Source organism: Alosa alosa, chromosome 5 (genome assembly GCF_017589495.1).
Source record: "Alosa alosa isolate M-15738 ecotype Scorff River chromosome 5, AALO_Geno_1.1, whole genome shotgun sequence".
Classification (NCBI taxonomy): domain Eukaryota; kingdom Metazoa; phylum Chordata; class Actinopteri; order Clupeiformes; family Clupeidae; genus Alosa; species Alosa alosa.
This window is the reverse complement of record NC_063193.1, coordinates 22,336,393-22,408,481: the sequence shown is the minus strand read 5'-3', so window position 1 is coordinate 22,408,481 and position 72,089 is coordinate 22,336,393. Positions and strand designations below refer to the sequence as shown.

The 72,089-nt window shown below is 42.6% G+C and overlaps 4 protein-coding genes across 4 annotated transcripts in view; 3 read left to right on the top strand and 1 right to left on the bottom strand.

Moving 5' to 3' along the window:
- LOC125294669 (cytochrome P450 1A1) overlaps positions 1–1,875 on the top strand; it is a 6,366-nt gene extending 4,491 nt beyond the window's left edge. The window contains exons 5-7 of the mRNA XM_048243578.1: positions 298–421; positions 517–603; positions 716–1,875. Coding sequence (XP_048099535.1) covers positions 298–421; positions 517–603; positions 716–998 — 494 coding nt within the window. The 3' untranslated portion in view covers positions 999–1,875. The remainder of the gene's footprint in view (positions 1–297; positions 422–516; positions 604–715) is intronic.
- Positions 1,876–5,106: 3,231 nt separating this feature from the next.
- On the bottom strand, positions 5,107–8,858 carry si:dkey-96l17.6 (kinesin-like protein KIN-14E). The gene is made up of 8 exons (XM_048244284.1): positions 8,840–8,858; positions 7,936–8,128; positions 7,603–7,783; positions 7,071–7,281; positions 6,305–6,465; positions 5,644–5,846; positions 5,388–5,466; positions 5,107–5,184 (listed from the first exon to the last, which is right to left on the bottom strand). Exons 1-8 carry the CDS (start codon positions 8,856–8,858, stop codon positions 5,131–5,133), a joined length of 1,101 nt encoding a protein of 366 aa, XP_048100241.1. The 3' UTR covers positions 5,107–5,130.
- A 17,217-nt stretch (positions 8,859–26,075) lies between these two features.
- Positions 26,076–32,560, top strand: anxa1a (annexin A1a). Its single transcript, XM_048244346.1, has 13 exons — positions 26,076–26,214; positions 26,873–26,946; positions 27,335–27,419; positions 27,905–27,999; positions 28,240–28,353; positions 29,564–29,654; positions 30,668–30,747; positions 30,881–30,937; positions 31,086–31,179; positions 31,717–31,812; positions 31,975–32,033; positions 32,145–32,267; positions 32,367–32,560. Exons 2-13 carry the CDS (start codon positions 26,887–26,889, stop codon positions 32,421–32,423), a joined length of 1,011 nt encoding a protein of 336 aa, XP_048100303.1. The 5' UTR covers positions 26,076–26,214; positions 26,873–26,886; the 3' UTR covers positions 32,424–32,560.
- Positions 32,561–37,900: 5,340 nt separating this feature from the next.
- On the top strand, positions 37,901–70,121 carry mfsd3 (major facilitator superfamily domain containing 3). The gene is made up of 6 exons (XM_048242503.1): positions 37,901–37,996; positions 38,530–39,307; positions 49,405–49,552; positions 64,707–64,807; positions 66,437–66,546; positions 69,204–70,121. The coding sequence occupies exons 2-6, from the start codon at positions 38,620–38,622 to the stop codon at positions 69,414–69,416; spliced, it is 1,260 nt and encodes a 419-aa protein (XP_048098460.1). The 5' UTR covers positions 37,901–37,996; positions 38,530–38,619; the 3' UTR covers positions 69,417–70,121.
- The last annotated feature ends 1,968 nt before the right edge of the window (positions 70,122–72,089 follow it).

Genomic DNA, 72,089 nt, shown 5'->3' with positions numbered 1-72,089 from the left:
GAGTCTCTTCTGTACTTTATATTATAGGCTGGTTTCTGCTAAAAGTTCACAGAAGTTCTGGAATACTAATTAATCAGATTATTATTAATGTAGGCTGAATGTAGACTTAACTCAGTGTTCTCAGGTTCAAATAGCCTGATGTCATTGCTCAAGTCCACTCGCATGTCTCCCTCCCACCCACTCACTTCCTGGATAGTGGCATTATCTCCACTTGCTTTTAAAGCGTTTGGTCTTCTGTCTGTGTCTACAATTTGATTGTTTGAATGTGAGTGGTTGAGAAAGTGTGTATATCTGTAGATGACCAAGTGGGTTCCAACCGACTGCCTCGATTTGAGGATAAACCGAAAATGACATACACGGAGGCATTCATATTTGAGGTGTTCCGCCATGCCTCCTACGTTCCCTTTACTATACCACACTGGTAAGGCTCCTAATGGTCAAATATGTTTCCAGATTGTTAATGATGTGTGTTTCATTCATTCATTCACATTCCTTTTGCTTCTCTCATGAATTCAGCACCACTGAAAATATCATTCTTAATGGATACTTTATCCCCAAAGACACCTGTGTGTTTATCAATCAGTATCAAGTCAATCATGACTGGTAAGCCATGGAAATAATGACACATCCTATTAAGATGAATCTTATTAAATATATGTATGAGTGTGTATTGTGAATGTGAATATTGAGTAATTTTCTATTGTCGTTTTTCCAGTGAAATCTGGGGTGATCCAGAGGCCTTCCGGCCAGAAAGGTTCCTCAATCAGAAGAGGAAACTGAACAAGGATCTCACAGAGAAGGTGATGATCTTTGGGATGGGGAAGCGACGTTGTCTGGGCGACGGATTTGCCCGCTTGGAGATGTTTGTGTTCTTGACGACGCTGCTCCACCGGTTGCATGTGGAGAGTGTACCCGGCCAGACGCTGGACCTCAACGCAGATTTCGGCTTGACCATGAAGCCCAAACCGTACCGGATCAGGGTGACCCCCCGGAGCTAGAAGGAGGCATAACTAAACCAATGCGTTCATACATCCTATACCCTCTGTTCACTCTATTGCATTATGTGTCAAAGAATCATGGTCATGTTTCAGGTTCATACATATGGAGTGTTACAGATGGGTTATCATACACTCTCTGTTTACTTCACTGCAGAGGCGGACATCCCGGGTTCAGAAAGTAAGTCCTGCCAAGTATTTGATCCAACCATTTAGTAAACCAGCTCATCCTATTTAGCAGCCAGGTAGACCAGAAGATATCACATGTGTTAACCCTTAAAGGAGAACCGTCAAATGAACGTTCTAAAGAATATCTGGGTTCATTGAATTCAACATAGAATTTTAGAACCTTCAATTGTTGCGGAACTTAGAATGTTCAAAAACCTACACCTTGTGCACTGGTAGAGAGATATGGCAGAACTTTTACTTTCTGGAACCGGGATGTCCGCCTCTGCTCCACTGCTTGTGTCAAAGAATAGTTGGGACATATCAGGGTCACACGTACACATCATGGCAACATCACACACTTCCAACAACAACACACACACACACACACACACACACACACACACACACACACACACACACACACACACACACACACACACACACACACACACACATCATTGTACCACACAAAGCTATAGAAACAAAATACAAGTGAAGGACATTTTCTGAGGCAGTGCATCGTGCACTGTAACAACTATAACCAAACTATAAGATTGTTTTCCCACAAATCATAAACTATCATAAACATAAGAACTCATTTGTGTAAAGTTTTGGTAACACTTTACTTGAAGGTATCTACATAAGAGTGACATGACACTGTCATAACCCCTAACCCTAACCTTAACCCTAACTTGTCATAACAAAAACCGAATGACACTAACCCTAACTCTAAGCATAACTTTTCATGACAAAAACTGAATGACACTTGACAGAAGCGAGTGACAGAAGCGTTATGTCATAAATGTTTATGATTTGTTTACAATGTTTATGACACGTTCATGACAGTGTTATGACACACTCAATGTAGATACCTTTAAGTAGAAGTGTAACCAAAGTTTGTAACCATGTGATTTTTTTCCTGTTAGATTGTACTGTTCATATTCTTAACTTCACTAAATGGTCACATTACAGCAGTCTTTTGATTTAAAGACCAATGTCACAGCCTTGTAAGAGAGGTTTGCTTTGGGCACAATATGGCATAAATGAAGATTTAATGAAAGTTCATTAGTGACAAGACTCATTGTAGTTGGAGAGAGCCAGACATTATATGATAGTAGATAGTAGATCATTAAAAGACAGCTGTTAGTCTGTTAGAAAAGAAGATCCCGATACCATGCAAATATTAAAAAGAGTCTTACAAGTACAGCTATTGGTAAGGAACACAAGTAGTATACTAGTACAATCCATGTATTAACATCAACGGTTTTGAGTTTTTTTTAAGGTGTTAAATCACCTAACAAGGATGAGTGCAAGGTACCCAAATGAATACAGGAGGGATGTAGAGATCTGCTCAGGCCACCACAACTCCCTCCCCAGGGACACACCATGGAGGAGTCACCCCCTTAGCCCTCTCTTCTCTAGGCATCCCCAGCCTCAGGAGTTGGTAGTCTCAGAGCCAGAAGCTGCCTGTTCTTCATTGTTATCACTTTCTCCCTATATGCTTGTATTTGTCTATCTGCTGTCATAGTATCAACGGAGTAGAACTCGTACTAGACACTGTTAAATGGTTTGAGTTAACCTTTCTGTACTTTGCAATGATGCATATATGGGTTTTACCGTAGCATTTTGTGGCATCTGGCTAAATGTTTTTCATAAACAGGAATAATCAATAATAAAATATCTTAACCAGAAATCAAACATTTCAACAAGTGTTCTCTTTCTTCACAAACATTTAACTTTAATACTTTGTGATGCACAAAATCTTCAAAGGCATGTGTTAATCCACTTAATTCAAAAATATTCAAACATTTCAAACAGTGCTTTAGCTTCGGAGAGACGGATAGCAGGGGAGTTAAGGTTAATTAGCAAAAAATAGTGGGCCCTTCCTCAACCATGACGGGCCAGTTCTATAATCCCAAATCCATGCAGCTGTGGCGTGTAGAGAAGGGGAGATAGGTTGGTCCGTTTCAGTTTGTTCTGGTTGAGCTAGCTTATAGTATGGAGAGAAAGGTTATTATGTCAATAGCAAAGTGTTTAGTCCAAAATTAGTCTGGTTTATTCAGGAATATGTTGAGTATGAACAAAATAGATTTTCAGCAAAATTGTTCGTCACAGTGTGCATAGTTTGTACCATCTCCAACCACGGACACATGCTTTAATGTAACGTGTCAGTCAAAACAGCAGCGTACATTTCAACAGAAACAGATTAGTATTGAAGTCCATGCTGAGCCATATACAGTATTCAGAATGCATGACAACAACAACATTACATTCATAAAGCACTTTATATAGATAGCCAAAGTGCTTTAAAGTGAAAAGGAGAAACTCAACACCCTAGCAATTTCCTGGCATATCATGTAAATGGATAATTTCTGAATCCAAAACTGATGATAATCATGGGGAACCTAAGCATTAGGCTGAGGGATTTAGGAATGTTTATATAACTGAGTGTTTGGCTCTCAAAATATTTCCTGTTCTTGCTGTGTTTGTTTTTCTAGGCAGTTACCTCAACACTCTTCACAGCCATGGGAGAATTACGAGGCTAGGGAGCATGTAAAACAGTTTTTGTGACTTTTATAAGTTGTAGAGCAATGAAATAAACGTGCTATTTATACTGGGCCCACTGACAGGTGACCTAGATGGGGTGCTATAGAACCCTCAAGCCTATCAGTCACTGTTAATTCATGGAGAAAATGAGCAACTTTTTTGTTGTTTATATCATGAAAAGTTACGGTCATCCATACACTGCCCATCTCTTGTCTCCTTTGTGTGTCTCTGTGTCAGACAAAAGCCTTCGCTCTAATTTTAGAGGACTCCCTGTTGTCCGGAAAACCAACAAGGCCTGACCCTTTCGTGTCTGTTTTTGTGACCCCGTCTGTTTACTGCAATGGGATATGCCTGCGTGACTGCCTTGGACATCGCATGGCGCCCCATGCGCTCCCCTCCTCTCCGCTCCCCCCACCCCTGCTGCGTGTCTGGGCCTTTACCTGCCAAGCGGGGGCCCTTAGCGTACGCTCTGTGCGTTTCCCACAATAGTAGCACCAACTGGCCAAGTGACTCCATAATTGCCCTCACCGCTCTCCTGGTCCCCCCCTTCCCTCTCCCCCCTCAGGGGGCCCCCCGTGCCCCCACAGGCCCATTCTCCCCGCGCTGCGGCTCCCATTGCTGCCCAGCACGCGATGCCCTGGCCCCTGCTGGCTCACACGGAGCTCAGGCCGCCCGTCTCCCCTCTCACCCCCTCCACTTAACACGCACAGGGGGTGGACTTACAGGAAAGTGCACATGCGCACACACACACACACACACACACACACACACACACACACTCACACACAGAAACAGAAACAGACACACACACACACACACACACACACTCACACTCACACTCACACACACTCACACTCACACACACACTCACACACACACACACACACACACACACACACACACTCACACTCACACAGACACGCACACACACACACTCACACACAGATACAGACACGCACACACACACACACACACACACACACACACACACACACACACACACACACAATTCAGGAAAGAAAACAGGAAAACATAATTAAACATCTAAAACTCTGGAAATCACATCAGTTCTTCACTGGCAAACATCTACAATCCACAGTGCCAAACATAGTATAGTACATTAGCTGATGTCCACAGACACACTGAGAAGCAAACAGTGGATGAGATGAATTTGATCAAGTGAATTAATGAAGTACACATCATCCTCCATCTGTCTGTCATCTGTTTGCATGTCTACTGTCTACATGTTATGATACATTACGTTATATTGGCAAAACCAATTTGACATTTAACTGCTACTAGACATCCATCTGACACTGCTGGGCCTGGTCAGTCTAACTGATAATGTGTATAAAATCCATCGTTGTGCATGTATAGTTGGTGTTTATTTGGGTGTGCATGTGTGTTTTCTTGAGAGGGGTCATTGCACATCTTCTTCTTCCACAGGTTGTCCAGATCGGAGTTTAACAATGATCTACACAGAGGACAAGAGCAGTGAAGTCAGCCACAACAGAGTGGACTTATATGTATGACAAGAAAAGTGAAGTCAGCAACAACAGAGGGGAATTATACTATATGTAAGACTGGAGTTATGAGACAGCAGCAACGAGTTATAAGTCAGTGTGTATGTATGTCTGTGTGTCTGTGTTTATCTAATCATGACTGCACAAAACTAACCTCTTTCAATTGTGCAATTTCCTTACTGTCCATGTTCCTCTGCGCATTATTGGTGATCGCTTTCACCCGTGTAGCATAACTATGAAAGACACAGAACACAAAAACATCAGTTTCTCTTGTAAGTAATCATCTAGCAATTCGCTTGGTTATTAGAATAATTGCAACGATTAAAGCGACTCAAATTAACTCACCAATTCAGAAACCGCATTCAGACAGAATATTTATTTTCTGAAGTCTACACTTAGTGGTTTCTTACATAAGCGAAGTGAGCGTTTCCTCCACGTTGCAGTCCGAGGGAGAGATGTTGACAAACATGAGTGTTTTGGCGTTGCCCCCCAGTGAGTCCTGCATGGCCTGTGTCAGCTTATTGTTGCGGTAGGGGACGTGAGGCTGATCTGAGGACAGGGCCGAGATGACGTCCCCCAGCGCGCTAAGAGACTTGTTAATAGAGTTGGCCTCCTAGAGAGAGAGAGAGAGAGAGAGAGAGAAAAAAGAGAAAAAAAAAGAATGAGTGAGAGAGAGTCAGGGTAACCTAACACTAGACTCCATATTACAAAGGAATATTATGACAAATGTAATTGTAATTCAGTCATTTAGACACACCATGAGACAGAAGGACAGTGAACCGTGTCTAAATACAGTATGTGTGGCAAAAGGAGCAATTCAGTGGCACAATGACACAGTGAGAACTGAGCAGTTACTAAGTACTCAAAGCTTTATGATCACCCGGCACTTTCACAGTGTGTGTGCATGCACCATTTATATTCAAATATGTTTGTTACATATCACACAAGTCACACATACAGTATGATCTGAGCCATTGATACTGAACGTCCTCCAACCTTCTTGGAGGATATACAGTACTATAACATGCATCTGTAGAGGAACTGGAGTGAATGCAGAGTGGATGTGGACACCTTTAGCTGGCCGTCTTTCGCCCCTGTCTTAGCGGCCCGTTCACTGCCCGCCAGGTCCACCAGGCTGAGCTTGCCGTAGCACACAGTGCCATTGGTCAGATTCCTGTTCTCCACCATGATGCCGATGATCAGGTGCGAGCGTGAGCTCTCCACGTTCATCTCTGAGGAGTGACGGAGAACAAAACCCACACAACTTGTCTGTCACATGAGGTCATACTGCACTTTGTGTCTTTATTTTTTTCTTTTGGAGGCTGCCTTTGTTTTTATTTATGAATTTGCTCTGTGTTTGACACCAAGGTTATGGCTACAAAACCCAAGGAACACATTTTCTTGCATCATTGTATACTTATGCAATACAGTAACAACAAACCGCATGGATAAAACTGATTTGCAAATGACTAAATGTGAATGTAATGTCTTTATGGTCATTTAACATTTGGGCAGTAAGAAGTTTTTCAAAAATGTCATGGACCAAACAGACATGCAACTTCATTGCCACCAGATTTATGATATGACACCTGATTTCCTGCATCATCAGTACTTGTACTTACTAATAACATTTCACTGGTAGGAATAAACCAGTAGTGCGAGCATTAGTGAGATACACAAACATCTCCTGTTACACCATGGCAAGCCTGGCACCACTCCCCCCTTGAAAAAAGCCACCATAATGATGTACCCTCCATACATTACTAGTGACTGTGACTAAAGCAATTAATCCAAACCATTTAGCATGGCTCTCTTTGAAGCTTCATTAAGAACATACTGGTGGCGGCGATATGGCGGTTCGCGCAGCCCTGCTCGAACAGGGCAAAGAGCTCGCTGGGACTGGCCGCCTGCTTTGTCTCTGCTCCCTGGGCAAACACAAGCCCCTTTTTGTCCTTCTTCATTTCAATCCGCTTGCTGAATGCCTCGGCGGGGCTGACAAAGAGGTCCTGCAGGCGCTCATTATACAGCTCCAGCATGTAGGCAGAGACCTGAGAAGAACTCGGAACACGGAACAGGAGGAGAGTGGGAGAGAGGAGGGGAGGAGTGAGGGAAAGGAGGAGGGAGGAGAGAAGTTGGGGAAGGAGGAGAAATCAGAAGATGAAAAGAGAGAGGTGTAAAACAAATTAACAAAGGGAGGTGAGAGGAGTAATGGAGAAGAGGAGAGGAGAAGAGAAGAGGAGAGGAGAGGAGAGAAATAAGGAGAGAATAGATATACTAGTTCATTTTTCTTAATATCATCTATCACAAACTGAAAGAGCAAATGCAAGCAAGAGTGTATAGCACTCTGAGAGTCGTGGCTGAGGCCTTACCTTGATGTCAAACTTAGCCTCGTTTTTGTGAATGATGTCAAAAATCTTGTTAAATGTTCGGGGGATGATGCCTGGGTTCTTCAGATGTTTATCTCCAACCATTGTGTAGGTTTTCCCTGAACCAGTCTGCCCATAGGCAAAGATGCACACATTGAAGCCATCAATGGCCGACTGAATGAGTCTGGGATAAAGAAAAATCAAGTAAATTAAAATCATCAGTGTTATATCACCAGCTATAAGCTAATTATGCATTAGTGTCACTTAAAAACTGGTCCCAAAAACACCTTAAAAAAGATTGAACGTAGTACTCAGTTATTTAGTGTTATGTGCTACCTATTAGTGTCTTGGAACACCTCTTCCTGAGAACATTGAGTGTCAAATATTCGGTCGAACTGGAACTCTCGTTGACCGCGTGCCGTTTCCACAGTGATGGAATATTCATCTAGTCGAGACACAATGGTGGAGTCTCCTCGGGCTATCTCGGTCCGGTTCATTGGCCTGATCCGACAGAACACTCTGATTTTACCTGCATGTGTTACATAAATGCACATATTGTGTTGGAGGAAGCAAATTCAACTATCTGAATACACAATATGCAAACTAACAACATCATTAACATTGATGCAGCTGCACATGTAAACTGGATTTATGAAAGGATGAGAACTGGGCAGCTAGATGACCATCAGCCAGCCAGGGGTAAAAGCAGAGGGGCTTGGTTTCCACCTGGAATGCCAGGTGTTACCATTAAGACCTCTTGAGGTGTCATGTGCCCCTCAATGAAACAGCAAGCACGGAGGGTGCCCACCTGAAGACCCCAGAGACACACGTCTCCTTACCCGCCACTCAAAGAATGATTGCCAATTACATTCAGGACACCTAGTCCTATACACTCAACAATCAGTTACGGAGAGCCTGATAGAAGAAATTGATAGAATGTGTCTACACTGCCCTGGGTATGGGAGCCATAAACTTCTCAGAACTGGGCCCATAAACAAGTAAACGCTGTTGAAAAAGAGGCTACAATCTGCTTGAGATCTGTTTTGTTTCATGGACCTTGAGTTTTTGGAATTGGCCCTGAAATGATCAGAGTGCAAGTCGTTGGGACTTTCCCAGCAAGTGCTTCCTGTGTGGACTGGAGCATGGACCAAGGTTTAAATTAAAGGAGAAGGCCTGTGACCTATCTAAAGAAAAGAGGTGATGTTCTGTGACGAGAAACTTTTTTCCCCACTTAAAGTACCTTTCATATTCTCTACCATGTTGTAGTACTTCTTTCTCATGGTCCTCTCTGCTGTGTAGTTCTCCACGGTCTTTCTATGCTCCTCTTTCAGCTGCTTCAGCTGCAAACAAGAGTCACAGTATGACCTTTATCTTAAAAAAAAAAAGCCTGATGAAGGATATAAGACATGTGCAGTGGACTATGTTAGTGCTTTGAGAAGTGGCATCAGTCACCTCAAATTGGAGGCATAGTAGCTGTTCTCCTACATACACCCTCTCTCTTTCTCTCTCTCTCTCTCTCTTTCTTTCTCTCTCTCACATACACACACACACACACACACATACACTCACCTCAGATTGTAGGAGCAGTAGTTGTTGTCCTACACTCTTTTCTGTGTCTGATGGCAGGAACTCACTCTTCTTGAAGTTTTCCAGATCCTGGTGAGAAATGGTGATGGCAAGAAAACAAAGAACAAAAGCAGTTTGAAAAGTGGATTGAAAGCGTCTGTCTCTCTCTCCCTCTATCTCTCTCTCTCTCTCTCTTCGTGAGTGTGTGTGTGTGTGTGTGTGTGTGTGTGTGTGTGTGTGTGCTTGTGTGTGCGCGCGTGCGCCCTTACCACAGGATCAATCTCCTTTTCACCATCTGCAGGCCCATCCTGCCCATACTCAGGAACTGAAAGCAGGTTTCCAAACAACATCAGAATGAATGACATCCACAAGTTGCACAATAACTTCCACCATTACACATACATATTAAAGAATCATCAACAGCAGTAAAATATACAATATAGCAGACAGTAAAGGCTGAAGAAATCCTCTGTCTTGCTGTTGGATCTTGTTACCAGAGAGGTAGGCAGTAGAGCCGGTCATGATCAGATCCCAGGCCAGCTCCGTCAGTTCAAACTTCTGCAGCCGCTGTCTGGTCGTCAGCTTCAGCTCACAGTTTTTAGAAGGATCCTGTTCAGGACTAAAATCAATGAGAATGATCAGATTGGCATGTGATATATAAATGTAAGATTTAGACTTTAGTCCTTGTGGGTAGTTTATTATATGCATATAATTGATATAATATAATTATATGCATATAATAAACTACCCCCAAGGACCAAAGTCTAAGTCTTACATTTACAGTACTATCATTAATTTAGTCACTGTTTACATTTTAAATTACAGCAAGCAAGTATACTTTCCAGCAATTGCTTTTATATAGCTATTACCTTGATGTCTATACAATAACTTTCAACTCTAATATATAAATCTAATGACCAATACCATACATTTACACCTACATTTCAATCATATTTACATTGATATCTACATATTTACATTAACTGCTACTAAAGTGACAACTACAGTACACTAAGCATGTGTTTCAGCTATAGCGTCTGAGCTATAACTACATTTTACTTTTAACCCACCCTCTAGCAAATGAAACACTTTTCTGCGCTAAAATGAATAACTTAATGCTCTACAGAGTGCAAGAGTGTTTAGGATGCTTTTACATTTGTGAGTCTGTCTCATCTGCCTTCCCCTGAGGCTCAGTGTATGCTGCTGTGTCAGCCTGGTCCAGAGTCTCTTTAACTTTAGCCAGCTCGTCACGGTTCTCCTCCGCCATCTGGTCCACCAGGGCTTTCGCCTCTGCCACCTCACCATAGATATAATGGGCCTGCACAAACAAATTCAGACGAATGTTACTCAATGGGCAATGAGTTTTAGTCATTTTAAATAATGACAAATCAGATTTTTTTTAAAAACATAGGCTACATTTGTGGGACTGTAGACAGCAATAGCACTGGTATCATAGTCTCACTTTCTGCACCACCGCTTTGAGGAGAGCAGTCTTTGTCACAGTGTATGGTGAGTCCTCATCTCCTCCCTCCAGATACTGGGAGATCTCTCGCTCTCTCTTGAACAGGCTCTCCTTCAGGTTCTGCAGACGAGCTTGGGCTCCCTCTAGTGGTGGCTGATCGTCGTTGAATTAAAACAAAAGAAAAGTTGGATGTCAGTCATAGCCACACCATACTTATAGTCAAAGCTACACAAACACATTGTTAGATGAATACCATTACAAAATGGTTCAGGACACAACAGGACAATGACATTGGCCACAGGGGAGAAAGAGTCCCCCTCTTCTGACTGCTGGATCATTTGCTATCAGGAGAGAAACAGGCCTGCTGACACCACTTGGCAAGTGTGTAGGAGCTGACCACGCAGTCCACCTACATGCAGCAGATGAGGCGTTGGGTACAGGTGTGTAGGAGGTGACCGCGGGGTCACCATTTTTATACCACCACGTCAACCAATCACAACGCAGAGCCAATTACCACTGGTTACACAGCCGTGGCCCACTGGTTAGCACTCTGGACTTGTAACCGGAGGGTTGCCGGTTCGAGCCCCGACCAGTGGGCCGTGGCTGAAGTGCCCTTGAGCAAGGCACCTAACCCCTCACTGCTCCCCGAGCGCCGCCATTGTAGCAGGCAGCTCACTGTGCCGGGATTAGTCTGTGCTTCACCTCACTGTGTGTTCATTGTGTGCTGTTTGTGTTTCACTAATTCACCGATTGGGTTAAAAGCAGAGACCAAATTTCCCTCACGGGATCAAAAAAGTATATATACTTATACTTATACACATGCATCAGATGAGGCGTTGGGTTGCGCCAACCTGGTCTGAATGCCTGACATGCTGTCATGTGTGCCAACACAATAATGAGTCTGCCCTACAGCACACTGGCCCATAGATCCTGCAGCCCACCTGCTCAGCACTGGCCTCAGCTGTCTCCACCTCCTGGGGCTCCTCCTCTGGCTCTGGGGGTCTGAGCATCTCCTGCACCCGAGCCATCTCCAGCCGAGCCATCTGCAGCTCCTGCAGGGCTGGGGGACAAAGAGCTGGGGTTAAGGTGGGTGTGCCCACGTACACATGTAAACTAGGGCCGTGTATTGGCAAGGACGTCACGATACGATACGCATCACAATACATGGGTCACGATGCAATATATCACGATATATTGCAATACTTTTTTCCGAAAATATAAAAATGGAGCTGGAAACACAATTTGCTGTGTACCACCTGGGCAGTACAATATGTAGATCACATTATACTGATAATACAGCAGACAAATAATAAAAAAATATCGCAGTAGTCAGCTGTATAGACATTTTTGCACAGCCTAATGCTTTAATAACAAATATCGATATTTGGCAGCAGTGGTGATACGATACGATACAATATATTGTGCAAGTGCTGATACGGGCCTAATGTATACACACACACACACACACACACACACACACACACACACACACACACACACACACACACACAGGTAGATGTATTTACATGGCAAACAAACATTATAAAGGTGGTGAATGTGTAATCTCTTCCATTTTTATTGAATCCAACATGTCAGGAAACACAATTCACTCTCTTATTTGGCAGACTTGTTTAAACAGTAAAAAGAGTTGAAATACATGCAGACACACACAGACACGACACACATAGACAACCACACAAATACACACATATGCACAAGCATACGCACACACACACGCACGCACACGCACACACAGAATACAAGGACACAACAATGTATCCACTCACTTGATGCCTGATGGCTGTGGAGAAGGTCTAACCTACTGGAGAACAGCTCCATCATCTTACTCTGAAAGACAAGAGCGTGTGCTGTTATGATATACATTGTTTCTGACTTCTTCACAAAGATATTGATTACGTTCCCTGAATTATGGCCATTTATGGAAAAAGGATGTACACAAACTTGGAATATGACATTATACCCTACTTCATAGTAAAGTCACAGTAGCTAACCAAATGAAGTTAGGTTTGAGCACAACCAGAAACAAAGATACGATGTAATCTGTCATGTGATGGTTTTGCTCTGTCCATTTACTTGTCCACTGATTTTACTATGCAGCTATACCTACAGTTTAAGTACGGTTGATATTTTTGTTATAGTTGCCAAGAGCCTTTCTGACCACAAAAGCCACAAATATAATTTCACCTGTGACATACAGTACTTTGTCAAACATCCCACTTTTATCTGAAACTTGTGTGGGTAAAACTCTGAAGTGCACCTCAACCCTCTCACACAGAGACAGCAGCTGGTCAGACCTTCTCTCTCTGCCATGAGGCCATCTCTTCTCTGCTCCTCTCCTGCACGGACCTCTGCTCCTGCTGCAAGCACTCATTCTGGCTCTGCAGTTTCTGCAGGTAAAGAGGGAACAACACTGTAGGCAATGCAACCAGTGACACAACCAGGCATCATGTGACCGATAGATTCACTATAGAATCGCACTACACAGATTATGTGTGGTTCATATATAACTAAGTGGAATCGTGAAATCATTAACTGCACACAGTGCAGGCAGCTTTATGATTTTGATTAAAAATGTAGGATATTGCATAAGACATTCCACACTTGTTTTCTGTTTATAACAGATGACAGGCAAAGGTCTTGCTGTGTAAATACATGTAGAATACAAACCAAAACCCAAACCAGGACCAAATGGTGGGACTATACACAATCAGTGTATTGTGGAGAGTTTACAACACAACAACTCACACTGACTCTCTCCTCCCAACAAGCCTTTTTTCTTTCCACTGTCTCCTGATAAATAGCCAGCATTCTCTTCAGGGCATTGAGCTTGGTCTGGTAGTGACTCCTTACTTTAACCACTGTCCTTTCCTGTGGACCCAAGTCAGAAGAAAACCACATCTTTCGAGACAAGAAATTAATTTTCACAATGTTCAACCATTTCATACCAGCTTTTACTTTCAAACATACAAACGCACCACACACAGAAAGACACACACACAGTCCATCATTTGTATGTGTTAACTGTGTGTGTGTATACATGTACTGTACTGTGCAGAGTGTTCACCTGATTCTCACGTGAGGCGTGGAGAAAATTCTCCTCCAGCTCCTGAACCATCTCCAGATGTTTGTTTCTCATTGCTACCATGTCACCTGCAATCTGATAAAAAATAAATTTAAATTGCAAAAATTACATTAACACATTCACTACACAGGTTGACTGATAAATAAAATGATATGTGTCATACATCTAAGAGTGTATAGCGAATAACTCGGAATCTGCTGAATCATTCAGTGATGTGATGTGCCACAGATAACAACTTGAGCTCACTCCAGGCCATATCATCTCCAGGCAACAGGGAGAGTGACTGACATGTGACTCACTCCAAAAGAAAAACAAAACTTCCAGCCTCCCCTCCACAACAAGAATACAGTGTCTGTCTCCACCGGCCCAGACACGACGTAGTCACATGCGAAACAAACATGGGTCAGCCCCCACCCAAAAGCTCATCTCCACTGTTGTTTTAATGTCACCAGGAAGGTCAGGTGATGGGCACGTACTTGTGTGATGCACAGTTTGGCTGAGTCATATGGGATGAAAATCTTGAGGTCCATCGCCCCCTCACTCTCCCGATCTCGCAGGTGCCGTCCGTTCATGCAGGACGGGCCAGGCTCTGACAACGTAGAGAATTAATGTTCAATTGCAGATGAACAAAAACCTGTAAGCCCCATGAACTTTTTATGAGTGAATTATTCCAATGACTGGACTCCTACCTGTTAAGTCAATAAATCAAACATTTTAAGGATAACAGCAAATTCAGTGACCTACTCACTTCTGTTTTATCTGAGGTCTGAAGTTCAGTAATTTCCCCTTAGGGATCAATAAAATACAGTTGTACAAGTAATGTTCTATGACCCAGAGCCATTGATTTTTCTACCACTCTGTGATGACTAACGTCCCTCTTAGTTCTATAACACAGGAGACCTGTAGAGGTGGGAATCTACCTGATGGTCTGTGGCCTGATGCCTCACACTGGGGCTTGGCGGAGATCCAGTGCTTGAACGTGTCCCACTTCCTCCTACCTTTGGTTAGCCACGATGCCTCTTGTCCTGCCAGAACATCATATACCTTTTTAATTCAAACTGTATCATTGCCTAGGCAGCAATTACTAACTTCTTTAACAAATGTGGTCTGACTGGATCATGTTGTATAGAAAAGCTGCCATTATCAGGTCAGCAGATTCCTTTTTCTGAGTGGGTTTATGCTATGTAGTGTGAGTTGAGAAGGTTCTTAAGATTTCACCTTATGGTGGTTAGCACACTCTGATGTAATGTAACGGCTAAGAGGCAACCAGAGGTTAAGAGGTAGGGGATTCACTCATTTAGGCAAGCGCAGATCATTCTTCCAATGCCAGGAGTGTCAGTGATATGTGAATGTTATTAGAAACATAGCAAGACATTTCACAAGTGAGATAACAGAATTCCATTTGAATTAGACTATAAAACTGATTAACAACGTGGGTGGGGTTAGTTGATTACAAGAGTCTTCAGCCTTGTAAAAAGGTAAAGAAACATGATCAAGGTATCAGAGATAGGGTTTTTGAGTGTCGTAAGGTGGTAGCTCTGCTGGTGCTATACTAGTAAAAAAAATGAAAGAATGCTTCATTTGAAAGAATGCTTAGATTGAGGCATTTCTATGGCCCTGCCTAATGCTGGGAAACTTTTTCCCGTCCAGAAGAAATATATGTCTGGATGCCCTCTGGTGGCAAAGAATGCAAATGCGTCCAGACCGACAGCCAGCATCTGACTGATGAGGCAAGAAGAGGTCGGTGACACCTTGAGGACAGCTTGCCAGGTCAAAATGCAGTTTCCTCTTACAGTGTTCATAATGTCTGCTTGTGCAAAATGATGACTAAGCAAGATATTTATATCTGTCTTTCACAGAAGCTTACTCCATTGATGCCTAGTGTAAATGTTTTTATGATAATATACAATTTAGGTTCATACATTTTTGTTTTAATTATTAGGGCCTCAAATAACCCAGTATGTATTCAGACACAACCCTATGTTTGTGTGAGTGAAATAACACTCCAAGCAATGCATGGTGAATGTCATATAACTTGCTATTATGAGAATATGTCACTGAAAAGAATCACACATAACCCAGATTATTCAATAAAATTGACATTTTATTAATGTAATTAGTGATATGTTATACATTCATGTTTATTATTACTTATAGATATGAATATCAAAATGAAAGGTTACCAAGGCAATAGCATGGACAGTGTCTTAATTATCTACAATCTATGTCTGTCTACATCTACAAACATGTGGTCTGTCTGTCAAGAGGTCTGCCTGGCTTTCTCATGCTAAGATCAAACAGTGAATAAATGAAATGTGTATGTGCGACACCCATGAAACATCAAGTCTTCAGGACAGTTCAGTGACATAGTTTTTCAAAATTGTATTCTCTTACAGATACCCTTATTTATGCATTCTTGAATCTTCCTTCGAGAATGACTAACTTGGGAGAAATGTCAAATGCAACAACGATATCCGCTCTCTAGCTTTAAGGTTCAGGAGCCCTTTTTTGTAGTCACAGCTTTTATACGGAGCCTGAATCATACATAAAATCATGTTTTCATATAGCTTAAAATGGTTGAGGTACAATGTACATTTTATCAGAGAACTGCATCTATGACCTTGGCATAGCTTGTCAGTTATTTGCCCTGTTGGAAATAGCATTATGGCTTTTTGAGTGTGTTGTGCACGCTTTTATATACTTATATGATGTACTGTAGGTGAATACTTATACGCATTTCGGCATCTGAACCTCCAAGGAACAGCAAGACCAGTTATGAGGATTTATTGCTGCAAAGTTCACCTGTTTCTCTGTCTTGGTCCAGGTGAGTGTTGTGCATGGCGCATGGGCGGCATGGCCAGGTATCTGCCCGCAGGTCTTGCACGCTTCCTGGCAGATCTTCCATGGCGGGCATGACAGCACGCGTTCGGACCAGGTTGGCACGACCCACTGTTTCATCGGTGTAGGTGGACAGGGTGGTGGTCTCCCATGCCCCTGCAAAAAGACAGGAAAGTAAACAGCTGCCAAATATACAGTAGGTTAAGGACGTGATAAGCAAAAATGCATGTTCAAAGGAATAAAAAACAATCTGAATATAAATTCAAGGCATCTTCCAAAAATGGCTGTTTGTCAATACCACTAATAGTACCATGAGCCCGAATGCCTCCACAAAGATGAATTACATCACATCTGATAATGCGCGCACACACACACACACACACACACACACACACACACACACACACACACACACACACACACACACACACACACACACGCACACACACACACACACACACACACACACACACACATATACGCACGCACACACACACACACATACGCACACACACACATACGCACACACAGCTTGTTATGATAACTCCAAGACTGCCACTGTGGGAATTATACTACAGAACTGGAGAGTATCACCCCATGACATTTCCTGCTCAGTATTATTAAATTACATTAAATAATCTATCAGACATTTAATTCAATCCACACCTGTGCCTTCTGATGAAACTGTATTTTTTTAACCAATGTTTCTTTGATGTGTCACTTCACAGTCGATGGGCATGAAACTGTATGCTACTCCTCTCTAAAATCTCTCACACGCCCTTCCTCTTAGCACACAGTCACAAGTAGCAAGACTGAACCCCTATCATAGGTGATGCGTTACAAGGGGAGCATTTTGCCGGACGTGTGTGTGTGGCCGTGGAAGCTGAGCTGCACCTACGTTGTTTTTTGGCCGGAGCCACAGAGTGGCTGCGGAGCTTCTTCCCCATGAAGTTCAAAGACATGCAGACATTCTCGTTTCCTGAAGAGTTGAGATACATGGTGGCGGACTTTGACCTAAAAATGAACCAAGAGAGTGTATGTTCAAGACCACAGTTTTATTAAAGTTCAAATTTACTCTTCACAATGTCTGAGATAAGTGTAACACACACCCTGAGATGCACAGAGACGAAAACCTCTGCGCAGTAAGTCTTTGAACACACCATATGAATACATACACATTAGTATATAATTACATGACATCTAACCATCTCCAGACCAGAAGAATGAAGTGCTTGATGTGCACGAAAGCATCCAAACAACTTGCAACATAACCACCATGCATAGTCAGGCATTTCCTCATGATCAATATTTGTATCTTGGAAAATAGCACTACGTGGGTAAGCCAAACTCTTACGAAAGAAAAGAAAAATCACCCAATTAAGTAATCTAGCTCTGCGGAGAGACAGCACATCAAGTGAAGCTCCATCAATCCATCAATCAATCAATCAATCATAAAGTGACAATACCCATATAGTGACAAATTCACAGACAAACTTTAGGTGAGGAAGTCGCATGCATTAAAAAATAATAGACTTCTTTTGAAATGTTACCTTGATGCAATGCAACTCTAACACCTGCTGCAGTGGGGCTGGAGGGAAGCAGGTTGGCGTCCAGGGAAAACTGGAGAGAGGCAGCGTTTTCAGAGGAACTCAACTCTCGACACTGATGAAATATTAAACTCTAGAGTTTGGTTACGGCGGGTATTAGTTTGCCGGCACAGGTAGATCGCAAACCATCATCAGGTTTCCAGTGTGTGTGATAGAGATTGTAACAGGATATTTTATAGAGCTGCCTCTCTCTCTCTCCATGTTCATCTCTCTCTAATAAATAAGCCCTGAATAAGCGAGACGCACATACACACACACACAAACACACACACACACAACAATAAAACTGGGGATATCATAGTTGAAGAAACACACCACAAAAGCTGACCCTTAGTCGGCATCAAACTAAATAATTACATCTGATCTGATGAGCAGGCCATACCTGATCTAGTCATCACATGATACACGTGGTTACGTCAATGCATCCCACCTACTGATCCACACCTTCTTTGACACACTGACTGACGTTAATCATGCCCTCATCCAGTTAGAGTAATGGGACCCACCCTCTCTTTGGCAATACACCATTCATCATTACTGTAACCGAGCACTAAAGGTTGTGGTGCACTTGCTTACACACCATGACCAACCCTGCTGCTGGTTGCATGAAGTGAAGATGTAAACATTCATGTCTGTTGGCTATACAAAGAAATATCATGACACTGACCCACACTGCCACAGCTGTAAAGCAATGCTAGATTACGTTTATGAAACCACCTGAAGACCTTAAGGAATGTGGATGACTTTCAAACCAGGGTCTTGAATTGGGGAATAGAAATGACTAGCCAGGACATACAATGGTCATAGTTCTAGGAGTGTGTAACACTTACACACTGTGCATCGATTCCATAAGAAAATCCATATCCTGAAAACATAGTGAAACAATTGCATTCAATTGTTTTTCATAGATGTAGAATACCCAAAATATGACCACATAATTCCTTTTTCAGAGGAATTTTCAACAGGGTGTGTCAGGACCATAGAGTCACACCACCAGGTATGCTGACACTGTATTGGGGTGCAGTGGATGTGGACATGAAATTCTCACAGGTCTTAGCTAGGACCTGCTGTTGCCTTCTGTAGCTCACGGTCCCAACTCCAAAATACCAAAACTGATTGCTTCTGTAATAACAGGCCTCATGGAAAATGGGGTGTACAAACACATTTCTTATTATTGTTTGTGCATATCCACATTCCATTTTCTAATTCTAAATGAAATTTAAAGTTTAGGAACAGTGTGTGTAAAGCTTATAAAGGCTTTAAGAGCAGATTTTAACTGGAGCAAGACAATGCATGAATGTAGGCCTAGTTTCGGCGTGTCACATGAAACACAATAGATAGATAGATAGACAGATAGATAGATAGATAGATAGATAGATAGATAGATAGATAGATAGATACTTTATTGATCCCCAGGGGAAATTCAAGGTCTCAGTAGCATACAGACAACACACACACACATTCACTAACAGCAGAAAAAGTAATTAAAAGTATATAATATAAAAACACAACTAAGCAATAAGGACAGTAGAAGATAAAGAATATACTAAATATACTAAAATACAAATTACTATAATAACAACTAACACTTAATCTAAATCAATTCTAAAAACAGTATCCACATAGTGGTGATTAATCAATCAAGAGGCGCTTGCAATGACTGAGGCAGGGACTGAGCCTGTGATTCTCTGTGCATAGTAAGGTAAGGTAAGGTGCTCTGTGTGAGTGAGTGTCATGGTGATAGTGCAATGGTGATAGTGGTCATGGTGATAGTGCAAATGAGTAAGTCCAACAGTGCAACAGTGCAAGAATAGAGTCTATCTATATATATATAACTATTTTAAGAAAAGGTATAAGTGTGGCCACAGTTCGGCTATGGCATGGAGGGAGGGGTTATGCATATGTGCTAATGTGCTAATATAGCACGCAAACAGACAGTGAGGCAGAAAGACAGTGGTAAAAAGTGGCTAGTGGACAGACAGTATCCAAACATGGAGGGGATGAAGAGGCAGACAGACTATGCAGAGAAGTCTATCTCTCCTCTTCCCTTAAGTGAAGCATTGAACAGTTCAATGGCCCTGGGGATAAATTACTTCCTCAGTCTGTCTGTTGTGCAAGGCAGTGAGCGAAGTCTCCAGCTGATCAGGCTCTTCTGCTTAACAATAGTGCTGTAGAGTGGGTGACACTCATTGTCCAAGATGTTGATCAGTTTGTTCAGGGTCCTTTTGTCAGATATTGAAATGATGCACTCCAGTTCAGCTCCCACTACAGAGCCAGCTTTCCTTACCAGCCTGTCAATTTGCCCCGCATCCTTCTTCTTTGTGCTTCCTCCCCAGCATACCACTGCATAGAAGAGGACGCTGGCAACAACAGACTGGTAGAACATCCTGAGGAGCTTGCTGCACACATTGAAGGACCGCAGCCTCCTCAGGAAGTACAGCCTGCTCTGCCCTTTCTTGTAGAGTGCATCAGTGTTGGCTGACCAGTCCAGCTTATTGTCCAGGTGGAGACCCAGATACTTGTAGGCAGACAAGGGGGATTCGAGTCACATGACTTGACTCGAGTCACATTTTTTAAGACTTGAGACTTGCTTGATCAACATGTATAAAAGACTCGACTTGACTTTGACTTGCTATTCATGACTTGAGACTTGACTTAGACTTGAGACAAATGACTTGAAATGACTTGACTTTTTATTTTTTTCATAGATATTAAGGAGTTAACTTTACGATTTGGTGCTGTTGCATGAGTCACGTGAGCGAACCTCTGATGATTTACCCATGTTTTCATTTTAAAATAAGCTACAATAGGCTAGTTATGAACTGCTGGAGTTTTATTTGTAACAAACAAATAGACATTGCATTCATTCAAGCCACATAGCCTAGGCCTACATCTGAACGGTTTATAGAATAAGATGAAATGTGTAAATGAATAAAAATAAATGTATTTCAAGTAGACCTATTATAAAATAGCCTATTATTGTTTCAATATGCCTCAAATATTAGGTAGCCTAGCTACATCAAATCATGAAAATATATTCAAACAGTTCAAGTTACACCTGTCCTGACCTGTCACATCTCCAGGGAACCAATAATGTTGAAAAAGTGAACTAATCAATCAATCAAACGCTGCCGCCGACGTCACTGCCAAACTTTGACAAGCGCGACAGTGCAATGGGTTTTAGGATCATCAATAGACCTCTCCAGAATAAGTCCCGCCTCCGTAACTTCCGTATCCATCCAACTTCCGGGCGTCGATTGTCTATGGGAAATAACATGGCGCTTCAAATATCATACCGTAAAACATCTGTAGGTAGCGAAGTAGAAAAAGCTGGTGGGCAGATTGGCCTACACACTTCTGCCATCTAGTTTCCACTGGATTTTTTGATTGTCGGTGCCGTTTAAGTAGTATACTATAGACATCATCGCCATACATCATCTGTGAAGCCAAACATTATTATGTTTTGGTATAAACGTAGAGCCTTCCATATTTGCAAGTTAGCCTACCTCAGTCTGTCTCATTTGATCTGGCACTTGCTGTTGGTCTGTCGCTCGGCCACTTGGTATAATGACAGGTTCGCTTGCGGACGATGCAACAGCACCTAAGCAGATTTTAATCGTAAAGTTAACTCCTTAATATCTATGAAAAAAATAAAAAGTCAAGTCATTTCAAGGCATTTGTCTCAAGTCTAAGTCAAGTCTCAAGTCATGAATAGCAAGTCAAAGTCAAGTCGAGTCTTTTATACATGTTGATCAAGCAAGTCTTAAACACTTAAAAAATGAGCATACCTAAGACCAATCGCTCCATTGTTTTCATCACATGTGATGTAAGAGCGACAGGTCTGTAGTCATTAAGCACTAGGGTGTGGCTTCTTAGGGACAGGGGTGAGACATGATGTCTTCCACAGTGTTGAGACTTGTCAAAGGCATAGGCTCAAATTGAAGATGTGCTTCAGTGGCTCCCCCAGTTCAGCAGCACAGGCCTTGAGTAGCCTTGGACACAGTCTGTCAGGCCCCGCTGCTTTATTGATGTGCAGTGTCTTTAGTTAGGCTCTCACTTGATCTGTTGTGATGATGGGGGGTGTAAGGGGAGGGGAGGGGTGCATCTGGGATCTGTGTGTCTGATGGCTGTTGACTGAGGTCGTTGTCACCTCATTGTTCGTGATCACCATGTGGAGGAGGGGTGCAATATCCAGTGATGGTGGGGGTACGATAGCCTGTGATGATGGAGGTGAGTGTTGCACTGGTATTGAGGGGGTGTGGGGGTGGGGGCTGGGGGATGGTGGACAAACCACCGCCATTGGAGCTGGAGCAGGGCAGTCAAACCTGTTGTAGAAGTGGTTCAGCTGGTTCGCCCTGTCCAGGTCCCCCTCCACAGAGATGCTGCTCTTCTTCAGGCCAGTGATCATCTTCATGCCGTCCCATGCCTCCTTCAAGTTGTTTTCCTGCAACTTCTGTTCCACCTCCCTTCTGTAGTCCTCCTTAGCCTCCTTCAGCTTGACTTTGAGTTCCCCTTGCACGAGCCTCAGCTCTGCCATGTCCCCCTCTCTGAACGCCATATTTTTCCTGTTAAGAAGGGTCTTGACATTGCTGGTTATCCAAGGCTTGTTGGGAAAGCAGCGTACAGTTCTGGTGGGACAATAGATTGACCATATTGTCAGAGGTGGAATGTACTCAAGGAAAAGTAAAAAGTAGTTAATCTAAAATGTACTTTAAGTAAAAGTTACTTAGTTACTTTTTTTTTTTTTGGGGACCAGAACAACCAGTTTTACCAAAGACTTTCTAATGAGGAGATACAGCACTCAAAAAATCCTCCATAGTAATGCATGGGGTTAGTTTGTAACTGCCAATATGGCAGTTGTCTACACATCATATGTCTACACATATCACAACCCTTCAGCGACAAAACGTAGACATGTGAATACATTGAGCCAATCATGTGGTATGTTGTAAAATACATTGAGCCAATCATGTGGTGTGCTGTGAAGACATCGTGCCAATCATCTGTTGTGATCTCGCTGCTGGAGCAAGATTGGTGTCGTGAAGCCTTACGCACACGCATTTCTGCTGAAATAGATGCACGATAAGTGCCCAAAAAGTGTTGCAATATGGCCGCCGAGTGGAGATACTTGCCTGAAAAGGACATTGAGAAATGGAGATCTATGTAAAAAATCACCAGAGTTCTCCTTTAAGTTTGAGCAGTAGTTGATTTTCAAAGTTAGTTGCACTCATCCTTGGGTCGCTTTGCAGTGAAAAGTAATCCAGCACAACTGAAAAGCCCCTCACAGGCAGCTGAGGCAGGCAGGCCAATATTGAGTTGCAGAGTTTTTTTAATATTTGGAAACGAGCAGAAGGTTCAGCAGATTAAAGGGCGTCGTACTGGGGGGGGGAAGTGGGAAGTATAGGGCCCCAATGGAGAGGGCCCGTGAAAAGTGGAATCAAGGGGGCACAACATTTTCACCAGGCATTAGTAATAACTCCACACATAAAATCCACACATAAAAAATCCAAACAACTCCATAAGTAGAGTCATGTAATGAAGTGGAATAACACAGGGGAAAAGTATTGAACACGCTAAGAAAAAGCACTAAGGCAAGGAAAGGGAAGGAACGAGCTGGAATCTGTATAGAGAGTAGTTATCCTTTCTATCTGTGCAAATGAATATAAGCTTGGTTAGTAGCCTACATATTGATGGGCTATAAAAAGGTTTTTCATTACCAAGGTGTCACACAAGAAACATTTCATGATGGATAAAAGCAAAAAGCTCTCCTAAGACCTTTGCAACCTTATTGTTGCAAAACATATCAATGAAACTGGTTACAGATGCATTTCAAAACATCAGAATCTTTCAGTAAGCAGCATGGGAGCCATTATCTGCAAGTGGAAGAAACATCACTGCATCATCAACCAGCCATGCACAGGATCTCCTCTAATATTTCTGACCAGGGAGTCAGAAGGATAGTCAATTCCAAGAGCCAAGGACCACTCGGAGAAAGCTCCAGAAAGACTTGAAGGCAGCCAATTCAATTAAATAGTTCTGGAAGTAACTAAAGATCAGGATTCACAAGAGGGATCTCTGGAATCTGTTTAGAACAATGGGCCAAAATCAGACCTGATACTGCGACCAATAAGTTTTGTCATACAGGAAATGTCTTGAAGCTGTCTTTACAAACAAAGGCTTTTCCACAAAGTATTGAAGAAATTTCAGTAGGCACGTTCAATACTTTTTTCCTGTGTCATTCCACTTTAATAAACAAAACTCTTATGTTTGGATTTTTTTATATGTGTGTTAATATAATGTGTGGTGAAAATGGTTTAGTCCGCCTGCACGATTCATAAGGTAGTCTCTTTTGTTTATTTAGTTGAGCATCGCTAGTGGACCGCTAATTGTTTTGCTGCTGGTGCAATGTCTTTCTCTAAGAAAGCCAAGTCAGGTTACTAAAAACAAAGGCCAAAACAGGAAAAAGAGAGACATCAAAATGAGGGGAAACAACTGCTAATAAACTTCTTTCCAAAGAAAGGTGAGCACAAACGTCAAAACACGAAATCCCATGGTGTTTGCTTAAATATCTCCGCAATCATTAGTGCTAAAACGAACTGAGACAACCGATTGGAATAGCGAAAAAACACTTTCATAGGTTAGGCTAATCTGATGCATTTCATGATCCAATCTCCATCACTTTCAGAAAGACTGCATGGCGCCAGCTTGATTCATGTCCTGTTGTAGGCTACATGCTGATCATTATCAATAGGCTAGTGGTTTAGGGCGATTTTTTTTCTCTCCCTTTCCATTTTCGTTAGTCTTAACTTTTTTTTTACTCAAGTAACGGATGGGATTTTTGATGTACCGAAGTACAATACTTCACTCAAAATGTAATCAAGTAAAATTTAAAATACCGATTTTATAAACTACTTAAAAAATACAAAATACACAGAAAAACTACTCAATACAGTAACGTGAGTAAATGTATTTCGTTACTTTCCACCTCTGCATATTGTATAACTGCAAAGCCTTATCATAGGCATGTTACATTCATGACATGAAATGTAGAACTTAATTGAACAAAAATGGCAAATTACGCAGTCGGCTAAACATTTTAAACTTGGCATGAACCCAGCAACAGTGCTTGCATAACTTAAAACACAAACTGAAGAAACAGCTTGGACAATCCTACTGCAAAGTCTTTCCTTAGGTAGGCATGCAACATAAAAAGTTGAATACACCTGACAATTAAACGGAGCTGCCGCCTGTTCTCGATTTGACTGATTCTTGAGCTCTCAGAGCAGTGTTGACTTGCGTGTCTTTTTTAGATGGTGAACGTAATTGGACTGGCAAGACTGACAAGTAGACGGGCCTAGGCCCGCCTGTGGCTCGATTTGAATTTGCTCTGTTTGATTGAAGTTGTAGCCCCTCTTTACTTTGATCAATGTGCTTGTTGAACGATGTGTGTCCCTATTTCCCTGTCATAGCTACTGTCTTTGGTGTAATATGGCCAAAATTAGTCGCTAGATCTAGCAACAAAGTCACTAAATTGTCAACACTGAGCACTGACAGGTCTAGACCAAGAAAATGACTTGGGTAGACTTCCAGGTCACAGAAATCGGAACAAATAAATATCAAAATCAGTTTCGGATTTTGATTCTCAATTGAATATCAAATGAACGAATGATACACGGACCGATGATGTTCACTCACTGACTGATTGCCGGAAAAAATGAAAACAGGTGGTTTGAGAAGCACAAGTTGCAAAATTCTACATGAAACGTCTCCAAAGCTTTCTTGCAACATCAACATGCACTACCAGTAATTCAGTTGTGTCAAGCTATATCAACCGCTTGGTTGCAATGCGCGCTCTCACCGTGCGTCAGTGTGGAAACTTCACCCTCCTCCTCCAAACCCACTATAAACTTCCAGCCAAGGCGGAACATGTCGTCCGCGGCGTTGCTAGGTGGGGTTTCAATGGTATAAATACACGGCTTTCAGTCCTCCCTACGCCCCGTTGTCAGTCTCAGAAAGGAAAAGGTCTGTGCAGTGAGTAGGTAAGCCGTGATTTCCTCTACTAATACACCTGGTAATGTGCGGTCATCAAATTGTTTACAAACGTGAATTGGAATGCAAAGGTGTAGGCCTACAAATTAAACTTTAGTGTCTGTTGTTCTGTACCTCTGGACAAAGTTTTGTCATAGCATAGACCAATCCGGAAGGAAAGAGTATGTTGTGGTTTATAGTTTACAGAGACAGGCTAGAATTTCATCTCACGACGTAAAACTCATTTTATGTACACCGTCGTGATTTTGTTGGAAAGGTGTCCACCATAAATGCCCTTGGAATTTGGGCGTGGCACTTTTTTTCTTTCTTACTGCCAATTTGTCTGTTCATTTGTGAGTCAGAATGTCTTGGCATGTGCAGAACTGTGATTTAAAAAAAACTTATTTCATGAATAGGCTACATAGCTGATTAAATAAATAGTGGTTGACAACAGTGTACATATCTCCTAAACCTTAACTGTAGAGAAGTGATGCAGTAAACCGCATAGACTGCTCAGATCAGTGAACCATTTGTAAAGGTATCAGGGACTGGCATTTTTGGGCTAGCAGTGGCACAGTGGCCAAATCTGTCTTTCATTAGTGCTGTGACTACTCGTGCCTAGTTTGAGACCTACAGTGATAAACTCTTCTCTTGATTGTGCCTGTACAGACACATCCTTCACCATGTCATTTATCCAGCAATTCCTTGAGCAGACGGTCTATCTGGGCGCACCAGAGGACTTGGTAAGTTTGCACAACTTTGGCTAAATCAGAGCAGAACATTTTTAGTTTTTTTTCTTCTTCAGTGGAAAAAGTTACTAGCAGTCTGCGTTCATTTGATGAGAGAGATGTGGGAGGAGTGGTGGAGTAAGGGTGAGCGAGGAAGAGAGAGACTCGCAGAGAAAGAGAGGAAATCACTTTTTTGGCAGCGTGACTCAGAGGAGGAGGAATGTTCTCTCCACTGCTCTCCCCTCCCAACAAACGCCATGCAAACCCTTCACCGTTGCTGTGTTTTTGTAACCTTTGCTGAACCATTTTGTCAGAAGAGGATTTCTTTTTGTTTTCTTTTTTAATTTATGCTTTTCTGTCGCCTGTGCAATATCTTTGACTTCACATTTGCTGTTGCCAACAGAAATACAAGGGGACAGTGACTCCTTACCCACAATTCAGTGCAGAAGGCGATGCTGGTGTTTTAGACAAAGCCATCAAAGTCAAAGGTCAGAGACAATGCAAGACAAAACAACTTTACTGTCAACTGCAAAGCAAATACAAAGATATTCCTGAAACGGGCCTAATCTGTTATGACAATACATTCCTAGAGTGGTGTGATGGTAAAAAGCTCTTTGACAGTGTAGCAATGATTGACCCCTTACTAGTTGTACACATACAGTACCTGTGCAGGCCCTGGCATGTGTGTGTGTGTGTGTGTGTGTACACTAAATTCCCTTCTCTTCGCACCCACGTCCAATGTAAACTCACACACCTTACTGTCGTGTCACTGTTATACTAAGTGTTGTCTGTGTGTGTGGAAGCAGCCGACTCACTCTTCTACTGCAAACCAAATCTACCCTTGGGTATAAATAAAGTTACCTTACCTTAGTGCATCGCTTGCTGATGCCTGAGCTTTGAGCCTGGGTGAGTCTGCATAGGCTTGTCTCAGCTGAGGATGTACTGTATCCATATCATGGACTGTGCCCTACAGGTGTGGATGAGACCACAATCATCGATGTGCTGGTGAAGCGGAGCAATGCCCAGCGCCAGCAGATCAAAGCTGCTTACATGAAGGCCGCTGGCAAGGTAACACTCACTCTTACACACACACACACACACACAAAAACACAAACTGCCCACACACTTGAATGTTTATGTACAGATGCATAAACACATTACAAACACACTCATTTGTATACCCACAAGCAAGCTTTATTTATAGATGTGGCATGCACGCACCACGTACACCACTCATGTGATCATCCGCAGCCAGCCTCCCTTGTGACCCCACTGTTGTCTCTGTGGCTGTGTGCTCTGTGTGTTTAGCCCCTGGAGGGAGCTCTCAAGTCAGCCCTGAAGGGGGAGCTGGAGGATGTGGTGCTGGCTTTACTCAGGACCCCCGCCCAGTACGACGCCCAACAGCTCAAACTTGCCATGAAGGTCAGAGTTCATTTTTTTTATTTTCATTTCATTGAGCTCGATGGTGTTTTATGCCCCCAACGTCGTCTTCCAGGCAACACTGCCACCGCTGACTTAAAGGCACCTAATCCTAAACCTAACCCCAACCCCAACCCTAACCTTAACCCATGCCTAATCCTAGTGCCTTCCAGGCAGCACTGCCATGAAGACAACGTTGGGGGCATAAAATACCAAGAAACGTTCATTTATTTGCTTATAAGGACACATTTTAATCACTTTGTCTATGTGCCAGTGTTAGCCAGCTGGCTAATTTTCAACTGTAGTTCTTTGACAAGATGGACTTTATATATTGGGTAGGCGTGTGAGGTATACAGTACATGGGACAGATGAGTGTTAATAAGTGTTTATATTTATGAAAATTGTACATTTGTGTTTGTGTTAAGATTAGCATTCCCACACTCCATGAAAGTGCTGAAATGTTAAACCTACTGTAGTCAAGGGCTCCAAGGTCGATGACATTGTAAGAGAAGTCCACCGCATAAAAATGTGACCGCAAAATGTCTGTCTTAGCAGAGGCCGTCACTACAACTCTCGGTCTAGGAGGCCTTGTTGGTGCCATTATAGGTGAACTGACTTCATGGCTAATGATACACATAACAAAATTAATGCTTAGAGGAGGATGCAAGGGATTCCTCAAATTCCCCAAAAGGGCAGGAGGCATGTCAGGTGCATTTTGTGTTTGCATTTATTGTACAATTCATTGTTTGTTTGGATAGGAGTGTTTGCTTCACATATTGAGTTCCTTTGTTGCATGAGGTTTGGGGAACTGTCAGAGATTCCTCCTGCACGCTCGGCTTGGCTCATTTCACAACCACTCCTTGGAACCACTCCAGCCTGTCTGTTGCCACTCTGTTGTTGAGTGGGCGGGTATCCATCAGTGCTAAAGGAACACTGTGCTGCCATCCCTGATTCGAATCCAACACATTTTTGTCAAATTTGCAAATGGCTCCTCATGATTCTCTAGCTCTGCTGAGTGTGTTCTGGTGTACATACACAGTCCTGGATTTGTCAATGGGATTCAAATATAATAGCTCCAACTGAGCCATAAACAATTTCAGCTGACGTGATGCTTCAGGAGCAGAAAATAACAACAACCTTTCACCAGACTCATGAACACTACCTTTAAAACGCTCCCTGTTTGATGTTCCATTTTCTCTCCATCTCTATTCAGGGACTAGGTACAGATGAAGATACACTGATTGAGATCCTAGCCTCCAGGACCAATAGAGAAATCAGAGACATCAAATTGGCTTACAAAGAAGGTGTGCCATTTTTTTCCTTTCTTATTCTTCATTTTGCTGGCTCAAATCAGACAGCCTAGGGGTGCCATCACTTGTGTGAAAGTAGTATTGCCAAATTTCTGGCCAAGCCCAATGTGTTCTATTTATTGTATCAGAGTAAATAATTTGGAATGGGTCATGCAGGGAGCCTACCTATTTTCTTTGTGATTGCCTCTATTACACAGTAAAACTACAATCTTAAGGTAGGTCTACTCAGTCATAAGGTAAATCATTGCTGTTTAACCAGGTGAAGAAACATTTTAGCTGCTCTTACAATTGGGTGCATACTGTATGTTCCCACCACATGACTATGAACTGACACGTGTAAAACAATGCCAAACAATGCACATTTGACTACTGACAATTTAAGGTCTGCTCTGGGCACACCCTCTTTATAATCAGATATCTGGATCTAAACAGTGATTCAGAATCTCACATAAACCCATAAACCCGTGTTTTCTCTACTAGATATTTTTTTAGCAGTGGTGGCAGGCCAGTCCTTTATTTGGTGAACGGGGGTGCAAATCATCTCCTTTACTTTGTTTGGTTAGGCCTATCCGCGATTCACATTAAAGGTTGTATCAGCTATTGCAGGCCCAAAAAATGCCCAAACATAAATTATCATATCATCTAATCTTTCCTAACGATCCGCTAGCTGCCTGCTCCATAAGCAGGCCGTCAAAAAAACGTGCCTCTTTCGGCAGCCTATTGTAGGCTCTGAGATCTGTACACAGAAACATTTGCTATCAACAAGTGTTGCCAACCACTCAAAGGCAAAATGAAGTGTTCCAACCAATAACCGACGAGATGCGTGTTCAGGAGAGTTTCAATTGCACAGGAGGGAGGGGGAGGGAGTAGCGAGCTAGCTTTGTATTGCTGATTACTGTTAAAGTTAAAGTCTTTGTCTGGCACCTGTTACAACATATTTTGGATGTGCGCACCCGTCTCTACACATACTTGTAACACAACCAACTATCTTTGTTTTGTTGCCATAGAATACAAAAAGGAACTGGAGGATGACATCAAGTCCGACACAGGTGGTGAATTCAGGAAGGCCCTTCTTGCTCTTTGCAAGGTAGCCATTTGGTTAGAGAAAACAAAACAAAACATGCCAGAGCACCATTTGACCATTTTTGTTATTCTGTTGCAGTCAAAGTTTCGCTGTGTATATAGCCATAATTACCCTTCTCTTATTTTCTTGCATTCAGGCCAGCAAGGCTGAGGACAACATTGTGAACGATGACCGAGCTGACAGCGACGCCAGAGTATTTACAGTTCCTTGATTCTCTCACATTTATGGCACATTGGAGCCACACATTGAGCTGGCCTCAAGTGCTAATTTAGTTTTGCGTAGTAGACACCATGTCCAAGAGAATGTGTGTTCCTGGCTCTGACCGCCACTTCTCTTCTTAGGCGATCTATGAGGCTGGAGAGCAGAGGAAGGGCACGGACTGCTCTGTGTTCATCGACATCCTCACCAGTAGAAGTGCTCCTCAGCTCCGAAAAAGTATGATTTAGACTTTGTTTCTTTTTTTTCTAGTTTCTAGTCTGCTTAGTAGCTTTCCAGGGGGGTATTCCAAGTACTTGGTTTAGTGACAAAACTGGGTAGGTGTACTCATAGTAAGGGGTAAACCTCCTAATAGATGAGCTGTATGGCTTCATTTTCCTAACAAAACAATGCCATATAGGGCTCTTGTTGTAGGAGGTTTACCACTTACTCTGAGTTAACTTAGCCAGGTTTGTCACTAAACCACGTACTTGGCATACTCCCCAGCTTTAGCATATTTGTTTGTTTTTGCTGTGAATGGCATACTCAACAAACATATTGACCCTTTCAACAAGGTAAACAAAAACAATGCTTGAACGTTCTATTTGGGCCCCAATCTACTTCCTCTGCATTAAGATAACATATGGAATGTTAAAAAGGAAGCCTTGTGGGGCCAACTATGATGCTGAGAATGGAACTCTCTTGAAAGGGTCTATAACTGAAAATACACAAAACATGCTGTTCTGTACATCACATGTTGTCTGCTGGTGTTTACAGTGTTCCAGATGTACTCCAAGTACAGCAAAGTGGATGTCTCCAAGGCCATTGACTTGGAGTTGAAGGGGGATATAGAGAACTGTCTGACTGCTGTAGGTAAGAGACAGGCTGTGTCAGAAATGCTGCACCAGAGTGCTACACCATTGCCACATGTACACAAAGTACACAAATCATCTTGACAGATGTTACTCATTCTTATCTTTAATATTATATGTATAATAAGATGTATATAATTATATGTTCATTCTTGACTTTCAGTGAAATGTGCTGGAAGCAAACCTGCCTATTTTGCTGAAAAACTCTATGAATCTATGAAGGTAATATCAAATTTCTAAATGTTCTTTCTTTTTGTAAAACCAGTACTGTCACAAAAGCAGTAATGTTCATTGACATTGTTCCTGATGTCTTGTCCTGTATTGGTTTTGAAGGGCAAAGGAACCAGGACTAATATCCTGACCAGAGTCATGGTGAGCCGCTCTGAGATCGATCTGGTAAAGATCAAGGAGGAGTACAAGAAGAAATATGGCAAGACCCTGTATCAGGACATTTTGGTAAGCCATTATGCAACATGCATAAATTAAACATCTGCTAGGACTAACAGTTCAAGAAAGATTTTGCAATACTGAGGAAATGCTTTCTTCTGACTCTAGGATGACACCAAAGGAGACTACGAGAAGATCGTTCTGGCCATTTGTGGGGACAACTAAGCATGCCCATATTGAAGAAGCTCATGAAAATGAAAAATTGCATAGTGTTACACACCAAAACATCTCTGAAAATTGGAAGCTTTAAGTTGCCATATTAAAATAAAATCCTCCAGTGGAGACTGGATATTCTTAAACCAGCTGTATTAGTGTCTGTGTGTGTGTGTCGTGTGTGTAACTCAGTGAAAATATAAGAGCAATGTAAAGCAAGATATGCACAGTATTTTGTCCAGATATATTCCAAAATAAATCAAATAACTTTAATCAGTGCCAGCTGTGCAGATTGCACACAGCCATGATTGTTGTGTTGGTTCCAAAGTACCAAAGAGGCATGTTAGCTAGACCACAGAATGGACAGGGGCTATGATTTCAAAATCAATCGATCAATCACAATGTCTAACCTGCTGGCAAGCTCATGAAGTATTTACATTTTTGAGTTTAACAGCTGATCAGTCAAAACCACAGTAAACAGAAAGAAATTTCCTTGAATTTCCCCTTGGGGATCAATAAAGTCTATCTATCTAAATGGTGCAAATACAAACTTCAGACCACCATGAAATCCATAAAGAGATTCTCTGCACATATAACTCTGAAATATGCAAAGCAAGACAGTGTTTCTTCTCTAACATCAGTATAATTACAAATAACACTTGTGTACTATTTTCTACCATTGAGAAGTTAACAAATCCCCCTCACAATTAGCACCTGAACTTCTCTCAAGTAATATATGCACTGAGTTTGAATCAGACTCAACATATCTTCTCAATTACTAACATCCGGAACTTCAAACAGCTACATGTACAAAGGGAGGGAAACTTAACTTCATGTCAGTTCAGCTTGATGGACTACGAAACTCTTGATCCTCAAAATGGTACAGAATCGCAGCTCTTCCACATGTGGCTTAGACACTCTGCCTACCAATTTCTTCAAAACTGTTTTTCACTTTATAGCGGCAAATGTTACCTTGTGTGTTTTATGTTTTTCTTTTTGTTATGGTCTTTATTTTTAAAACTATTGTTTGACTATTGCCCTTCTATGCACATTGAATGGCCTCTGTGTATGAAATGCGCTATATAAAAAAAACTTGACTTGACTTGACTTGAAACTAGTGTTAATTTTGTCACCTATTTTTAATTTAGTCTTAGTCTTAGTCTTGTGACGAAATGTCCTTTTTCGTCTTTGTCATATTTAGTCATTCAAATATCATTTTTTTAGTCAAGTTTTAGTCAACTAAAACTCTCGTCATTTTAGTCTAGTTTTAGTCAAAAGAAAACTAAAGGTATCTTAGTCTTAGTCAGTTTTAGTCAACACATTTTAGTCTTTTTTTTATAACAAATTATTTCTGATTACCATTTGCAACAATACCATTCCAACAATATTGTGTGTCCACAGGGCTACTTGTCTGTTATAATTACTAATTCTGATTTTTTGTCAGTCAGTATGTTTACATGCACAGGTAAGTCGAGCTACAGTAGCTCGGCTGGGATTTGACCATAGACAGTAAAAGATTTGACTGGACCACTGTCATATTCGTAGACCAGTGTTTCTCAAAGTGTGGTCCGGGAATCACTGGTGGTCCGCAAGCTATCCCAAGTGGTCCGCGAGCAGACGTGGTAAAATATAATATATATGAGTTGTTATATTATTGAACCAACTTATATTGAACCAACTTGTATGTAAAAACAGTTCTGCAACACTGTCTATGTAAGATATGCCAGTTTAAATCATACAGTATGTATGTGCAAAGACAATAAGCAAGGTGGTTCAGTGAGTAGGCCTATAGTGTAGACTAATTATAGGCTACTGTTGAAGTAGGTCTAATCTTTTTTTTTTTTGCTAGGGTTAGTTAAGTGGTCCTGAAACTGAAAAAGTTTGAGAAACACTGTCGTGAGACCAAAGTATTAATGTTTTACTCCTCCCTGCAGCTAGATGGCGATATGCTAAACACAACACATTCCCCAAACAGACTCTCCATCTTAGCCATAGCTAACTTGCTAGCGAACTTTCCATATTAGCTTACTTGCTAGCAAACTTTGCATCATCAGTCGACATTACATGATGAACATTTTCGTATGGACATTCTGGGGGATGTTAATTTGTATGAGAGAAGCTTCAACTTCTGGGCATGTAGCATTGTGGCATAAAGCTTAGGTTGCTAACTCTGGCAGAAATCTCCATTGTTCTTGTTCCATGTAGTTTCGTGTTGCAGCCACAGGGTTGCAGCAACAGCACGTAGACTAGCCTACAGGAAAGCTGTTGCATTATGAACTCATTCGAATATTTTGAAAACGTAACAGCTAGATATTCTGTCTTCTCATTTTGTAGATGAAAATGAAGAGAGATTTTATCTTAGTTTTTATTTCATGCAAAACATTTTAGTCTCGTCTTTTTTCGTCAAAAATAATGCATCTTAAGATAGTCTTAGTCAGTGTTTCAGGACATTACTGCCGTCTCGTCATCGTCTCGTCTTAGTCATGAAAAAAAAGGTTGTTGACGAACATATTTCCTCTCGTCTCGTCTGACGAAATTAACACTACTTGAAACAGATTCCTAGAAAACACTTTCCAGGAAAGGCCTCCTCCCAGCTCTAGGTGAACATACAGGTTAATGCCATGCATTCTCTCCAGCACTCCCCCTCAGTCTAAATTCCTTTGTGAATAGATGAAGGCTAATAGGCTAAGGCATGTCATAACTTCCACTGAAGTTGAGAAGCCAGTCTGAAGAAATGTGGTCAAAGGCACTAAGAGATTCAAGCAGACTGGTTGTTATAGGTGGATCATAGTGAGCACCAGCCACAACTTACTTCTCAAAATGTACAATCAGATTTCGGTTACAAACCGCTACATTGGTCTTGTAACAAATCCAGTTCTTATTTGCCTGATGAAGATCTGTTGAGATTGAAACGTTGCCTTTTAGAAATAAATAAAGTATCTCTTGGAGCCCATACAGTGTGCAGACCATCTCCTTCTCTCTGACACGCTTTGTCTGGCACCTGTTACAATATATTTTGGATGTGTGCACCCGTCTCTACAAATACTTTAACACAACCAACTGTAGCCATTTGGTTAGAGAAAACAAAACAAAACATGCCAGAGCACCATTTGGCCATTTTTGGTCAAAGGCACTAAGAGATTCAAGCAGACTGGTTGTTATAGAATCATAGTGAGCCACAACTTAAATGTAGACTTCTCAAAATGTATAATCATTTTCAAGCTTTAAAGGTAGGGTCCTTGATCCATGACAATGTACGAGAGGTACTTCTGGATGATTTGAGATGAATTCAATGAAAAGTGTAATGGATTTAATGAAGGCTTTAATAGGCTATTTTTTTTATCTCAGAGAAATACCTAAATGAAGGACCTCGGAGGAAATCAAATGGCATAGTCTAATATTTTGTTAAATGAGATAACATTTCCATTTTATGTACTGAGCGATGGGATGGGAGGAATGTGTTTAGGAAGGGGGGGGGGGATCTAGCCAGAGAGGGCTTTTTGGCCATATGAGTCAGAGTGCTTTGAATGTGCACAACCATATTATTAATGAAGAGCACTGCATGACTACTTCAGGCATCGGCTCACTTACAGTATACTAATAGAGGTTTCTGAATCATTGTGGCAACAACATACATAGGCTACAGCAGTTCAAACACTCCAAACAGGAATTTGACAAATGTCAAATGCCTTTCAGTAAATATCAGGAAATTGTAACTTTCATGAGGCGGCTTTCCCTCAAACAATACTGTGTGATTTCTGTGTGCTTGAAATGACCAAATTAAAATTAGTTTGCTCCATTGCTTCAAATTCTTCATTGCTTCATTCCTTTCGGTTAAAAAAGAAACCTCAAAATAGGCCTACATAAGTAAATTTAGCCTAAGACATGAGTGGTAGGCCCATATTGCAGATGTGCTTTCTCAATCAGCCTATTCAAACGTATGATTCAGATTCACTATTCCCTTTTAGTAGCCTAGAAATCTAGATGCGCCCCTAGCGGCACTGCCAGGGCTAGTCTAGCAACTCTCCGTTGGCTTGTGAGCTCCAGAAATCGAAACTTAATCAGACATTGAAATCGTGTATAGAGTCGTTTGGTGGGCTTAACATAATGATTGATGGCAGAGTTGCAGCGGTTTGGCTTGAATTCCCTGCTACTTGAAAACAAATATCCTATTGCGTCCTATTGCATGCAGAGGGAATTTGAAATACAACTGATTATCCCGCCCCTCGGACTGAGCACCGCGAATGGTGAGTACCCAGACCCTACATTTTAATGTGGGTCTGGCTCGCCAGGCTACCCTTTTAGCAGTAAAACCGAAAATCCTGCTGTAGGCCTATAAATAAATGGCAACACTGTGTCCCACCCTGTTGGCAACGTGGTCAATCTACAAAGGCTGGCATAATCCGACAACCTGTCTCTAATGCCATCATAATGCCAACACATAAAATAGGCTATGTCACCGTGTTCTGTAGATAGAAACCAGAGCCGTATAGAAACTGTTATGAACCAAGGACTGTATAAAGCAGTGGTCCCCAAACTTTTTCTTCTGAAGGCCAGCTCACTATGCAGGCTCTAAGAGAGGGCCAGAGACTCGGATTATATCAGTAACCATAAATAGCTTAGAACTGTGAACAACAGCAGTTTACCTTAGTTGAGTATTCCATTACATTTAATCATAGGCTACTGCAATTTAATACCATTGTTAGTTGTGTTTATATTGCCATCATGCCATATCAGTGTAAAATGTAGCTCAAATGAAACAATACTAATAAAAAGACGTAAGCATTCCCAAAAGTATTACCAGGGAGTCCCAAAAGTATATTTTATTCAAAATGTGTGAACTCTGAACTCTGTGCCTAGACAGCTCAAGTTGTGAACAAGCAATATCCTACAAATAATTTAACATTCTCAAACTATGAGAGGTTTATGAAGTGCTGGCAAAAACATCTGAAATGACCACTTTCACTCACCTGATGAGAACTTTGTGAATTGTGAATTTGAATGAACATTTGAAAGAGTGAATAAAAAATAGAAATAATTATCCCAGAAAGTCCCAGAAATAAGACTTGAATAGAAGTTAATTAGTTATTAACAATTAATTGATACACTTTTAGAATACTTTGAGCACTGATGCAGTCAGCATAGGCCTCTTACATTGTTTGCAGGTACATGTAGGCCTACATTTCATTCCGTTTTCGATGGCAAACGCGAAACAGCGCCAAAACAACCACTAGTGGACAAAAAGAGTATTACATGTGTACAGTTAAGACTCGCCATAGAGAATGAATGGGGGAAATTACGGAGGTTATAGTTTGACGATGTCGTACTCCCGTGCGGGCCAGATGCTTTATACCACGGACATTTTGGGGGGCCACCCAAAATGAGGTGGCGGGCGGGCCGTAGTTTGGGGACCACTGGTATAAAGTCATTGATATGAACAGCCTCTTTTTTCCACAGTATATCATTGGCTTGTTTCTTATGTGACGTCATATGGAAGCGCGGAAGAAGTGCCAAGGTTGGACATCAAGTGCGGTTCTGGACTGTGTACAACGAGGAGTGTTGTCGTGGCTGATGTACAAAACATGGTGTGAATATATTTATTTGTGTTTTGTCTTAGCTGCATGTTATGTGATATTCCCATCACGGAGACTGTCAACTTAACTCTTCAGATAGCTTTCACGATGTAGCCTAAGTTACTTACTGCATGAAAACACCTCTGGTTTGAAAACATAGCCTAGGCTAGGCTGCATGTGTGCCTGCCTGTAACGTAATGTTACTCACTCAGTAGACAGCAGAAACCATCCGTCGGCTAAATGATTCCATTTGTCAACGATATATTGATCAAAATGCCACGAGAGAATGCATGTTTGCATGGTACAGCATAGCTGCTAAGTAAATTACAGAATTTCCCCCATCAGTAGGCTATGTCGATTGTATCTTTGCAAATATGAAGAGGTAAGGCTGCTTTACTGACTGTGACAGTTGTCTAATGACAGCCTGTGATGTAGTAGCCTACAATTATATTTCGCAGAGTGAGCTGCAGCTGCTATTGCATGATTCTTTATCAGACTTGAGTTCAACCTAAACGGTTCTGTTTTTTTTTTCCTTTTTGTAAAAGGTTCGACTGAAGAACTCAGTAGTGGTACCCCTTCAGTAGACTAGCTGGTACAAGATGAGCTGAAGAGTGTCCAGTTCCTATCGTGGCATCATGAATGACAAGCTGGTATTTCTGGGCCTCCTCTACTTCGTCCAGGGCATTCCATATGGTCTGCAGTCATCCCTGCTGCCGGTCTACCTGCGTGGGGCTGGTCACTCGCTCACTCGCATCAGCCTGACCAAAGCCCTCTACTTCCCCTGGGTCCTAAAGGTCCTCTGGGCACCGCTGGTGGACAGAGCAGGCACCAAACGCCGATGGCTGGTTGGAACGGTTACAGGCTTGGCGATGACGTGCCTGGCCAGTGCGTCTTTGTCCCCGGACGTGCAGTTCCTGGGTGTGGCAGGGGCCCTGCTGGCCATGAACGTGCTGGCATCCGTGCAGGACATTGCTGCAGACGGGGCCGCCGTCCGGCTGCTGAGGGGACAGGGTGAGCTGGGTCTGGGCAACACTGTGCAGGTGGTGGGCTACAAGGCCGGCTCGGTGTTTGCTGGCGGCGGGCTGCTCGCCGTGATCGATGTGGCCGGCTGGGGCTGGATGTTCACACTGCTGGCCTGCGTTTATGGAGGAGTGGCGCTGTTCGTGTGGGGGGCGCCCATCCTGGACGGGGAGCTGTCCAAGCCCGCCGGGGAGGGCAGGAGGGCCTCCAAAGACGCCCTGCGGCCCTGGAAAGTGTGGAGGAAGCTGATGTCTGTGCCAGGGACACCGTGGACTGTTCTCTATGTCCTCACCTACAAGCTAGGTAAATGTCATAATCACCACAGATGTCAGGTTTACTCCTTATTTAATTCATAAGCATAGTTGGTACTGAGGTCAGAGTAAAGCAAAACAAAGAAGTGAGTATGCCTAACTCGTCTGTAAGACTATAGATAGATCAGACAGTAAGATGGACAAGCAGGCAAACAGACAGATATTTTATTGATCCCGAGGGAAATTTGGGACATTTAGAACAGGAAGTCTAGTCTACTATGAGATGTACTATGTGTAGCCTATGTAACATAGATTAGTTATCCAAATATATTGTGATCCAAAACAGAGGCCTATTTATGTACTATTAATTAAAGGTGCGGTCTGCTATTCTAATCCTATTCTAATTCACTTTTTGTCAAATTAAGCAAATTCATCCTCAAGGTCCTCTAGTAGTGTTTGTGCACAGTTCTGTATCTATAAAGCGACCTTGGGTGCTTTGAAAGATGCTATGTAACAAATAAAATGAACTATTATAAATAGATAACAAACAAGCAGTGGCCTGAACCGAGCCGCACACTATCCGAGACAATCAGCATGTTGCTTCAGGAGCATGGGAGGAAATGATGTAGTGTAATTGGCTGCTGAGCTCAAATGGTTTAGACTTGACCTTTAACCTGCCATTGTGCAAGGATTGTCTGTGTGCTGGACACGGTCACCAGAGGATATGTACACCTCAGGGAGATGTGCACCTGAAAGTTTTTAATTTAACAGTGCTGGAGACAGTGCTGTTCTGTTCAACTGCCCTGCCCCAATCACAACATGCTCAACAGAGGAATAACATATTCAAATGTAAGAAGCTCAAATCATTGAATTTTTACTTTTTGCCCTAAAATAGTATGCAAAAGATTGATCAATTAGCAAAATAGATGGATATAATTTTTTGGCAAATAATCAATTTTTGTGGCTCCAATTGAAAATGTTTGTTGTCTTGCAAAAAGAGTTGGCGTGAATGAAAGTTTGGTTGAACAATCTTGAGTCTCTGGCACTAAAGCAGTACAGTATTTGTTTTACAATATTTACAAATATAGGCCAAGCTATAACAATATTATGTGCATTATGTTGTGGAACATAGTTTAAAAACAAAGCGCTAAAAAAACAAATAGAATTCAGTTGTAGTGCATGGTTGTAATTTCAAAAATATGTGCTTTTTGTGAAGATTCAGGGTTGCTTACATTTTGAATGATGCCTGAGAGACACATGTAGATTAGATTAACTTCATTGTCCCAGAAGGGAAATTTGTCTTGGGCATACAGTGCTACATACAGCTGCTTAACATACAACACACTTAAAAGACTTAAAAGAAAACATAGGAATCAGTAGGATTTGTAGGAATTGTGTTGCCCTCTTACACCAGTAAATATAGTAATGCTCATTTTTCCGTTATATTGCACAGTCCCTCTTTCTCCTCAGTTATTGATATTGCACAGGTCCCCCTATACTCAAAAATAAAGTACCATTTTAAAATGCATCACAAAGTCTGAATAAATTATCAACAGTAAAACCATCACTTGTAAAAAGTTATTGCACAAGAAGTATGATAGCAGCACAAGAGGTTCACAATACATTCCCCCAGTAAGTAACAACAATAGCCTTTAGACAATACCCATGGTACACCTAACAAACTATATATAAGAGCTTGCACAGCCAGCTGTGCAGGCACAGAGCTAATAGATAATGATAATTAGCAGGAGACTACCTCAGTTTTGTTTTTTTTGTTGAATGAAATTAAATCATTTAGCAGTTTTATTGCGGTCGGGATAAAGGAGAGCTTGTAGCGGTTGCTTTGAAATCCACTGGCTCTGAAACGTCTCCCTGATTGTAGTAATTCATATTACGAGTAGAGGATATGGGAAGGGTCATCTAGAATACTGTGTGTCCGTTTTACTACTTTTTCGAATATGAATTGAAGGGGTGGATAGTGGTGTTTATTTATCACTTTCATAGAGGTTTTGACTAATTTCTCTAATTTAGATCTGCTCTGGACAGTGAGAGAGCTGTACCAAGCTGCCATTCCATATGTAATCAGGCTTTCCAGCACTGCATTATAGAATATAGAATGTTGGCTGTGAAGCAAACCACTGTTGATTTTGTCTATTTTCTTAATAATATGCAAACAACTCAGTTCTGTCATCTGATAAGCCATTTCAAGTTTATGGCTGAAAAATATTGACTCATCTGAATGAAAGTATCTTAAATTGTGCCTCTGTGAAACAGCTCTTTCTGTCAGACCACCAGTGTCAGACCACTTGGTACAGTTGTCTTATCTATCACCACTAGGTGGCTCTGTAGCCATTCCCTAGATCCACGGTGAAAGTCGACTCGTTATGAGATCAAAAGATTCTCGCATGACTGCTGATCAGATGATTGATCACAGGATATTTGTGTGCTTGGGTGTGTGACTGAAACCTGTTCGTGTTTGTTTTGACAATGACGCCTCTGTCAGAAGCTCACTGCGGCCCATAGACTTAGGCCAGGCCATATTGAATCAGCGAGTGAATATGAGCAGAATAGTGTGTGTTTGGCAGCAGAAGGAGATTATGTAAGGATTAGTCTCTCTTTGTGTCTGTGCTGTTTCCATCCTCTAACTGAAATGGGAAAAAAATCTCCCATTTTGTACGTGTGCACAGTGTACATGTGTGTGTGTGTGTATGTGCATCATGGTGCTCATTGTTAGCTGCTGAGTGTTTGTTTGTGAATTTACCTCCATGCGTGTAGATTGTGCTGAGTTTACAGAAAGTGTTAATGCGTTGTGTGTATGTGTGTGTGTTTATGTTTGTGTGTTTATGTTTGTGTGTTTTTTTTTGTCTGGGGGTGAGAGAGAAAGAGAGAGAGTCAGGGTTGGTGCAGTAATCGGATGAAGAGAGGCAGACGACACCAGACAGCACATTAAGAGTGGCAGGGCCCCTATAATCTGTCTTAGGGTGTCTCTGACCATCATCATCCTAGTCATCATCACCTTCAGCTGCGAGCTCTGGGCTCCCCGTCTTCTCCTTAGTCAATGCTACAACCTCTTCACCCCTGTGGATTTGTCATTAGAGTGATCATTGTTGTCACAGTAGATTGGAGGTTTTGCTTCCATGTTTGTTGACCCAGCTGGAGAGTGAGGCTAGTTGCATAATATGTTTATATAGAATCAAATATTAGAGCCAAAGATAACATCACATTCACTGAGGTAACTATTTAAAAAGTCGTTATTTTTAGACTTTGGTAGAGCATTTATAGAATAGAAAAAAACATAAGGAGTATAGATGTATTAGCTATTAGAATATATAAGCATAGATAAATAGTATCTGTTCTGACAGGTTTTGTCAGGAAATCTGGACTTGATCTTGACTTATTTGATTCAGTACAGTTTAAGAACAGTTCCCTTAAGTTAGCAGAGTTTTGTGTATACTGTGTGTGTGTGCGTGCGTGCATGCGTGCGTGTGTGCGTGCACATACATGTATGCTTCATCAACATTATAGAGAAGATCCCTCCCACACTGATTTCTCTACAATCCCCACAGCTTAATAAATACATCAATCCCAAACTGCTGTCAGTCTAGATGGCTGGCATGCTCCAACCAATGAGAGGGCTCTGTGTGTGTGTGTGTGTGTGAGTGTTTGTGTGACCCCTGCACTGTCAGAGGTCAGGCCGCGGCTAGAACCCCCAGCCCGGCTTTGGGATGAGAGGGTGGTGGTAAGAGGGGTGAGTGTGAGGCGTGTTGTGGCGTGCGGAGGGGCGCGATGGCAGAGCCAGGCGGTGGGTTCCCCCTCGCTAGGGGCCTGTGTGGCTGGGAAGCCGTCAGCCAGGCCCAGGCTGTGGAGGGGGAGCTTTGGTCTCAGGGTTGGACTCTAGAGAAAGCTCTGTGTGTGTGTGTGTGTGTGTGTGTGTGTGTGTGTGTGTGTGTGTGTGTGTGTGTGTGTGTGTGAGAGAGAGAGAGACAGAGAGAGGTGGGGGGTTGCATGGATACTGGGCAGCCAGGCGGCCAGCTTCCCTGGGAAGTGACCAGGTGGAGGCAGACAAGCGGACGAACGAACGAACGAACAAGTGAGTGAACAAACGAGAGGGAGAGAGAGAGAGAGAGAGAGAGGGGGGGGAAGAGGAGGGACAACAAGAGTGTAGGCGAGGAGAAGAGTAGAGAGAAAAGGAGGAGAGGGGGAGGATGATGGGAGTAAGGCCCACTCTATGCCCCCAACCGCCCAAAACCCCATCCCTGGCCCCGACTCCATCCCTCTGTGCCCCACCCCCCAGCATGCACAGCAGGGCTCAGCGAGCCGAGGGGGGAGCGCCGGGGGGGCTGTGGGTGGGGGCGAGGACGGAGGAGAGGAGAGAGGGGGCGCGCACGCGGGCAAGAGGCAAATATTTTCCAGAGGGAAAGAGAAGAGGACTGCGGGGAGGCTGAGGGCAGATGAATTAATGAACAGTCACCACATGGTGCTCTACTGTATGTATGAGAGAGAGAGAGAGAGAGAGAGAGAGAGAGAGAGAGAGAGAGAGAGAGAGAGAATGTAGGGGTAGGGGGCAGATATGCAAGAGAGCATGAGGGCAAAGAGGCACACAGACTGAGTGCTTTTCAGCACATGGGGACAGAAACACAGAAAGAGCCACAGATTTCCACAGAGGGCATGTCATGCCATGCTGCTGCCCCATGCCTCACACACATTAGTTTAAATTACCCAATTTATATCTAGTCCTTTCCTATAAAGTCTGTATGTGATGCATAAATGGTTTAACGCACAAGCTTCATGATTGTTTTGAATAGTTGGTCCAACCTCATGAAATACCATACGATCTAGGCCATAACTAAGCTGTCAACGATGCACGAAAGTCTAGCGGTGAATGTATAGGTTTGAGTGTCACTGTACTCTATACCGGTATGCTAGAATCAAGGCTTTGAACCGGTTCATGGAACGAAAACGAAAACCAGAAACTTTTGCCATTTTGCTAGGAACAGAAACGAAACCAGAAACTTTATGATTATTTTATGTTCCGGAACAGAAACGATTTTTTAAAATAGTGGTAACCGGTTAATACCGGTTCTTTTTTTGTTCCTGGGAAAGTTTTGTGTTTTCAGTGAAATGGTGAGGGTCACCACCTGTCATTCAATGAATGCATGGAGAGTGCAGACAGACAGAGCTTGCCACTAGCAGGCAATCAAAAGGCCTATGAAGTCTCCAAATCTCAATGATTTCATTTCACCTGTTTTCTCTTTTTACTAGGCCGTGACGAACTTTGTTGGAAAAACCTAGCATTAACATTAAGGCTACAGCTTTAATTTATTTGGATAAACATAATAGTCCTCATTTTGGCATTTAGACAATGGGAAGGCATCCAAGAATCCAATATTACAGTACCCACCAAAAATATACTTTTTTTGTTTGACCAGGAAACTATTTAGGCTAAAGGCTATATGAAGACACTGGTGCAGCTTATATAAAGCAGAGGCCTAGTGTTTGTTTGCTGTAGGATAGAGTCTAAAAGACAATATTGTGACTATTAATAGCTTTGAAAGCATACGTATATTTTTTTCCGACAGCTGACATGGAACGTTATTAACCGGTTCTGGAACAATATTTTTTTGTTCTAACCGGTTCAGGAACGTCAATTTTAGGGTGGGAACCAAAACCGGAAACGTTAAAATACTGTTTCTGTTCAGAACGAACCAATTGACAAAAAAAATCTGGTTTAAAGCCCTGGCTAGAATAGCTCGTAAAATCATGTGGATGTGATTGTTCTGTTTGTGCAGTGTTTGTTTGCCTTTGTTTTGGTTGAGAATGCTGACCCTGTTGCGGCAGGGAAGCCAGAGTTTCACACAGAAAACTTAAGCACACTGACGTACATGCTGAGGGAGGGGTCAGGGTTGACCTGAAGGGAAAAGGGGCTGGCCTCACCCGAACTCAACACTCAAGGGACGACCAGGGCAAGGAAACGATTCAGAGTTTGTGTAAAGTGTTAACTTTCACACGCTCCTGCAGGTGTATTATGTTTACAGTACCCTCCAGAATTATTGGCACCTTTGGTAAAGTTGACTAAAAACAGGTATAAAAAAATCATTGTAATCTCACAATGAAAACAATGAGGAAAAAATTAAACTTTGAAGGGAACCAGATTTATTCTGAGAAAAAGGAAAAGCTCACAAAGAAATAAATATTTTTAACAAAAACATGTTGCCCACAATTATTGGTACCCCTAGAAAATCTTCTATGCAAAATGTAAACAAAGCATTTTCCTATATATATTCAATTTCTTTAAAGGAGTTTTCACATAGATCTCCGTTTCTCGAGGTCACCGAGTGTTGTTTGTATGAAAAAAAAACAGAAAACAATCAGTTTTACCTAGCTCGAGCTGTTACAGCCAGCAGCTAACGCAGCCAGGCAGCTACACTCCGTGAGCTCCCATGTACATGCCCACAGAGTGTAGCACTAGGAGGTAGGTAAAGCCGATTGTTTTCGGGGTTTTTTTCCGTACCGACAGTACTCGGTGACCTTGAAAAACGGAGATCTTTGTGAAACCTTGGGAATCTAATTAAGGCCTTAGGAACCTAATTATTATAACATTTTGACACTGCTTTAACTTGGCTTATTACACGGCTCTTCATAGTGCTGCAGAATGCTCCATTCACTTGAATGGGCCTTCCCAACGTTCGGCGGTCTGCTAATTCTGAATAACAGACCGTTGCTAAGTATAACAGACCGCTGTCAAGGAAAATGGGCTTTGTGCTTCTAAGTCCATTCTTTCATATCACTACGCAAAGGATTGGAACTTCATTCAAAAGTGAAAGCAGACGGTTGATCAGCTGTGTTCTAAAGAATGTTTGATTCAAGTTCAGCGTGTGTTGTTGTTATAACTATTTGTTTCTCAGCAAAAGCCATGATGAAACGGTAAAAAATAGGCTATCGCCTAGGCTATGTAGGCTAAAGAGTCATATCGTGGGGAGTTTATTGTTTCGTTTTGGTAAGTAGCCGTGTAATAAGCGGGATAATGTAGGCTATAGAACGCCGGTCATTGTCGGGGGATAGGTTCCTTCAGGGCGGAACAAGACCCCTCCGCTGCGCGTCGGGGTCCGGTTCGCCCTGTCGGGACCTATCTCCAGACAATGACCGGCGTTCTATACATTATCCCTTACACGTAGTTCTGGAAGAGATCCAGTCAGTGATGTCACAAATTCATACCTACATTATCACCATGACCATTATTGTAATTGGAATCTTCAAAAAAAAAAAATATATAGACCTACCTACTGTTTTTTGGCTGTTACTGCAAACAATTTTTTTTTTAAGGATGGCCTTATATCTACAGTGTAAGCAAAAAATAAAAATAAAACGACCTCGGACATGTAGGTTAAAAATTGTGATTCTCTAGGAAACCAGAATGTTTAGGTGAATAACTTAGCTTTTAACATTGTGAGTATAAAAATGTATCGATATTTGTTGTCACAACAACATAAGCAGATTTATTGTAAATATATCAACATATATGTCACCATATTGATTTTTTTTAACCCTTACTAGTGTGTGTGTGTGTGTGTGTGTGTGTGTGTATGTATTTGTTTGACAGAAAGAGTGTGCATGAGATGTGTGAAATAGAGAGAGTGTGTAAAGATGCATGCATGTAAAGAAATGTATAGGAGCTATGTGTGCGAGCATCCTGAGGGTGTGTTGGTGTTTTTGTTGCTGCTCTGTAGTGTCCTCTGTGATCCTCAGCTCTTGTTGTGACGCAGTGGACCTTCTCTGATACGTCTGACTTGTACTCGTTGACCCCTGCTTTCTGATTGCACCACAACTCTTCTACAACTTAGTCCATAGGCATTTTATGATTATGTACACAGAACCCTCCCTCTCTCTCTCTCTCTCTCTCTCTGTCTGTCTGTCTGTCTGTCTGTCTGTCTGTCTGTCTGTCTGTCTGTCTGTCTGTCTGTCTGTCTGTCTGTCTGTCTGTCTGTCTCTCTGTCTGTCTGTCTGTCTGTCTGTCTGTCTGTCTGTCTGTCTGTCTGTCTGTCTGTCTGTCTGTCTCTCTCTCTCTCTCTCTCTCTCTCTCTCTCTCTCTCTCTCTCTCTCTCTCTCTCTATTATCTATATCACAGCAAGCCACCCCACCCCACCCCCTGCCAGTCTGGGTATTTGTAGCTGTCTAATGAAATCCCTACAGAAATGGACAATTGTTGCTCTACCGATTATTTATAGCAGTGAATAATCAGCCTCCTTGTTTGTTTTTTTGCCACACTTTTGAAAAATAAAACTACTTTGAAGCAGCGTGGTAGCAAAACTAAAGCAGAAGCCCTAAAACTGCAAAAACTGAAGCCCTGCAACACAAGACTGTTCCAGCGGCTTTCTTGAGTTCACTCCTTATGACAGTGCATCATCAGAGCTCCATCACACACAACAGTTGGAAACACTGTTGCAGGCGCGGCAAAGACACATCACTGGGCCTTTCGAGCCTTCGGAGGGAGCGTGGACCCGCCGGATAAAGCAAATGCATCCTGACACTCCATGTTGCGCCCCCACTTTGAAAGCAAATTGATTCATTTCAGCGGCAAAGCGAACGGTGCTTTACTGTGAGTGTAAGCAGGGTTTAACCACTCGGCACTGCACTCGAGTTTTGTTCTTTTTTTAGAGTTTAGCCGTTTGAATGCTGAAGGATGAAAGTGATGGGGAAAGCTCCAGCATCTTTTGTGAAGTAGAGGGGTCTGCAGTAATTGCCACAGTTGGCTGATGTCAGGGAAAGTCGAAAAAGGGATAGATTTGCTGAACGTGAGGAATGTGACACTACAGTCGCAGTGTTCTTGGCTCTTTCATACTTTCCTCACGTTTTAGTTCAGCTGTCAGAGTTGATCACTGAGATAGTGAAGGGGTGTGGGGGGAAGCATTGTCACAGAGTTGTCGGAACACTCACGCGGCATTTTTAGCGTTAACGGCGGGTTCTCTTTCCCTCAGATGTGCCTGATAACTCTCTCCCTCTCCTCTCTTTTTGATTTGATTTTCTGTTTCTGTTGTGTTTTTTTTTTTTTTTTGTCGCACCCGGTGATAAGTCATCTGTTTTTTTTTTTTTTTTTTTTTTTTTTCTTTGCTAGTTTTGACAGCAGTCTCAGAGCTGTCAGTCAGTCTGCTGTCTCGCGGTCTTTACTGAAGTCAGGCCATAAATAATGACAGCCACTCTAAATAATACACCGCGGCAGTCTACCGAGTCTTCCCCTTCAGTCGACGCCACACAGCGGCAGAGAGCTATCTGACGAGCAGCCCGCTGTCTCAGAGCCCTGTGATGTCACAGCAAGCAGAAGAGGGGAAAAGCTGTCTAGGATTTGAAAATATATTTTTCATGTAGAAATCTGCATCTTTTTTTCTTTAAGTCATAACACTTTCACAAAAAGTATGTGGGAGGTTTGAATATTGTTTAAACAGACTTGTCATGAGAATTTTAGTTACATGGACTCTGCTCACGCAGGTTAATGACCTGTGCTGAAAAGCTACAAGCACACCTCAAAGACTTAAAACTACCAGAAAGGAGTATGTGTCTTGTGTGTAGTTTCCTCAGGGGAGTACCATTTGAATCCAGCTGTCACAAAGAATTTATTCATTAAATGTCGTAAAGGATTAATTTATTAGAAGGCATAAGTCAAATGATCTGTTCTGATAGCCATTGAATGCAGTAGAAGTAAGAAAGCTGTTTCAGGAAGTCTTTGAAACTGCCCCAGCATACTTAGGTCCAGTATACTGGTGCCCCATTTGCAAAATATGTGAAACTTATATATGTAGACTTCCTGTACTCATTCATCCATTCATTCATGTAGCCATTCTGTCATTGTGTGATTGAATTTATTTGACAAACATGGCAATTACACTGCATGTCCACTCTGATGGGAGGATATGGACAGCAACAGTGGCTGAATCAGTTGCAACAAGGCCTGGGCACTTGTTTATTTAGTCAGTCAGGCATCATTTAAGAACGTTCAGTATTTTTCCTTGAACCTTTTATCTCTTCATTTCCATTTGAAATGATAAATGACTAATAAATAAATAAAAAATAAATAAATGTTGCCATTGTCAAAGCTTTTTTTCTGAAAATTGTATGTCTGGTTTAGTATGAACTATATATGATATGCCCTCACAGGTGAGCAGGGTGCTATGAGCATGTTCCCCCTCTTTCTGCTGGACCATCACATGACATCCCGTGAGCTGGGCTTCTGGAACGGCATCATCGCCATGGGGTTCTCCATCGCCGGCTCCTCCATCGCAGGCCTCCTGCTCTCACAGCACAGGTAACAGCCCTCAGGAAGCTGCGTCCACCAGATCTACCGGATTTGTGTTTGCATATTCAATACGTTTCATACACGTGTTTCAACACTGCATTTCGGTCGTTGCTTTTACCTTACCATTACCTTACACATGCCAGTTATGTATCCACCAGCTGCCTGCCTGCAGCCTACTTCCAAAACTCCAAAGCTGCTTGCTGTCAGACTTGGTTCCGAGGGCATAAGTTCAGTGTATCAACAACACTCAATAAAAGTTTATTTGATGTGTTAATCAATCAAATTCCCAACAATTTCACAACAGCTAGTTCTGGAGTAGGCCATTCAACTAGCCCGCTTGCTTACGGCGAGACTCAGGCTGCGTAGTCGGCACCCGCTTCCTTATTTGGGTTTTGGGTTGCCAGGTTTTAGCCTATGTCTCAAAGTCTGCTTTATTGTCAATTTCTTCACATGTCAAGACATACAAAGAGATCGAAATTCTATTTCCCACTATCCCACGGTGGAGACAAGACATATTTTACCAATTAGGTCCACAGACAAACATAACATTCAAGTAAACAATATAAAAAGTAAAAATAAGAAGGCACATACAATGAAGAAATAAGAGCAGCAAAATTTGGGTTGAAATTGTGCAATTGTGCATACAGTAGACGGTCAATATAATAGTGCAAAAGTCAGGCCAATAAATGGCTGAGGTAGTTCTGTTTGACCTAAGTATGCAAGTGGCATAGTGGTGCAAGTTATGTAAGAGCAGCAGAAGTGTGTTCAGAAGTGTTTTCAGGACAACAACAAGTTACAAAGTGTACAAGTGGAGTAGTGCAAGTGGAGTAGTGCAAGGCAGCCATTGTGGGTCCAAAGTCCAGGATGTTATGTAGCTGAGGGTGGAGGGGGGAGAGAGTTCAGCATCCTAACAGCCTGGTGTATGAAGCTGTTGGTGAGTCTGGTGGTGCGGAGCCGCGCGGCTTCTGTACCTCTTCCCAGAGGGCAGTAGATCAAACAAATTGTGAGCGGGTGACTTGCATCACTCACAATTGTGGTCAACTTTAAGCGGGTGAGGTGGGAGGTGTAAATGTCCTTCAGGGAGGGAGTGAAGCACCAATAATCCTTCCAGCTGTGTTCACTATGCGCTGCAGGGCTTTCCTGTTGTATTCAGTGCAGCTTCCCCCACACAGCGAAAAAGCTGGAGAGGATGCTCTCAATGGTGCCTCGGTAGAATGTGGTCATGATGGCTGGTGGAGCACTTGCTCGCCTGAGTTTCCGCGAGGAAGTACAGGCGACTCTGAGCTTTCTTAGCCAGTGATGCAGTGTTGGTGGTCCAGGAGAGGTCTTCACTGATGTGCACCCCAGGGAATTTGGTGCTGCTCACTCTCTCCACAACAGCACCGTCGATGGTCAGTGGCAGGTGTTGGGTGTGACCTCTCCGAAGTCAACAACAATCTCCTTGGTCTTGCTGGACGTTCAGCAGGAGGTTGTTGTCCCTGCACCACGTGGTCAGAAGGTCGACCTCCAACCTGTATTGAGTCTCGTCGCCCTTGGTGATGAGACCCACCAGAGTTGTGTCGTCAGCAAATTTCACTATGTGGTTGTTGCTGTAGGTTGCAGTGCAGTCATGCGTCAGCAGGGTGAAGAGCAGCGGACTGAGCACGCAGCCTTGGGGGGCCCCCGTGCTCAGTGTGATGCTGCTTGAGATATTGTTGCCAACACGTACTACTTGAGGCCTCTGACAGAGGAAGTCAGTAGCCAGTTGCAGAGGTAGGTACTGAGTCCCAGTTTGTCAAGTTTGCAGATGAGTTGTTGTGGTATTAGGGTGTTGAATGCAGAACTGAAGTCTATAAACAGCAATCTCACATATGAGTCTCTTTTTTCCAGGTGGGTGAGGGCTGGGTGGAGGGCAGAGCAGATTGCATCCTCTTTGGACCGTTTGGCTCGGTATGCAAACTGGAAGGGGTCCAGGGTGGGGGGGGAGAATGGATCTCGCTGGCTCTGACTTAACTCAATAGGCTACTGCAAGAATTTACTAACTTGCACCAAAATAGCAAGAAAGCTTCTTGAAATCATTGAGATGGATGAAATCCAAAAGTCTCTAGCCGCAATCCAACTGGAGATTGGCAAAATTGCAACTCAACAAAGAGAGATCCTGACGCTCACGAAACAGGTGTCCAAATTTCAATCTCAGGTTGATATCCTAGAAACTAAACTGAACACGTATAATGATTCTAATAAAGCTAAAGATGAACAGATTGAATCGTTGCAGAGAAGACTGGATGATGCTGAGCAATACTCGCATGGAAGATGTTGTTATCACCGGCTTGAAAACTCACCACCGATCCTATGCCAGGGCCGTGGCTGTTAACACCGACGGGGGTTTATCTTCCACCGAGACGGATATTCAGAATTTGCGGGGTGTTGAAGCCGGGACCACGGTTGTTGTTGCTGATGATCCTCCATCCACTGAATCGGAGACCTTGGAGTCGCAGGTTATCAGATTCCTCGAAGGCCAGGACGTCTCCATTCGCGGCCGGCAGATCTCGGCCTGCCATGCTCTCCCCCAGATCTCGGCCTGCCATGCTCTCCCCCAGAAAATCAAAACTACGTATCCACCAGCAATTATTCTCCGCTTTGTAAACAGAAAGGATAAAGCCAAACTGCTACAGCAGGGGTTCAAGCTAAAAGGGTCAGGTGTCTACATGAATGAACACGTCACAAAGAAGAACGGCGACATTGCAAAAGAGGCACGGTTTCTCAGAAAGGGTAACAAGATCAAAGCGACCTGGACAAGGAACGGCAATGTTCTCATCCGTACCAATGGAGCGACACCGGAGGAACAACGAGCCATAGTTGTGAGGGAGATTTCCAAACTGGAGGTATACAAATGATACAAAGTCCAACAAAGTCACTTTACAGGCAGACAGTAATGTTAGACCTATTGAACATCTTGTGGTTTCTTATTATGGACTGTGCTCGTGCCAATCACTATAATATGTGGAGTATTCTGATGGACTCGATCGTGATAGGTTTGACCTATCGCTCATCCTCCGGACTGATAGCTGAATTTCATCCGGTTGTTCCTAGGTACAGGTACAGACTTCACCATGCTCTATGGACAGTTTTACACACAGACCTACTATAACAACAGGGATGGCTATCCCCTCTGACATTCGTTTTAGCCCCTTTGAGCAGAACATGGACAATGATGGTATTTTGGAACATGGACACTTTCTTTAATCCGGACACCAATCAGATTAATTTGAAGTCACTAAAATCGTCATGTAGGTATTACTCTGAATCCCAATTGAATAAGTTGTCTCTCTCTCTCTTCCTGATAGGCCTAATCCTAATCAAAATGCTTTTTCAATTTTTTATTTAAACATTCGTAGCCTCCCCAGAAACTATGATGCTCTTAAGACCTTGATGTCAACCTTGACCCATTCTTTTTCTGTCATGGAATCTATACCCACTCTCAGATTACAATGCATTTCACTCCATCAGAAAAGGCAGAAGAGGCGGGGGTGTCTCACTGTATTTTTCTAAGAACCACAACTTCATCCCTAGAAAAGATCTTAGTTCCAATTTTGACTCTACATTAACAGAATCGACATTTGTTGAAATCCCATGTTGTCAGCAAGTTAATAGTAAAAGTATTTTGTTTGGCAGTATTTACAGACCACCTTTCTCAGATATCACTTGATGCACTCAACTCCACTCTAGATGCAATAAACAAAGAATGTAAACTATGTGCCCTTGTTGGAGATTTCAACATTGATTTGCTTAAAGGTGACCTCACATTAACAGCTGATTTTTTTTAAATGCACTTTACTCTTTTAATTTTCTTCCTTTTATTACTAAGCCATCCAGAATTACAATGTCATCTGCTACTCTTATTGATAATATCTTATTCAATTCTCTTGATTTTGTGGTCACTTCAGGCCTTTTGATGTGTGATGTTTCAGACCATCTTCCAGTATTTCAATTTATTCACCATAATGACTCGCCTAAGGCTAACTTAACTTTCAATGAACCAATTAAGTTCTGTAAATTCACCAGAAAGAACTTAGATTCTTTCAAGTCAGCCATTAGCTCTATGAGGTTCTTACGTTAAAAAATGCAACAAAAGCCTACTGCTTATTTCTTAAGCTCTTTAACTCTGCCCTTGATATCTCATTTCCCTTGATTAATAAGAAATCCAATAACAATCATTCAACCATAGATAACAATTGAGCTAAAGAAGCTTTCACGAAAGAAAAATAAACTTTATAGGAAATCGGTATTAAACCCATCCCTCATTAATATTGAAGCATATAAAAAATGCAAAAATAATTTTACAGCTTCAGTAAGAAAACCAGAAAGCCAAACTCTTCTCAAACTCTTACTTTCTTCAGTAAGAAATTCAGAAAACCAAGAAGAAATTATATTCAGAACAATTCATTCAGGCTTCAAACAACATTAAAACAACTTGGAACCTCATCTACCACTTAATGAATCGCAGTAACTCTCCATCAACTACTCCAATGGAGATGAATACCAAGGAAGGTGCTCTCTCCAACCCAAATGATATTGCTAATGGCTTCAATTATTTTTTTGCAAATATTGGCCCTGAACTGGATTCAAACATCAAAGGGTCTGATATAAATCCGGGTATTATGATTAAGGGTCAGCATTCTACACTCCACACTTTTGATCCCCCAACCCTACAGGAAGTCCGTGAAATTACAATGGCATTAAAGAACTCAGCCCATGGACAAGATGGCATTAAAAAGTATTCTCATTAAAGAAACCATTGACTTCATCATCCAACCTCTCACTCACATCCTTGCTTTATCTTTAAAATCTGGGATCATCCCCCCTGATCTGAAAATTGCTAAAGTTATACCAATTTTCAAATCAGGTGATGCCAAGGAATTTAGCAACTATCGACCAATATCAATTTTACCCTGTATATAAAAAATCTTGGAAAAGCTCATTTACTCCAGACTCTCCAATCATTTATCAGCTAACGACATATTATATAAACACCAATATGGCTTCCGTAAAAAATACTCCACTGAGCATGCCCTTCTACAGCTTGTAAATTACATTTCATCAGCTCTTGACAACAGGAAATTTGCTCTTGGAGTCTTTCTTGATTTGAGTAAAGCCTTCGATACAGTATGTCACAACATACTTATTGCTAAACTCAATAAATATGGAGTGGAGAGTACAGCCCTTACCTGGTTCACAAACGATCTCATAAACAGAGAACAATATGTGTGCTTGAACAGTTTTTCCTCAAAAAAAAGTTAAGATTTTGTATGGTGTTCCACAGGGATCAATCCTGGGTCCCTTACTATTCCTAATTTCTATTAATGACATGGCATCATCATGCACTAATGTTCTTCCAGTTTTGTTTGCGGATGATACAAACATCATAGCCTCACACCAAGATTTTAATACACTTATCAATAATGTTAATGATGAATTGCACTCTGTAGAGAAATGGTTTCAATTGAACAAACTGACCCTCAATGTAAAAAAATGCAACTTTATGATCTTTTGTAACACAAATAGACAATATCCCAAAGAGCAAGCTAAAATTTATATCAACAATGCAGAAATCGAACTTGTTCAGCAAACCAAATTCTTAGGGGTCATAATCGACAGTGGTTTAAAGTGGTAAAATCATATTGACCTAGTGTCCAAAAGATCTGCAAGGATGCTGGGCATATTGAGGAAGATTTGTCCCTTAATTCACTCCTCAGCTTATCTCACTTTGTACTATAGTTTTCTGTTCCCATTTATTAATTATTGCAATATTGTTTGGGCAGCTACTTATCCCACCTACCTCAATAAACTATGAACCATACAGAAGAAATTTCTTAGGCTAATTTCTCACTCAAATAGATACACACCAACACTGCCACTCTTTACAACTTACTCCCCATTGATAAAGTGAATCCATATCAAACATGCTTATTCGTCCATAAATTCCTCTAAAGACATTTAGATCTTCCAGTCACACTCCAGAACATATTTATTTCCACATCTAACACCCAGTCATACCGTACTAGGTATAAAAACAACAACCTACTTCTACCACGCACGCGTACTTCTAGCCACCAGTTCAATATATCCTTCAGAGGCCCAAAGCTGTGGAGTGAATTAAGCCCACAGCTAAGATCAATATCATCATTCTCTGCTTTTAAAAGACAGTTGAAGAACCATCTATTGTCTACCTGAAACTTTCTCTCTTTGATTCTTCTTTTCTTGCTTTACATCCATTGTTGACAGAATGTCTTTTTCTTCCTATCTTTTGCTTTGACCCTAATCATTTTGCTTTTAATGCTTCCTTATTGTGGATCAAACAGATTATTTATATGTTTAGCCTGCATGTCAATATGTTAACATGACTTGGCAATAGGCGTGGAACTCTGTACATGCCTCTAGGCTTCGTTCCCGCCTTGCACAGATGTACTAATTTGTGCTAAACAAATAAACAATAACGTACATATCTTAGGTGCTAATGCATCTCAGCCCAGGTAACAGCCCTGAGGAGCACTGTCTACTGTACTTGGGTAGCGCACATATGCATCACAGCACAGATAACTGTCCTCACCATGTGCTGCTTCCGCCGGTAGCGTAGCACACATATTTCAGGTGGTAATACATCTCAGATAACAGCCCTCAAGAGCACTGCTTCCTTTGGTACTGTCGAGTGGTGCACATATGTGGTAATGCAGCTCATGTAACATCTCAGATAGGGAAACTCATTGCACAGGTAGCCAAGATACTTAATGGTATTAAAGTACTGTCAGATAGTGCTGTCAGATAGTGATGGGAATATACATTTAACTCTACCTCTTTCCATTTAGCATCTACCTCTTTACACTCACCAACGGATAGGGAGGGTCACTTTGGAGAAGCTTGTTTTTCACTTTTGGTCTCCCTCACACACACACACACACACACACATACACATCTGTAGGCAGACACGTACATTCTCACTCACTCTCTCGGTGCACATAGCCCTATAGGCCTTTGGGGAAGTTTTGTTTAGGTGAAGGACGGGGCACATCACATCTCTCCTCATTTCAGACTTCTGCTGGTTGCTCACTATCCCTTTCTTTCCCTCTTTCTCCTATCCATAAACACACACACACACACACACACACAATGTATATACTGTATACACACACTTACTCTCTCTTCTCTTGGCCTCTTGTCCTCCTCCAAACACCCCTCCTCTCCTCTGAATTTTCTCACTGCCGTCCCTCACTCACCAACCCCCCCCCACACACACACACACACACACACCCCACCGCAACACTCCTCACCTTGCTGCCCCCTCCCCTCCCCTGGGGTTGGTTGGAGTAATGGAAGTAAACACAGCCCTGTGCAAGAGCTGCCACTCTCTCCAGGTGAGGTGTGAGGTGATGGCGGGCTGTGGCACTCATTTTCTGGGCAGGCGGAGAGCGCCAGGGGGCTCGAGAGCCTGGAGGGACGGATGGGAGAGGCCCCGCTGTTCCCCCCTCAGAAAACCACCAGAATGGGTGGAGAGCGCAGGAACTTACACTATAACGTCATCTCAATACTAACCACTGGACTTGTTGTTTTGCTGGGTTTCATATTACAAACGTGGGAATCATTATGACCGCCCGCCTTGAGCCATATAGGGATTGTCAAAGTTTTTTTTTTTTTTCCCCCGTCATCTACTTCCTGAATTTTTGGTCAACGATACCCGGGACACCGAAACACCGGGGCACATGAAATTTGGTGGGTATGTAGCCCCCTGAAACCCAAAAAATGCAGTTTTTCCTAAATAACTACCTGAACCGTGGCACTGAGGATGAAGAATTTTTTATGGTATGTTGGTCTCAAGGGCCCACATCAACCTAGCCCATAATCACTCATTTGTGATTTGCACCCCCCCCCCGTTAAAAATGAAAATGCAATATCATTCTGCTTTAATCGCCCCTATCTTCAGTTAAGATGTTCAGAACTGCACCAAATGTTATGTGTATGATTGACCTGGCATTCTCTGGGGGTATGCCAAATTTCGTAGAATTTCATCTGGGGGTCAAAAAAAATGTAGGTTATGTGTACATTTAGTGACTGTACACTCATTGGCCTGTAGATGGCGGTGCACACATACACATGCACACACACACAGGCACGCACATACTATCGGTATCTGCAATTAGAACGGCCGATACATAATTACAAATTCAGTAGGATTAAAGGAAATATTCATAAATATTCATCATCATCATCATCATGGCTGCATTTCCAGTATTGGTGATACATAGTCGTTTGTCCACTAGATGGCGCATCGTTGCAGTGAGACGTAATTTTGTTGGAAGTTAAAAGTGGGTTGGAAAAACAATGGAGGCTTCCTAAAAGGACTGTAGATTACCGCAGAGAACGTCTAATAAGGATAGGACGATTTCCACATGAAATGTTATTCCCACTTCTTCTTGAAGCCGAAATAAATCTGAGAATGTTTATCGGACATGCTTGGTTTGTACTGCAGGTAGGCTACGTTAATCTTATACAAGTTATCCTAGGACGTAGGTAAAATAATGTTAGACTACCGTTAGCATTGGTTGAGTGATGGAGGCCAATTTGATTATTGATGTATTTGTAGAAAACCATAAATGCTGTAATAGGCTACCAAGCAAATTGATAACAGCACTAATTGTATCTTTCGACTGTCACCTCATTTGCTTATGACCATAACCTAGGCTACTAACAGGAGCTAAGTGAGTTAGCCACAACACATTTGCTACGTGATGGTTTTCTAATGGAAAATGTATAGGCTTCCTGAAAGATAACCTGTCTACGATGCACCCTAAACACCGGGCTGGTCAACGTTCATTCCCAAACACCCACATAGGCTACTTCAACCCTTTATTTTCAAAGGTGATTCAAGTAAGGAAGAGCATGGCTCAAAGTAAAGTAACTAGGACTGAAACTACATAAATTCGTCAAAGTGAATCATTTGTGTCAACTCGCCATGTAGATTTATTAACGCACCCGTGATGATCTACATCTCCATTTACCAAATGTTTTAGAGCGCACGTTGAGAGATTTATCCATGGCTATACCGTGAGACTGAGACGCTTTTTGTTTGTTCGAAGTGCGTGTTTAGGGTGTGAGAGGGGAGTCGATGTGCTTTGATTCCAGCTTGTTAGTTGTAGTCTTTGCGATTAAAAACACGTGTGTGTGTGTAAAGCGATAACGCTTTCATTATGGCTGAACAGCTGCGTGAAATATACTGATATGCAAAACTATTAACTTTTCGCCAAGAGGTGGCAGCTTAAGTCCGCTTGATACTGTAAGCCATTGGTTCCCAAAGGAGATTTTATTTGGGGCGCCAGCATAGCCTAGTGACAATTTATGTTGTGTAATAGGCCTAGCATTGGGCCTACCTTATATAGTTTGTTAACAGTCACGGTTTTGTCATAACTCCCTCTATGCATTTTTGCATTTAGAATAGCTCTGAAACCGGGGCTTAACACGCCGGGGGGGCCAGTCGTGGATATCTCAATCGCAAAATTAAACAATATTTCTATTGGGCGCCTACCATGGACTAGGCTGGGTGAACTCCGCCTGATCTGCCAGCGATTTCTTTTTTGACTTAAAAGATTGAGCTTGGTCTGGCAAAAGCCAGATTAACTATGGACCTCATAGTTGCAAAATGCAAGGGAACATGAATCAGCCAATTATTTGCACAAACAATAACGGACAGTAGCTCTTCAACTTGGCCCATTAAGATGTGCATGAACAGTCTAGCAAAGCATTTCATGAATGCCCTTTTGGACATGTCAGTTATTTGCACTCGGTAAAACTGCATTTTGTTTTAGACTACTGGTATTTGTGCATAGACAATAAAGCTGAATATCATATGAACTAGATGACTAAACGTATGCATATGTAGAAGAAGAAACATTCACAAAAATCCATGACATGACCTCTCTTCTTGATAGCTGTTGAAAACTGCATGGAACTGACAGGGATTGTTTTGTTTAATAATAAATAAATAATGCATTAAATACATTATGCTGCTGCTTTCCCAAATAAAATGTAGCCTACAGGTGTACCTTTCATCAGTCCAGTTGCAATGGATGGACTGTGATGAACTGCCCTACTTGATTGTTTAGAGATTTTAAAGGTTTTATAACAATGCTACAATTTTTTTGGCAAGTGCTACAAATCTATTCACCTTTTCAGCGCCAGTAGGCTACTTTGTGTGCGGCCGCAAACAGACATTCCAAACAAGCAGACACAAAAGTTTCAAGAGTGGGGGATGGAGTAAAAGATGGAGACAAATTCATTAATATGATTTATTTTTCGCAGCATGGATGTACAGGACTGTGCGGCGGTCATAGTTTGTACCCCTATGCGGTACATCTAGTTTTTTGTGCATGTGTACATGTATTGAAGTTACGCTTTTGAGGAGATTGATGTGCAGGTAGGAATTACTACCAGTAACTTATGCGTGAGAGATGGTCTTATGTTGCCCATTTCATTTACATTTCAATTGTAGTCGGATGTGTGATGTGAATCTGGATGTATGATACACATTAGAAAACACTGTATTCATAATTACCCCTTTTCTTTTGTAATCCATCATTTCTACATCTTTTTTTGTTTGTCACTTAGAAGTTAATTTTTGGGCCCTATCATGACAGACAAAAGCACATCGTCACTCGTCAAAAGCTTATTTAAATTTAGTAGGATGTCCAGTCCACATTGGGATGTTTTTTGTTATCATACATAGAGCGCATGGCGCAACAAGGTGTTCCTAGGTTTCTTTATCAGTCATGGGTGTGTTTGGGGCTTATCATCATTTAAACCAATGAGAATGACATCTGTCATTCCCTTTAATGGCGCAAAGCGCGATGCCAAAGAATGCATCGGTATTTTGACATTCAACGGCGCATTTGAAGGAGGCTGCTTGCGAGACCGTATGGAATAGTCATTCCACTAAACCATGCTTTACTAAAACCTAGCATAACCTTCAGGTATTTGCACTCCTCTATTATTTGAACTCATTGGCAAAGTGAAACTAACTTCACCATGGTGTCAGTCAACGACAAGACAGTTATATGCAGTTACTTTCACTATTGACAGACAATGGTTTACCATCGAAAACATGCACTTACCCTAATATTGCTCAAATGACTGAATAAAAAAACATTTATCCTGCAGAGGAGTTGCTTATATCTCGTGACAGTGCGCCTTCAGCTGTGCTCCATACATGTCTCTCGCCTCTCCCCTAATCACTTTTAACCGTCATTACCCATTTGCAAATGATGGTGAATAACTACTCATCATGAGATATACAGTATTTCGTAATATCTTTATTCTAATTATGTTTCTCATTGTAATCGTGCAATTTGTAATGTTTTGCATGGACGTGCGCTGGTGTGCATTCATGGATGATAGAAGGATGGTGGGTTGTGCACCCGCCAATATAACTGTTGACAATGCGCTCTTAAAATAACATATAAACAACTCGCCATAGTCTTCTGACCAGGTGTACAATAGCGATTTTTAGACAAGCACTCTCCAAGTTGTTAATTGCCACACCCCTGGGCGCATTGTTTAAAAAATAAACGTGCAAAATAAGAAAACATACTTTACGAGTTTTGTGCCATACGCCAGGGTGCAAAATATGGCCCTTTGTGTCTTTGTCAGTGCAGTGTTTTTTGTACTCAGTGGAGGACGAAGTACACTAACTATGTACTTGAGTGAAAGTAGAGATACCTTGTGTAAAATATTACTCTTGAAGTATTCATTTTAAATTTCCACTCGAGTAGAAGTATAAAAATATCTGCCTTCATATGTACTTAAGTATTAAACGTAAAAGTACCTTGATGGATTATGTTTATAATGCCCTTTTATCATTTTCACATCAAAACAAATAAAGCTCAATCAACTGATTTTAGGCGAAAATACTAATGGCACTCTAGGCACACCAATCTTTAAATAGTGTCTGACACTTGTCTATGAAAAAGATCATAAGCACAAAACAGCAATCCATTTCCATTAGGTAAGACCAAGTGGTTATCAAATAACAGCACTAGAGAACTATTGTTTCATTTTACATTTGTAACTTAATTGAAAGAGCAAATTTTATGGTGCCTTGGCAGCCAGAGAAGACACTAATAAAAAATGAATCGTTCTTCTTTTCCACTAATTCAAAAAGTGTGCGCAAATAAGGCCAAGGGTGTTCAGGCAGGTCAGTGTCAGCTGTTTCATCCATCATTTCCATTGATGTATGCAGTGCTGGGCATGAGCATAAAGCATCCTCAAAATGCTGCAGCGGGCTTGTGACGAAGTCAATGTACAGAAGGGCGCAATGGTTCAACAAGTCTCAACAAAACCGAAAGGAGTTCAGAGCAAATCGTGCGCACTGAGCCCTGATTGGTGTGCTTATGGTGCACTCGCTTGACCTCTCTTAGCCTACATGTTCTTCTTCGCTTTGGTAAAAAGGAACGACAGGTCTCACTAAATGTAATGGAGTAACAAGTAACAATTTTCACTTCGAAATGTAATGGAGTCAAAGTATAAAGTCTAACCAAATAGAAAGACTTCGGTAAAGTACAGATACATTAATTAGTTACTTAAGCAGGAGAGAATTACATCTACTTTGTTACTTTCCACCACTGGTTGGACTACACATCTTCTGTATCCCAGGGCTTTGTCCGAGTGCAAATAGGTTGTGCACTCCACATGTTGCATAAGACTGCACACCTGTCCACGATCATGTTATCATTTTAGCTCTGAGCACGACTGATGTAATGCAATCTATAAATAACCTTTTTTACGCTGCTCCTCTGGAGAGAACAACAGTCGTTATCGCACACAGCAGCTCTGAAACCCACAGTTCACCGTAGGCTCTCATCAGCACCGTTTCCCAACTAGAACTGGCGTTTTGTCACTGTGTAACCAAACCCTTCAAACGTTAGTCACTTTCTGTGGGCAAAGTGATGATGAAGGAGGAGGTGTGCCTCAAAGTGTGCTTCCTTTTACTTCTTTTTCTCTCTCTCCCTCACTCCCTCGCCCCTCTTTCTGTCTCTCTTTCTCTCTCTTTCTCTCTCTCTCTGAGAAAAAGCTGCTCTGACTAGCAGAAGGAATGCTGAGTTTCACACGCGGGGCGGCCGACACTGTACGCATTGAGGCCCCGGACCGCTCCAGCCTGGGCCCCGGCTTCCCACAGATAGGGTTTCCCCCCGTTGTCCGCGCAGGGCCGCTAAAAGCTAATTTGGACACTTATCCCGATCCCATCTGCAACGCTCGAGTGGCCAAAAACTGACCCCCTTACACAGATCTGCATCTGCAATCTGAGAGCGTAAATCTTATCTTGGGGGCAGAGCCGGCAAGATTCGCCCGTTTCCAAACTCATTTTCAGCTCCCTCTCTCTCTATCTCTCTCTCTCTCTCTCTCTCTCTCCTCCCTCTCTCTCTCTCCCTCCCTCCCTCTCTCTCTCTCTCTCACTCACTCTCTCTCCCTTTATCTCTGTCTTGCTCACTCTCTCTGCATTGCCGTTTGAAAGGGAGGGGAAATATGAAAGAGTGTCATTGAGAGGGAAAGAAGGAACAGAAAAAAAGAGAGAGAGGGAGATCTAGGGGGAAAAATAGAGTTAGTTCGTTTGCATGAGAATGACGGCAGATTGGCTTTCTCTCGTGCGGCCGAGCAGACTGCCAGTACTGGCCATTCTGATGGATCCCTCGCCCATCTACACCAACATAAAGGTCAGAATGGAGATGGAAGCATCATTTGATAGAATTTTCTTTTCTTTCCTTCCCCTTCCTACCCAGTACCCATTTTTTGCATTATTCATGACTTCCCTTTCTTTCTCTTTCTCTATCTGTCTTTCTGTATCTCTCTCTTTCTCTCTTTCTCTCACTATCCCGTCTGTCTGCCCTGTGTCTCTTGCCGGTTGTGTTCTTTAGGCCAGTCAGGCAGAGAGAGACTCGGTCTGCCTCGACCACTGCGCCAGACTGGAGGTGGCTGTGGGCAGTCCAGCCGAGGCGACTCCTCCTAGGATCCCTCCATCTCTCACATCTCACATCACCACAGCTCAAGACCTTACAGGCGCCCAGACACACCACACACACATAGTTAGCACGCACAGCTAACACACACACACACACACACACACACACACACAGTCACTGTCCAACCACGTCGGAAGTTGTTAAAACCGCTCCCACGTTATCAATTAGTGCAATTTAGTGGAGGGTTCATGGGGGAATCTGAATTTCAGTGACACAGCTCGCCTCGGCGCCTGAGGCGGTTGTTCGCCTGCCCCTCCTCTCTCTCTCTCTCTTCTCTCTCTATCTCCCTCCTCTCTCTCTCTTCTCTCTCTCTCTCCCCCTCCAGCCCCTCGCGCTGTGATTGACGGGCCGCTCGGGGTGCTCTGATTGGCAGCGGCCTAATCCGCGGGTGATTGGGAGATAATGGCTCCGAACGACCGGCCGACTGGCCAAGAGTGAGACGTCTGATGGACGCTAATTAGCCTCAGTCTAATCAGGCCCGTCACTGGGGATCTTGTCAGGTTATTGATTACCCCGTGAACCGGGCACACCAGGATGCTGTTTTAAACCGCTAACGGGCAATCAATTAGCGTGTCTAGAGAGGAGAGAGAATGAGCTGTGCCGTTTAGGTCCACTCTGTGTTTGTTTATGAGTGTCCATTAGTGTTAGATAGCCAATAGTAGTGTAGGAAAACACGAGTAGAAGTAATGCAGGAGAGAGTCTCTATCCTCAGTATCACAGAAGTTATATGTGATTGCCCCTGATTGCTTTCATTTGAGCTTTCTTACACAATTTGAATCATCTACTTTTATCCAATTGAGGTTCTCATCTCAGCAAATGCTCAGTCGCAACACAACACAACACAACACAACACAACATAACAAGCACTCAGCCTTGATGACAAGTAGCCTTGATGAAAAACAGGCTCTGCTTGTAGTCTTGACAATACTACATGAGGTCCTTGTGGTCTACAGTATATCAACATACCACAAAACCCTAACATATCTTCAGTGTATGGACAAAATGTCATATGCAAATGATTGTTTGGTGTTATTTGGTGTTATTTGGTGTTGTTTGGTGTTGTTTGGTGTTGTTTGGTGTGTGGGGTGTGAGCTGATGTTGCCGTTGTATTCTGCCCTTTGTAGCATCGGGCTGCTAATGAGGCGCGTGTTTGTGATGAGGACGGTGGGCATGGTCTTCCAGAGCTCCCTGCTGACCATATTGGAGCCATCGCCACTTATGAAAGGTAAGCGACATGTAACACACACATACACACACACAAACAGTTTGAAGTTTCAAGCTGTTTTTCTTTTAGTTGAAAATGTAAAATACGATGAAAGTCTTCTCATACTTTCGTTCTTGTAACCATACTAATCACATCAAATATTTGCCTAGTCTTTTACCAGATAACAAAATATGGATCACAATTCTGTCAGTCTCTGATGCAGTAGTTGTATGTTTCCTCGTGTGCAGCACATACTATGACTATGTTTAAAGGTTCACCCTTTTCCTCTGCCTGTCAGTGGTAAGATAGTTCATCCGTATCTTTCACCAGTATCCTCAGTGGCTGCACACGAGGGTGCTATGTGTCCGCGTATCTGCGGAAGAGGCTGCCGTATTCAAGCGCCGTCTTGCGTAGTCGTCGACAGTTCGGTTGGATGGCGCAGACACGTGTGATTTGCTGGTGGTCCGGCCCCAGTGTGTTATTCTCACCGTCGGGATGCTGTTTGATAAAGGGCACGGCTCCAGCTGCCTCGGCTCTCCCGTCGCTCTGCTCCTGAGATGTTTATTTGATAGAAATAAAGGGATGGAAATCGGAAGGAAGTCATGCAATTTTAGCTACTGTACTTTTGTTCTTTTTTTGTATCTTTCATCCACCGAGGCTGATCATTTTTTTCTGTCATGGTGCTTTTTTTTGTGTGTGTGTGTGTGTGTATGGGTGTATGGCCAACCCCCCTAAACCCCCTGGTTGCAGCACACTTCTATCCTCCCCATAAAGAAGCGAGGTTCTGCCGAAATGGTTCAATATTGCATGAGACACCATCCTCAGCAGTGGGGAGACGTTTGCGCTGTCTGTGGTTCTTGGATAAGTAATGGAGAAGTCTTGTTAGGCAGAACTAAACATTTCCAGTGAATTATTCAGCGCTGCTTGATGCGGAAGGCGCACCGCGTCATTTCTGGCATGTGGTGGGGTTGGGTTGGTGTTCAGGGGGCTGACGCAGAGACATACAGAACAGGGCAACTAAAGCAATGAACTCTTGGCCCCCTTATTCAAATGGGGTGGGAGGGTGGAGTTCTGGGTGGTGGGGGTCTGTTGGTCATTGATGGCAAAGTTCCTGCCCCCTAACCCTAGCCAAAGGCCCAGCTTGGCTGATCCACCGTGCCCACATGTGCTCTCTCTCTCTCTCTCTCTCTCTCTCTCTCTCTCTCTCTCTCTCTCTCTCTCTCTCTCTCTCTCTCTCTCTCTCTCTCTCTCTCTCTCTCTCTGCTGGTGCAGACTGACCTGGCTGCCAGAAGACCTCACCTCAGGTCAGGAGTAGGATGCGGCTGAGCGCTCACGTCGATGCTAGCGCTCCGGTGGCTCAGAAGTGCTTAGCGCTCGAGAGAGGCTGCTCATTATTTCACAGCATGACTGTCCGCTGCTAACCAGCTGTGAATGCAAGCGGAAAGCGCTATCTTTTTTTAAAAACCAGATACATCGTTTTAAAAAAGATCACATCTGAGGTCAGGGGCTTGTCTGGGTCTTTTTTTTTATTTCCATGCTGTGAGGGTTCACAGGAAGTGTAACTGTGTAGCCATCAGTGTGTTGTGTATGCTGATGATGTTGTTGTACAGTATACTGACTGGTGGCGGGTTGTGTTGGCTGTCGCTGCAGGCATGTCGGTGTTGAGTATGAGTGCACAGCATTTCCTGGGGGGCCTAATCACCACCCTCACCTTCACCGTCATGATGCACTGCACTCAGCGCGCCGAGGAGAGCATCCAGGTACCCAACAACACACACACACACACTTGTAGAGATACACGTAGAGGTACGCATCCAGGTACGCAGCAGCAGTTACTGCTGACAAAGCATACGCACATGCACGCACACACACACACACACACACACATACATAAACAAACATACACATACACATACAATCATACTTATGTCCACACATAGAAACACACACTCTATTCCTTTAAAATAAGACATTTACTACACACTGTTATTCATCTGGTGTAGAGCAGATTTCAGAGGTAGCAGGTAAGTGATGAGGTGTGCTGGAGTGTTGTTTCCATGTGAATCATGTGAATCTGAGCCTTCACAGGCACAGGTGGTATAATGTTAATGTTATGTAATATGTAACTGAATTGGGAATTTCTCATCTTAAGAAAGGCAAAGCAAAGTGTGTTTCCTCACCACCACCTCCTCCTTATCCTGTGGTGTCAACTCAGTCATCAACTGAAAGTCAATACTCTCTTTCTTTCCTCCTCTCTCTTTCTTCTATTCCCTCAATCAATGCAGCCTTGCAATGACACCTTGTACAACTCATGTACAATAACTCAACAGTATGTCTGTTCCACTGGCATCAAGTCAAGACGCACGTGAAGAGATGTGGTGCTTTGTTTATGTGCAGCCTTAGAAAAGGTGGAAAATGCAAATCCAAACCTGCTATGGCGTTATGTAATGCTTTGAAATAGACACTCCCCACCTTAAGAAAGGTAGAGCATTAATCAGCTGGCCCTGCAGGGCCCTCACCCCTCTATCTGCCTACTCTATGGGATTAGATCACATCCTTTGCTCCCAGGTAGAACGCACAGGTTGACAGGACTGCATAGCATCAGTCAGCTGTGACTTTGTTGACCTGATCAAGTGAACTTCAGTTCTCTCTTTGAACCCCCCCCTCCCTCTATCTCTCTCCACTCTTTCTTTCCCTCACTTTCTTTCTCTCTTCCTTTCTCTCTTGATCTCTCTCTCTCTCAACCACACAATTCAGTCTCTGCATTCTCTTAGTCTTTCGTACCTTCTTTCACTCTTCTCTATTTCTCTCTCTATTCCTGTCATTCTTTCACTCTTTTTCTCCCTCTCCTTTCTTTTTTTTTGTTGTTGCTCGTCTTTGACAACTTCTTTTGTCCCATTTTAACTGGGGCATCGCTGCCTGGAGGTGCTCATTCGTCGTTTCTCAACATCACTCAATCAGCTATAAAGGTGATGAATTATTATCACTTAAAATAAAAAAACACACACTCTGAGGATACAGCCAGCTCCTTGGTGTACACGCTATTTTTAAAAATCCGAAACGACAGAGGAATAATCATAATAACTATTAGCAAAGAGATGACGACGAGAGAACCCTAGGGTCTCCTTTTTTAAAATGACATACATAGTGCCGCTGCAAGCTTGGTCTTTGTGTGTGTGTGTGTGTGTGTGTGTGTGTGTGTGTACGTGTTTTTAAGGTCATATCGAATGACAGTGAAACCGATACCCTGAGTGTTTGGTAAGGGCCCAGGAGAGAGAAACAGTATACATTAAACAAGTTTGCTGGAATAAAAGTACTTCACTTAACTCCAGTCACATGCTCGCCGTAGACCCAGATTGAGTTCCCAATCCCCCCCCTCCCTCCCTGCTCCCTTGCTCCTCGCCATAAGAACACAAGGTGGTGGGTTAATGTCTCAGGAACCCTCCTCGTACAGCCTGCCCACTGTAAAACATGGTGTAAGCGGCACATTTGGGGGATAGGCTGGGGGCTGGTGGTGAGGGGGATAAAAAGGGCCTCGCTGCCTATTCATCCAAAAAGATCCCACAAAGTGCCCAGCTAACAATGCGCTATAGCACGGAGAGGGAGGGGGGCAAAATTCTAATGGGCCACTACCCACTACCAGGAGTCTTGTTCTTAACGCAACTATTTTGGAAAATGTATCGCATTACGGACCCTTTTAGTATGCTTCCCTACCCTCCACAATACAGAGGCCGCAGATGAAAATCGTGGATTCCTGGTATTTCGCTGTAATCTGGACACCCTGGGAAATGCTCCACTCTCTATGTCCACTTTAAAAACCAATGCGTTTTCAGCGTTATCGAAATGGCGCGCTGAGGGAGGCCTCCAGGCCCGGGCCGTAAATGTGTCCCCTTTATCTGGGCTCGTTCTCCTCATCGGCCGCGGGCCTCTCTGGGCCACCATTAACCCATTACTGGCGCTGAGTGGCAGTGACTAACAGTGACTAACGTGTCAGCGTGACCCGGGGTCCATTCAAAATGGCTGGAGATTTTCAGAATTAGCCCCCCCCCCACCCCCCGTCGAGACAGTCAGGCCCTGGTTTTAAGGTGTGAAGGATAATTGCTCTTTTCAGTAGTGAGCAAAAGCCTGCCTCAGACTTACACTCAGTATTCTGCCTCAGTGTAAACAAGTTTTGTTAGTTACCATTAGTATATTCAGTCAAAAGGGTCAGAATAAGTACCCTTGCCTTGGCAGGCAGTAGATTTAACATTAATATTGACAATATTTCAACTGTAAAAATCATAACCTGTCATAACCTTGCTTGGCTGAAATAAACATGTGGAATAAAGTCCTGTCATTATGTCTTTTTTTGTCCTCTTACTTTTCCCTTCTCCTCCTCTTCCTCCTCTTCCTTCCCTGTATATCCCATGCTCCCCAGGCCACCCATTACAGTTTCCTGGCCACGCTAGAGGTGCTGGGGAAGTTGAGCTTCAGTGCGCTCGCTGGAGGGTTGGTGGACTCGGTGGGGTTCGCTATCGCCTACCTGCTCTTCTTCACACTGTCCGCCATCTCGGCCCTTCATGTGTGGAAGGCCACGCTCACCGGACCTCTCAAGGAGCAAATGAACACCACCAGCCACACTGACAAGTGAAAAAGACACAACTATACTTGGTGTGTGTGTGTGTGTGTGTGTGTGTGTGTATGTGTATGTATGCTTGGTTGTGTGTGTGTGTGTGTGTGTGTATGCTTGGTTGTGTGTGTGTGTGTGTGTGTGTATGCTTGATTTCGTGTGTGTGTGTGCTCATGGAGGTGTATGTGGTTGGTTGTACGTGCTTTGTGTGTTTTGAAGGGGCTTGCGTTTCAAAACAAAAACAGCCAGCGCAGCCTTCTGAAAACACAGTATTCCGCAATTGCAGTTAACCAGCATTTAGCCACAGAAGCACCTCAGGAAGTACATTTCTGAGAAAAGGAAAAAAGAACCAAAATCAATCAGTCGATTTGCATCTGCTCTGTTGGTCACGACCTGACAAACTCAAGGCAATGCTTACCTATGACCTCCTACTACCTCGCAGTAGTGCTTCATCTCACAGTTAGAGCAGCTAAGCTGCATGAGCGGTAGGTTGGCTTGTATACCAACATCTAATGAAATATTAAAGCCGTGCAATATAACCTAAGGTAACGCTATCTGTCAAGCGGACCATGAAGGTGCTAGGAGACTCGTAGAGTTTGCTCTCAAAAGCAAATAGCCCTTCTGCAATGTAACTACAGGTCTACAAAGCATGATGTATACTTCAGTATATCCAGATCCTTGTGTCACAGTGGGTAGTTCACTGTTATCAAAAGGACACACATTATCTTTTTTTTTTTTGGGGGGGGGGGGGGGCTTTTTATGCCTTTAATTTGATACGACAGTGGAAAATGACAGGAAGTGAGTGGGAGAGAGAGTCGGGGTGGGATCCGGAAAGGACCACAGGGCGGGAATCGAACCCGGGTCGCCGGCGTACGGTGCAGGTGCCGGACACACATAATCTTCTCATGACTTTCAGGCTACGATAAATCACCAGGGGAAATACAACATATAGTGTAGATTTCCATTCTATAGATTGATTTTTTATTATTTGTCACCCTATAACATTAAAACACACACATACATGTAGCACGGTGTACTGATTGTGTATATGGTGTGAAGTTTGCTTGCCAGGTGCTGTGTTGCTTTAGCCTGGTCCTTACTGCCTACTTAGGATGGTAACGACCAGGCTAGTGTTGCTTATGCAGGACCACTGAATCACTGATGCCTCAGGGTATGAAGTTGTATAGGCCTGACTATGGTAAGGCAACTAAACCTAATAGGCTGCAATAATGCTCCTGCTGAAAGAAACTAACTTAGGTAAGTGTGATTTGTGACAGTGATACTTGAAGATGCATTCTGTTCTCAGTATACCCCTGAGAACGTTTCATTAGTCCATTAGTTAGCATTAGCCTCATAGCATTTGTTAAGTGTAAGATGTTAGATGTAGTGCCAAGTTTACATATCTATAAAATATGTGTCATTACTGCTTAGAGGAAATCAACAAAACTACAGAATCAACTGTGTTTTTATAATTTTTATATATATATTTTTTTCATCTTTTTATTTCTCTGACCTTGCCAGTTTGTGCTGTCCAGATGTCCCATATCTTGTTGGTATGCCTGGTTGTTTGTGGGTGTTAAAGTGTGCTGAATGCAGTGTGTGCGAGTCTGGAGTACTGACTGTGCACTGTGTTGTTTGTGGGTGTTAAGTGTGCTGAATGCAGTGTGTGAGAGTCTGGAGTACTGACTGTGCACTGTGTTGCACTGGAGCTATGCAGTTGTCTGTTTATGCATCCCGCCTGCCATGTTTGAGTGTCGAGTCACATGGTGTAAAATAGAATGTACTTGTCTCCCAGGGCTTACATGTTTATACAAGAAGATCATGCAACGACACTGAATCTCCATGATTAGGAACCATAAAATGAGATACCCCACACACACACAAAATGCCACAATGTTATGCATCAACCCTCCAGGACATACAGTCTATCCATGATGGTAATAATTTCACTAATTGCAATTGACATAATAATTGAAACACTCTTATGTTAATTCTGGTCATGACAAAGAATGTGTTCACCTGGGGTGAACTAGAATCAAGAATGAACTGAGCCCTTTTTGTTTTAGCTGTGCAGTACTGTCATTTTGTCGTTCTTGTGTCTTTTCTTCAATGTCAAGTATATGCATATTTGTATAATTGTCATTAGATCATTAATCATTAGAGCCACTATTGAAATAAACCAATTACTCCAACAGATCTGGACTTGTTAGACATTAACTGCAGGAGCAAATTGTCTCTGTTATTGATGAATTGCAATAATTGTATCTCCATTCATCATCAATATGACAAACTCTTTAAGTAAAGCACACCCTGTCTCTACTCTGTGTGAAGAGGCATGGCACAAGAATAAAGCTTCTACAGATATTATTGCATAGAAATCTGTTTATTTTGTGTGTGTGTGTGTGTGTGTGTGTGTGTGTGTGTGTGTGTGAGAGTGTGTGAGTGAGAGACCATGTGTGTGAGAGAGAGAGAGACCGTGTGAGAGAGACGTAGATCTCAGAAGATCTAAGTTCTTACCAGAACTGCACATCTGGCCCAAACTGATCAAGATCAACACATCTTCCCCAAACTGAACATGAAAGACGGAACACAAATCACCACAGACTGACCTCAAACCAGCCAGATGTCTCAGACTGAGTACCTGAGTGCAGGTTCCAGCCCTGTCCTACTCCCACTCCCATCTGAGAGCAACTG

What these genes read in the sequence shown, in the direction of transcription:
- si:dkey-96l17.6 (XM_048244284.1), bottom strand. An exon ending in GAAACGCTCACTTCGCTTAT is followed by an intron (nt 5,467 to 5,643) that starts GTAAGAAACCAC and finishes TGTCTTTCATAG; the next exon opens with TTATGCTACACGGGTGAAAG. An exon ending in AAATTGCACAATTGAAAGAG is followed by an intron (nt 5,185 to 5,387) that starts GTTAGTTTTGTG and finishes TCCTCTGTGTAG; the next exon opens with ATCATTGTTAAACTCCGATC.
- anxa1a (XM_048244346.1), top strand. Translation starts at nt 26,887, where the DNA reads ATGTCATTTATCCAGCAATTCCTTGAGCAGACGGTCTATCTGGGCGCA. An exon ending in AACTCTATGAATCTATGAAG is followed by an intron (nt 32,034 to 32,144) that starts GTAATATCAAAT and finishes TTGGTTTTGAAG; the next exon opens with GGCAAAGGAACCAGGACTAA. An exon ending in CCCTGTATCAGGACATTTTG is followed by an intron (nt 32,268 to 32,366) that starts GTAAGCCATTAT and finishes TTCTGACTCTAG; the next exon opens with GATGACACCAAAGGAGACTA.
- mfsd3 (XM_048242503.1), top strand. Translation starts at nt 38,620, where the DNA reads ATGAATGACAAGCTGGTATTTCTGGGCCTCCTCTACTTCGTCCAGGGC. An exon ending in TGTCCTCACCTACAAGCTAG is followed by an intron (nt 39,308 to 49,404) that starts GTAAATGTCATA and finishes ATGCCCTCACAG; the next exon opens with GTGAGCAGGGTGCTATGAGC. An exon ending in CTCCTGCTCTCACAGCACAG is followed by an intron (nt 49,553 to 64,706) that starts GTAACAGCCCTC and finishes TGCCCTTTGTAG; the next exon opens with CATCGGGCTGCTAATGAGGC.